The sequence below is a fragment of the Moschus berezovskii genome, chromosome X, assembly GCF_049115385.1.
Source record: "Moschus berezovskii isolate FMDL1 chromosome X, NW_MosBer_1.0, whole genome shotgun sequence".
NCBI lineage: Eukaryota > Metazoa > Chordata > Mammalia > Artiodactyla > Moschidae > Moschus > Moschus berezovskii.
The window spans coordinates 143,774,381-143,845,378 of record NC_142488.1 but is presented as its reverse complement, the minus strand read 5'-3'; the positions used below and the strand labels follow the sequence as shown (position 1 = coordinate 143,845,378).

The 70,998-nt window shown below is 48.0% G+C and overlaps 2 protein-coding genes and 1 pseudogene across 2 annotated transcripts; 1 reads left to right on the top strand and 2 right to left on the bottom strand.

Annotated features, from left to right (window-relative positions):
- The first annotated feature begins 157 nt into the window (after positions 1–157).
- Positions 158–2,075, top strand: LOC129564389 (baculoviral IAP repeat-containing protein 2 pseudogene; annotated as a pseudogene).
- A 38,343-nt stretch (positions 2,076–40,418) lies between these two features.
- On the bottom strand, positions 40,419–45,627 carry CNGA2 (cyclic nucleotide gated channel subunit alpha 2). Its single transcript, XM_055437681.2, has 6 exons — positions 45,518–45,627; positions 45,192–45,284; positions 44,475–44,645; positions 43,355–43,462; positions 42,169–42,275; positions 40,419–41,821 (listed from the first exon to the last, which is right to left on the bottom strand). The coding sequence occupies exons 1-6, from the start codon at positions 45,625–45,627 to the stop codon at positions 40,419–40,421; spliced, it is 1,992 nt and encodes a 663-aa protein (XP_055293656.2).
- A 14,419-nt stretch (positions 45,628–60,046) lies between these two features.
- On the bottom strand, positions 60,047–66,819 carry FATE1 (fetal and adult testis expressed 1). Its single transcript, XM_088834150.1, has 5 exons — positions 66,711–66,819; positions 65,653–65,771; positions 61,388–61,494; positions 60,942–61,020; positions 60,047–60,178 (listed from the first exon to the last, which is right to left on the bottom strand). The coding sequence occupies exons 1-5, from the start codon at positions 66,817–66,819 to the stop codon at positions 60,047–60,049; spliced, it is 546 nt and encodes a 181-aa protein (XP_088690276.1).
- Between the last annotated feature and the right edge of the window lie 4,179 nt (positions 66,820–70,998).

Genomic DNA, 70,998 nt, shown 5'->3' with positions numbered 1-70,998 from the left:
ATTAGGAGCCTATAATTTGATTCTTTTTTATGGTATAAAAAAAATCTAATGTGAAGAGAAGAAAAGTTTCATGTAAAGGATTTTTGCTCTCAAAAAGTAAAAATCACTCATGCACAAAACTACCTCCCAAAGGCTTGTCCCGGATCCCTCGTATTGAAAATTTAAGAGTGTGATGGAAGATAGCACAGTCTTGTCAAATTGGACAATTGGCAACAAACAAAAAATGACATACGACTTTTCATGTGAACTGTACCGAATGTCTACATATTCAACTTTCCCCACTGGTGTTCCTGTCTCAGAAAGGAGTCTTGCTCGTGCTGGTTTTTATTACACCGGTGTGAATGACAAGGTCAAATGCTTCTGTTGTGGCCTGATGCTAGATAACTGGAAACAAGGAGACAATCCTATTGAGAAGCATAAACAACTATATCCAAGCTGTAGCTTTATTCAGAATCTAGTTTCTGTAACTAGTCTGGAATCCACTTCTAAGAATGCTTCTCCAATGAGAAACAGTTTTACTCACTCATTATCACCCACTTTGGAACATGGTAGATCATTCAGTAATTCTTACTCCAACCTTTCACCAAACCCTATTAATTCTCGAGCAGTCGAAGACTTTTCCCCACTGAGGACTAACCCCTACAGTTATGCCATGAGTACTGAAAAAGTGAGATTTCTTATTTATCAAATGTGGCCATTAACCTTTCTGTCACCGTCAGAATTGGCAAGAGCTGGCTTTTATTATATAGGACCTGGAGACAGGGTAGCCTGCTTTGCCTGTGGTGGGACACTAAATAACTGGGAACCAAAGGATGATGCTATGTTAGAACACCAGAGACATTTTCCCAACTGTCCATTTTTGGAAAATTCTCTGGAAACGCTGAGGTTCAGCATTTCAAATTTGAGTATGCAGACACATGCAGCTCGCCTGAGAACATTTATGTACTGGCCATCTACTGTACCAGTTCAGCCCGAGCAGCTTGCAAGCGCTGGTTTCTATTATGTAGGTCGAAATGATGATGTCAAGTGCTTTTGTTGTGATGGTGGCTTAAGGTGTTGGGAATCCGGAGATGACCCATGGGTAGAACACGCCAAATGGTTTCCAAGGTGTGAGTTCTTGATACGTATGAAAGGGCAGGAGTTTGTTGGTGAGATTCAAGCTAGATATCCTCATCTTCTTGAACAGCTGTTATCAACTGCAAATACTCCTGGAGATGAAAATGCTGATCCACCAATTGTTCATTTTGGACCTGGAGAAAGTTCTTCAGATGATGCAGTCATGATGAATACACCTGTGGTTAAAGCTGCCTTGGAAATGGGCTTTAGTAGAAGCCTGGTAAAGCGGACAGTTCAGAGTAAAATCCTAACAACTGGAGAGAATTACAAAACAGTTAATGATATTGTGTCAGCACTTCTCAATGCTGAAGATGAGAAAAGAGAAGAAGAAAAGGAGGAAGAGAAGGAAAGACAAACTGAAGAAACAGCATCAGGTATTTGGGAATATGATTTGTCATTACTTCGGAGGAATAGAATGGCTCTCTTTCAACAGTTGACGTGTGTGCTTCCTATCCTGGATAATCTTTTAAAAGCCAATGTAATTAATAAACAGGAACATGATATTATTAAGCAAAAAACACAGCTACCTTTACAAGCAAGAGAACTGATTGATACCGTTTTAGTTAAAGGAAATAGTGCTGCCAACATCTTCAAAAACTGTCTTAAAGAAATTGACCCTACATTATATAAGAACTTGTTTGTGGAAAAGAATATGAAGTATATTCCAACAGATGTTTCAGGTCTGTCCCTGGAAGAACAGTTGAGAAGGCTGCAAGAAGAAAGAACTTGTAAAGTGTGTATGGACAAAGAAGTTTCTATTGTATTCATTCCTTGTGGTCATCTGGTAGTATGCCAGGGATGTGCCCCTTCTCTAAGAAAATGCCCTATTTGCAGAGGTATAATTAAGGGTACTGTTTGTACATTTCTGTCATAAAAGAAAAGTAGGCTGTATGTTAGCTTATGTATAAAAATCTTTAAAATATTGTCTGAAGTTGTTTGAAGTAAAAAAAGGAATTACTGACTCCTTCATTAGTTAAAAAAAAAAAAGATAGTTTTGTTGGATTTTGTTCCATCTATGCTCCATCACTTGAGGAGGATAGATTCAATCAACCAGCAAAAAATTACTGAAGACTTCCTTTGTACCGTATACGTGCGTGCATGCTCAGTCACTTCGGTTGTGTCCAACTCATTGTGACCCTATGGACTGTAGCCTGCCAGGTTCCTCTGTCCATGGGATTCTCCAGGCAATAATACTGGAGTGTATTGCCCTGCCCTCCTCCAGGGGATCTTCCCAACCCAGAGATTGAACCTGGGTCTCCTGTGTCCTCTGCATTGCAGGTGGATTTTTTACTGCTGAGCCACCAGAGAAGCCCTTGTACCAGGTATACTGAGACACAAATCATACCGTGTGAATAAGACAGCAGTGATCTGGACCCACATGAAATTTAACATCTTTGTTGGGGGTGGGGTGCCCATGCAGTAAGTACATTATCAAATATTGTGATTACAGCATGAGGACTACGAGACCAGGGTGTCTAACTCTGCCTGGGGGATTGGATAACATTGCTTTCCTCATCTATCCGTTTCCCTGTATAACTTCTACACATCACTCATTCACTACAATACACATCATTCATTCACTCCTCAAACATTTCCTGAGTGCATGCCAATTGTCAAACCCTGGAAAATAGAGTGAAGGTCAAGGCAGACCATGTCCTGGTCCTGTGGAGCTTACATTCAAGTGGAAGAGATGCACAAAACACGAGTAAACAAATACATATACAGAGAGAATTCAGGGTGTGATAGGTGCCCTAGGGAAGCAAGATCAGGGCAATCTTAATAGTTGTATTAAGTTGGCTATTTCAGAGATGGCTTTTCTGAGGACATGACATTTGAGTTGAGAGCGATTAACTAGAAAGAGCCAGTCACATAATAATCCAACAGGTAGAGCTTTTCATGCAAATGAAAAAGTAAATGCTAAGGCTCTAAAGAGGGACTGGGCTTGGTCTACTTAAGGACAAAGAGGAAAGAAAGCTCATGGGGCTGGCATATGGAGAATCAAAGGAGAATGATACCAGATGAGGTCAGAGCTGGTAGGTAGAGCCAGGTAACATGGAGCTTTTGAGGTCAGGATAAGAAGGATGAGTTTTATTCTCACCCTGCAATAAGCAGCCATGGGATATTTTAGCAGGATAGAGAGTTATTTTGCATTTTAAAAGTACTCAATATTAGATACGTAGTTAGCAAATATCTTCTCCCATTCTGTAGGTTACCTTCCATTTTGTTGATTGTTTCCTTTGTGGTACAGAAGCGTTTTAGTTTGATGTAGTTCCACCTGTTTATTTTCGCTTTTATGGCCTTGCTTTTCTTGTCATATCCAAGAAATCATTCCTGGGGCCAATATCAAGAAGATTTTTCCCTACGCTTTTTTCTAGGAGCTTTACACTTTCAAGTCTGTAATCCATTGTGAGACGATTTTTGTGTATGATGTAAGATTAGAGTCCAGTTTCATTCTTTGGGGATGAAATTTTCCCCAATAGCATTTCCCTGTTATATATTTTTGGCACCCTTGTCAAAAATCACTTGACCATATATGTAAGGGCTTGTTTCTGGTCTCTCTATTCTATTTCATTGATCTATATATCTGCTTCTATACCAGTACCACACTTTTGATTATAGTAGCTTTGCAAATTATTTTGAAATCAGGAAACTTGATGGCTCCTGCTTTGTTCTTGTTCAAAATTGCTTTGGCTGTTGGGGTCTTTTGTGGTTCTATATGAATTTTAGGGTTTTTTTCTATTTCTAAACAAAATGCCAGTAAGATTTTGATAGAGATTGCATTGAATCTGTAAATTTCTCTAGGTAATATGGATGTTTTAACAATATTAATTCTTCCAATTAATAAACATGGACATCTTTCCATTTATTTGTGCCTTTTAAAATTTATTCATTACTGTTTTGTAGTTTTGGGTGTACAAGTCTTTCACCTCCTTGGTTAAGCTTATTCTTAAGTATTTTATTCTTTTTGATATTAATGTAAATGGGATTGCTTTCTTGATTTCTTCTTTTGATAGATCAGTGTTACTGTATAGAAACATAACTGACTTTTGTACTTTGACTTTGGATCATGCAACTTTCCTGAATTCGCTTATTTTCCAGAGAAAACATTAAAATGATGAATGGATACAGGAAAAGGTGCTCAACACCACTAATCATCAGGGAAGTCAAAACCACAATGAGATATCACCTCACATCTGTTAGAATGCCTGTTGTCTAAAAAATAAATAAGTGCTGGTGAAGACGGGATGTAGATAAGCAAGTCTTGATGAAGATGTACACTGTTAGTGGGAATATAAATTGGTCCATCCATTGTAGGAAACAGCATGGAGATTATTCACAAAACTAAAAATAGAACTACCATGTGATCCAGAAATCTCACTTCTGGGTATGTATATCCAATGGAATTGAAATTAGGATCTTCAAGAGCTTTCTGCTCTCCCACATTCATTGCAGCATTGCTTACAATAAGCCAAGACATGGAAGCAATCTCTATGTCCACTGTCAGAGGAATGGATGAAGAAAATGCAGTGTATATATACATATACATTGGGGTATTATTCAGTCTTAAAAAAGAAAGAAATCTTCTGCAACAACATGGATGAACCTGGAAGACATTATACTAAGTGATGAGCCAGACACAGAAGGATAAACACTATGTGATACAACTTGTATAAGGAATAAAATACCCAAACTCATAGAAGCAGAGAGTAGAATGGTGGTTTCCAAAGGGCTGAAGGAAGTGGAATACAGGGAGTTATTAGTCAAAGGGTACTAAGTTTCAGTTATAAAAATAAATAAGCCCTAGAGACCTACTGTGTAACATAATGCCTATAGGTAATAATACTGTATTATATACCTAATAATTTGCTAAGAAATTAGATATTATTTTAAGTATTCTTATCAAAATAGATAGGTAAATAGGTAGATAGGTTGATGACCGATACATAAATAGGTAGGGCAAAGGGAAACTTTTGGAGGTGTGTGTGTGCTCAGTTGCATCTGACTCTTTGTGATCCCATGGACTGGCACCCTCCAGGCTCCTCTGTCCATAGAATTTCCCAAGAATACTAGAGTGATTTGCCATGTCTTCCTCCTGGGGATCTTCCCAACCCAGGGATGGAACCCACTTCTCTTATGTCACCTGCATTGGCAAGCAGATTCTTTACCACTGTACCACTTGTGAAAAGTTAATTTGCTCAGTCATGTCCGACTCTTTGCGACTCCATGGACTGTAGCCTACCAGGCTTCTCCATCCATGGGATTTTCCAGGCAAGAGTACTGGAGTGGGTTGCCATTTCCTTCTCCAGCAGATCTTCCTGACCCAGGGATCAAACCCGGGTCTTGTGCATTGCAGGCAGACGCTTTACCCTCTGAGCCACCAGAGAAGCCCACTGTACCACTTGGGAAGTCCATTTTTGGAGATGACATATGTTTATGGTATAGATTGTGGTGGTGGTTTCACACTGTATACTTCACTCCGAAATCATTAACTTGTATAAACTGAATATGTAAAATTTCTGTATGTCAGTTATATGTCATTGAAGTGGTTAAAAATCACTATCTATTAAACAAAGAGCAGATTGGGAGGCAAGGCAAAAGTATATTAGTCTGCTCAGGTTGCCGTGACAAAATACAACAAAGTGGCTTGAACAACAGATTTATTCATCACAGTTCTGAAGGTTGGAAAGTCCTAGATCAGAGTACTAGCGCCGTTGGGTTCATGGCAAAGACCCTCTTCCTGGTTTTGCATATGGTAGTCTTCTTCCTGTGTCAACATATGGTGGAGAGCAGGGAGAGCAGAAGCAAAATTTCTCGTATCTCATCTTAAAAGGACACTAATCCTATCATGATGGTTCAGTGGTAAAGGATCTGCCTGCCAGTGCAGGAGATGCAGACTTGATCCCTGTGTCAGGGAGATCCGCTGGAGGCGGGCATGGCAACCCACTCCAGGATTCTTACCTGGGAAATCCCATGGACAGAGGAGCCTGGTGAGCTACAATCCATGTAGTCACAAAGAGTCAGACAAGTCTTAGCGACTAAACAACAACCTGAAAGCTAGAAAATAAGTGGAATAAGGAGTCAAGATATGAGATCCCTTTTCCCACAGGCACACTAGCCTTTGTTCCTGATTCTCCTGAAGATCTCCAGATGCCTGCTTCTTTCTGCCATTTCAACATCATGGTGCTAGAAATGCACCAACTGTGCAACTTCTTTCCAGCATCTCTTTCAGTCAGAAAGGCCCGAGGCTCCCCTTTCCGTGTCTTCTGACCAAAGTCTGGAAGAACCTAACTTGGCAAATTGGCAGCCAGTGTTCACAGAGGCAGGACCTTTGTGTGCAAAGCATTGGACTGAATGCTGCACCTCCCACCGCTTACTGCTTGCCATCTCCCATCTGTGCACAGGCTCTGTCTGACTTGCCACACCAGGAAGACAGGAAGGAGGCCCAGGTAGGGGGTGGGCCATGCCCAAGGCCACATTCAGAGGAGGAAGCTAAGCCAGGACCTGAATCCAGCTTTCTGGGCTCCTAACTCCACGCTCTTTCCACCTCACAGTGCTGCCAGGCCTTTCCAAGAAAGAAACCAAGAGTCAGAGAATAGCTTTGAAGCAGGAAGCCACAATTCCCTCCCCAAGCCTACATTCCCAGCCGAGCAAATCTCTTTCACTCTCCTGCCACCTCAGCAGTAGAAACCTCCCTGCCATGTCCTCCTCTTCCTGCCTGAAGGCTCAGAGTTCACTTCCCCACAGCATGGACAGAAAGACAGCCAGAGGTAAGCAGAGTGAAGGAGGCAGGCTCAGTTAGGTGAACACCAGAGACAGTGTGAGACGGGACATGGGCAAGGAAGGTGAGGGGAGGAAAGATTTACAAGTGAGGCCAGAATGAATGCTGGTAATCCAGGGCCACTGGTGCTCCACTTGTTGGATCAGGAGGGGTCAAATCTGATTAAACACTGGAAGATTTAGCTCTACTTCCAAAGGGTGCTTCAGATATATCAGCTTTGGCCCCCTGCAGAACCCCTGCAGGAAATACACTGCTCCCACGCAATGCCTTCAGGCCTCTGAACTGACTGTGAAAGCCCATCTGGTACTGGTCACCACCTTTGCAGCTATCCTCTGCTTACCTTGTTGTGGGGCCTTGGGTAAGTAGATCCTTTATATTCCTGGGCCCCAGTCCTCCAATTTGTAAAATGGAAAGCTGGTCCAAATGACTTCTGACTGAGAACCTTCCAACCATGTTGCCTCATGAACTCTGAGGTGGGAGGGTGTTGGACTGGATACAAGGTTGGAAAGGGTGGGGCTTGAGACAGGGACCTGGTCAGCAGGAAATGAGGCTTAGAAACAGCCTCCACTATGAAAAGACCCTGGTGAAGGGCTGTATACTCACATAGCATACCCAGAGCCAACGGGGCCTGGGATTAGGAGGTAGAGAGTCTAGCTCAAGAAATTAGGCAGGCAGGCAGACAGGGACCTTAGATTTTCCCAGGCACTCAATACTGGGAACATACTCTGCTGGTTCTTGAGCTGGACACTGGTTTGAGAGGCTGGAAAGCCTGAGGAGAACAAGGTCAAGGGAGAGAAAGGAGGAATGAAGTAGCCACCATAGAAGAGAAATTCAAGGAAAAGAGCCAAGATGTTTAAAGAGGTTATTTCATAAATGTTGCTTTATGATATATAATATCTCCCTGGCCTCTCCTTGAAGCCTTCAGTGAAATGCAATATTAACTGTCAATACATTTTTGCTTTTGGATTTACCCCTTTTGAGGTCTGTGCAGTATGCTGAGACAACCCTCCAGAAGGGCCTTATGCCAGAGCAGGTGTCACCCAAGGAGGCCCCAGCAGCTTTGAGTTATATATAGAAGAGTTTTACTAGTCTGGCCTGTCTGATAGCCCACCAGCTACTCTGCCACCTCTCTCTCCATATGCCCCATCCTGGGGCAAGCAGGCCACAGAATACCCTCTCCTCAGAAAGGGTGAGTAACCTCAAGGAAGAGTCAGTGGAGCAGGGCCTCAAGGTTGATTTCATGTTGCAGTCACTTGAAGTGTAGACTCTGAGTCTCAGAGATCTAGGGAGTCACATATGCAGTCTAAGCTCATCAGTATCACTGAAATGGACTGAATGTGTTTTCCTCAAAATTCAAATGTTGACTCCCTAACCCCCCAATATGATATTTGGAAGATAATTGGTTTAGATGAGGTCCTGAGGATGGGGCCGTCATGATGTGATTAGTGCCCTTATAAGGAGAGACACCAGAGAACCCTCATGCCCTCTTGTCATCCTCATCCTCCCACTCCCCTCCCCTCCCCACCCACAGTCCCTTTCTCATCTTCCTCCTCCTTCTTCTTTTCCTTCACTTTCTCTTTCTCCATTTCTCTCTCTCTCTCTCTCTCTCTCTCTCTCCCATGTGAGGACATATTGAGAAGATGGTCAAGTAGTCATCTACAAACAAGGAAGAGAGTCATCACCAGAACCCAACCATACAGGCACCTTAATCTCAGACTTCTAAACTCCAGAATAGTGAGAAATAAATGTCTATTATTCAAGTCTTCTAGTCTATGGGATTTTGTTAAGGCACCCCAACTAAGACAATGCTCCTAAGAGAAAATCAGAGCTTTCGCCTTTGCATCAGCATCCTATGGGCTAGGTATGAAAGGAAGTGTTAACCCCCTTCTACAGGGGAGGAAACTGAGGCCCAGAAAGTAGCCTCACTTGGCCAAGTTCACAAAGTGACCAAGTTTGGGGGTTGAGATTCAAACCAAGTACTTTTGAGTTCAAGTCCAGTATCTTAGCCCCAATTTCTCAAAGTGTGGCCCAGGGACAATATGTTTCAGACTGCCCTACTGAGCCCCACCCCAGACTTACCAAGTCACAGTAACTGAATATAAACCCATGAATCTGCAGCTTTGCCAGCTGTCCTATGATGTTTAGACTTCCCAACAACAGAGAAGATTGTATCAGCTTGCTCAGGATGCCGCCATAACTGAGTCTCACAGATTGGGGGGCTGTAAAACAGACAAATGAACTGTCTCCTAGTTATGGAGACTTGAAGCCCCAGATCAAGGTGTGGGCAATTAGTTGCTTCTGAGGGTTTAGAGAGCAGGATCTCTCCCAGGCCTCTCTTCTGGGCTTGTTGACAGCCCGTGTCCTCTCATGGCCTTCCCTCTGTATATGTCTGTCTTAATCTCCTCTTTTTATAAAGATACAAGTACTATTGGATTAAGGCTTATTGTAATAACCCCATTTTGATTTTACCTCTTTTAAGACCCTATCTTCAAATACACTCACATTCAGAGATACTGGGGATAAAGGCTTTGACATAAGAATCTTAGAGGCACAATTCAGCTCACAAGAGAAGCACTGACTGAAAATACAATTCTTAAGCTCCATTCCTAGTGAAAAACAAGTCGTTTCTCTTTCTGTCCCCCTTCCTCCCACTGCCTATCCCTCTAAAAACAGCAACGTATTGTCTTAGAGCACTGACTGCAGGAGGCCCTGCTTCCTGTTTCTGTATCTCCCCACCCAGTGGAGGCCTCTGAGGACCCTCAGGAAGCTGGGTCTCGGCCTCCCTTCCGTGATGGTGGGTGTGCACAGGGTGATGTATGGCATGTGGCTGGTGAAGAAATGCTCTGACCCTCAAGTGTGCAAGTCAGCTCCACCTGCTTGTGTCCAGAGGCTGTGATTAACCCCACATCAAGTGAAAGACATGCTTCTAGTAGCAGAAAACACACAGCCACCACTTTGGTTCATCACCAACATAGTAAATATTGTCTTTCATATCCTGCAGCTGACAAGTTCATGTAGCTCATGAAAGATTCAGGGCTCATCATCACTTGCAAACACCAGCATGCCAGCTGGAGAAAACAGAGGGTGGACGCAACCTCCAGGAGGGATGCATGAGGCAGCCCTCTCCTTCCACATCTTGTGTCCTGAGCCACAGTGATTTCAGGGGTAGTGCCAGGTGGAATAGCCTAGCTTTGCCCACAAGTCCTGGCATCGAGGTTGCAAATCTCAACCCAAGGGGGCCTGAGCTATCCCGGGCCTTTGGGTGCTCCTCCTACACCACATGTGGCATGCCAGAGGTGCTGAAGCTCTTGTCCCAGAGACCTTTGCCCTCACTAACCTTTCACCCTCTCTGGAAGGCCTGGGCACTTTCCAGGGGTCAACTCTAATCTTCACTGTCCCAGAAAACTTCAAGCCCAGCCCAAGGCCAGGTCCTCTGAAGTCCCCAGCCCCTGGCAGAGATTCCCAGTTTCCGTTTGCTCACAGCCCAGAGTCTAGTCACACTGGGAAACTCAGTCTGCTCTGAGAACCAGCCCCAAGGGCTGAGGTGGTGGAGGGAGGTGGCAAGGCTGTAAAGGCCTCCCTGCAGCAGGATGAGAGAGAAGAAGGGAGGCAAGCCTATGGATGCTGCTTTGTGACAGTCCTGCCCCTAGAGCAGAGAGCTGGAGGTAGAGGGAGTACACTGGGACAGAAGGAGACAAACCAAGAGCTCAGCTATGCAAAGGCCCACCGTAGAGCGACCCAGCACACTGTGTGAGGCTCTTCCCCTTGCCTACTTGGGCATTTTGAATGGAGACTGTTCAGAGAATCCCTGCCTGCTCTGGAATGGGCCATCTTCACTCCTGGTGATGTAGGTAGAAGAATGAGAAGGGGAGGTCTCCATCCCTGCATGGAGGTCTCTTCTGAAGGAGGCCAGAGAAGCCTGTGAGGGCCCGCCCCGGTCCATCCAAGCTCAGCGGGCAGGAGCTAAGCCAATTCCAAGGGCCATGAAAGCAGCTGCTGCGATGTCACTCCATGAAGACAGCTGTGTTGCACTGGAGGGCTTGATGTCATCCCCCAGGCATCTGGGTGGGATTGCAGGGGCCCCTCCAGCCTGCTTTTGCCTTATTTGTGTGTGTACATCTGTCTTTTTCACTTAACTGAGAGTCTCTCCAGACCAGCAATGGCATCTGATCCGTTTCCATCACACTCATCCCATAACCCACACCCTCAAACCTGGCACTGAATAGATGATAGCTCAGTGTTTGTGAGGGGGCCCAGTAACTCGAGAAACCCGTAAAGATGAAGCGTGAAGTCAGCACTGCAGATATGGGTCAGGAGATCAGTAATCCTGGGACACAGCTGGAGTTGGAGTGATGTGAGAGCTATATGTTTATGAATCTAAAGGAGAGCTGGCTTGCTTCCCCACTCAAGAGGGCTGTGCAAGGTCTCTTAAAGAAGCACTGGGCTCTGCAAAAGTTTCCCACACCCACACCAGCTTGGCAAGGCATTTCTCCCCCATCCCTCCTCCTCTTCCTTCTCCTCCTCCTGGTTCCTATTCCTCTTCCATATTTGCATGTGTATTGACTTTCTCCATTTTCCCCACAGTATATGCTCATTAAAGAACATTTGAAATATTTCAAATAAGAGAAAGAAGAAGAAAATGTCATCTACATTCCACCCACCAGAAGATAGCCATGATTAATATTTTGAAATGTGTTCTTCCAATATTTCCTCTAATCTTTCTGAGCACAGAGGGTTTATATGTGTTTGCTTTATTTCTACTGCTTAGCGACAGCTGACAACCAGGTGAGGAGGAGGAAGCAGAATGAGGCAATGTAAATGTCAGGAGAGTATCCTCTGGATTCCTGCCATGCTTCTGATGTGCTCCCTGGTGCTTGGTGTGCCTGAGCCTCCCGGACTACAAGTTTACCCTCTGTGTAGTGGGGTACTGGATTAGAGACATTTGACACTTTGTTCCAACGTAAAGATGCTTGAAATCCTTTAGGGCACAGGGAAGGCTTCAGGAAGAGGTGGTGATGAGAGCTGAGATTTGGAAATGGAAACTCTGTTAAGAGAGTTGGGAAAGGGCAGTCTAGGTAGAAGAAAACACAGTTGCACAGACAGAAAGTTTGAAAGAAACAAGCTACCCTGGAGGGCAGCCCCTGAAGGGTTGAGTATGTGGGAAGTGTCAGTGGAAAATGAACTGGGGCCAGACACCAGATACCTGGCATTCCTTCACTTGAAGACCGTCAGCATCCAACATGGGTCCCAAGCGCAGGGACCTGTGAGTCTATAGAGTACAGCATGGCTGTTGCGGGGGCCGGGGAGAGGGGAGGTAAGCAGGGGACAAAGCCAGCTACTGCTCAGCCAGTTACAAGATCTCAGGGCATGGAAGCATGTAGACGCAAAGAGGGCTGAAGCCAGAGCCTAAGGACACCACCAACTACTAGCACAGTACAAATCTGAGGAAAAAGGGCTTCAAAAACCTGGAATCTGAATGAAGCAGCAGAAGTTCCAATAATAATACAACTCAAATAAAGAGGAGGAAAAGTCCTAGAAACAGTAAAATGATGACCCAGAGACAGAGTTTAGATGATCCTGGTTCTCAACCAGCCTTATTCTCATGACTCCAACACTGTTGTGGACAAGCTGGAAGGTGGGGGGTGAAGATATTGAGAGAAACAGTCAAATTTCCTAGGTAAGACGGTTGGGGATAAGGGACTGGGCACTAATTCACCTATTTATTTAACAAGCATCTCCAAAGGCCTCCTGAATGGCCAGCCCTGTGAGAAAAAGTGCCTGCTAAGCTCTTGACCCTCCCTGTCAAGATTTATACTTATGAGATAGGCATATCAGAAACAGTTGATCATGGCCCAGAACTTTGTTCCAATTTAAAAAAACTTCGAGGGAATAGTGGTGCTGAGGTTATTGCCTCATGGTATTACAGCTTGGATTCTGACAAACGTCATTAACTGGATCAAAGAAAATGTAGCCAGTGTTTCCATTAATCCATAATACTTTATTATCACAAAATATAATAAGAAAATTTCAATGTTGGGCAGAAAAATTTGAAAGTCAATTAGTCCAGAACCATTATTATGGATTTAAACAGATAAGTATACATATTTGTTAGACTCGGTGTTTCTAAAAAGAGATGCAGGTTTCTAAATGCACGCAGCTGAAAAAAGTCCCCAGTCACCCACCTCCTGCCATCATCCACCAAGAAAATGATACAGCCTGGCTTGAAGAGAAAATCCCCCAGCACGGCCTCTGGTAGGCTCAAGGCCCTCCAGATGTTTTTCATCTAGTTATATTCCCAGGCAACCAGCCAGCATTTGGTCTCAGTTCAGCTGGACAGGCCTTGGTGGCTGATTGGGTAACCTGGGCCATGAGTATGTCTGGCCTCCCTGAGAGAGCCCTGTTCACCTCGGAGGTATCTGCCATGGCTGCTTGGTCCCTTGTCTCTCCTCTTGTCTAATGACAGTGCAGAAGGCAGAAGAAACGTTGGAGTTTGTCATAAATATCCTGAGGTTCTCTTTTTCAGCAGGCAGTCACCCCCCTCAGCTAGTTTCTGAAACAGGTGTCCTATGTAAGGAGAACTCCAGTCTTCCAGAAGCAACCGTGAGCCTCTTTCCCCACATCTGCTCTGAAAAGAAGAATCTGATTGGCCCAGAGATCTACCCCCCTGCCCAGTTTGTTTTGCTTCAACTAATCCTGAGAAAAACCAGTTATATCCTCTGAGCCTTTATCAGTGGCCATTCTCTCTTCCTTCCTCAACAGGAAATTTGGAGTCTCTTAGGAAGACCCTGGAAACCCCAGCATACGCTGGGGGCCAGATGGAACCCAGAGAAGGCCCTGGCAGCAGCAGTGGTAAGAGATGGCAGTGGTAAGAATGGAGGGTGTGGCCCTGCTCACTTCTTTCAGGAGGGGGAACCTCTGCTTGGCCCCAAAGGTCCTCAGCTACATTATCAGCCTGATACCCTGCCCAGCGTCTTTGCTTGCCAGTCTCCTTGTTGAAATACATCCAACACACTGCAGAACCACGGAGCAGCGGGCTTTTCATGCAGATCATAAAGGCACCTTAATCATCAACTCCCTTCATCATCTCTTTGCCCATGATAAAGTCGGCCCCGTTGGTGTGACTGGGCCTCCCCTGGCCTCTATCTAGAGCCATTAATGTGCTTGCTGCTCTGGCTGTGGATTAAATATCAGTGGGGCTGATAAATGGCCTCTGCAGCAGGGGCCGAAATACCAAGTCACCGTAGAGCAGCCAGTGGCAGTTTATCCAACCAGGACAACCCTATACAGGGAGCCTGGTCCCTGGAGCCATAAGTGTTGCATCCACAGCTTTGCACCCGAGCTCACCTGTGGTTCACCAGGCTCACAGGTCCGCCCAGATGGAAGGATGCCAAGGAAGCTTGCTGATGCCCCAGCTAGCTAGTAGCCCCAGGAGTGCAAATACCTACACTTTCCCTCTTGGTGAGCCCCCAACCCAAAAAGACATGGGCCTGGGCTTTCAGGCCAGGCACTCAAGGCAGTGGTTTATGGATGCAAACTAGGAGGTGACTGGAGGGAGGCTGCAGGGAGCCCTATGAGAGGGGGACTGACAAGCAAGCTCCACATTTGCGCATTTCTCCAGCGTCCCTGGTAACCAGATCTACCTCTGGGCCACAGTATGTGATTTCACCTCCAAAATTCTTGCTGCTCTGAAAGGGAAGGGACGGATTCAGAGTGCTGCAGCCCCTAGAACCTCATTCTTTTCCATACTAACTGGCAAGTTCATCTCCAAGGCTTTTGAGTCATTGCAGTCTGCCCATTCTCACTCTTGGTGAGTCATATCTCCTTGAGGGAGGGCTCCCTGGTGTCCCTGCTGCCTTTGATGCCATCAAGTGCCACTGTGGTTTTGGAAATGGGCAAGTGGGGGGTGATGAAAATACCATGGTGCCAGTGATGTAAAGATCACATCTCAGTGCTGGGCACAGCATTGAGCACAGCTCCTGTGGGGCTCCATGGCCCCTCCCAGACTGGGATGCTACAGTGGGGCCGCTGGTCAGTGAGGGAAGCTAGATGAGTGAGCTTTACCCCTTGAAGCAGAGAAGTCTTCTTTCACTCTTGATAATGCATTTGTTCATTGCTCATTTGTTTGCTAATCATTCATTCATTTGTGCATCATTAATTTGTTCAAGAATACTTTCCTGAGAAACAAACAAGACTCAGACCTTGTCAATAAGGAGCTTCTAGGCCAGAAGGCTTCCCATGGAAGCAAGATGCCCCCTGAACCATGAATCAGCCAGACCTGTGCTAAGAGCTGAGAATCCTCTACCCAGAGTGCTGTACCTCTTCTACGAGTCCCTCGTGCTGGAAATAAAGACCATCCATCAGCTGGAGAGCTGGCCCAGCTTGAGAGAAGGCATGGAGCATTTCCTCAGATTCACAGCTCAAATGTCCTTACAAAACAGTGCAATCTGTTATTAAGATCAGGGATCACAGAAAGCACTTGCTTTTTGATGTTGGCAAAACAGCCTTCCAGGAACCAACTGCTTCCTCTAACTTGCAGCCTGATGGCTCATCTTAGGATTTCCTTCTGGGGCCCACAGCAGATGGGCCTATTCTCTCCTCCCCAGGATGGACTTTTACAGGCCTCCAGAGGGTGGCATTAAAAAAAAAAAACAAAAACTAAGATCATGACATCCAGTCTATCACTTCATGGCAAATAGGAAAAAGTGGAAATAGTGACAGATTTTATTTTCTTGAGCTCCAAAATCACTGTGGATGATGACTGCAGCCATGAAATTAAAAGACGCTTGCTCTTTGGAAGGAAAACTATGACAAATCTAGACACTGTATTAAAAAGCAGAGACAATACTCTGCCAACAAAGGTCCATCTAGTCAAAGCTATGGTTTCTCCAGTAGTCACAGATGTGAGTAGAAGGATGTGGTTAGTACGGATGTGAGAGTAGGACCATAAAGAAGGCTGAGCACCGAAGAATCGATGCTTTTCAATTGTGGTGATGAAGAAGACTCTTGAGAGTCCCCTGGACAGCAAGGACCTCAAATCAGTGAATCCTAAAGGAAATCAACCCTGAATATTCATTGGAAGGACTGATGCTGAAGCTGAAGCTCCAATACTTCGGCCACCTGATGTGAAGAGCCAACTCACTGGAAAAGAACGTGATGCTGAGAAAGACTGAGGGCAGGGGAAGAAGGGTGCAACAGAGGATGAGATGGTTGAATGACATCACTGACTCAATGGACATGAGTTTGAGCAATCTCTGGGAGATGGTGAAGGACAGGGAAGTCTGGTGTGCTGCAGTTCATGGTGTTGCAAAGAGTAAGTTATGAGTCAGCAACTGAACAACAACAGCAGAGGGTGGCCATATCCCCATCAAAAATTTGTTTGGCATATACTTGATTTGCAGTGTTGTGTTAGTTTCAGGTGTACAGCAAAGTGATTCAGTTAAATACACACACACACAGAGACACACACACACACACGCATGTATATTCATTTTCAGAATCCTTTCCCATATAGGTTATCACAGAATATTGAGTAGAGTTCCCTGTGCAATATAGTAGGTCCTTGTTGCTTATCTATTTTATATATAGTAGCATGTGTATTTCATCCCAAACACCCAATTTGTTCCTTCCACCCATATACATACCTATCCTCTTGGTAACTGTTAAGTTTGTTTCCAAAGTCTGTGTGTTGGTTTATGTTTTAGATGTAAGTTGATTTATGTCATATTTTAGATTCCACATGTAAGTGATAGCATATGGTATTTGTCTTTCTCTTTCTCATTTCATTTAGTATGATAATCTCCAGGTACATCCATGTTGCTGAAAATGGCCTCATTTCATGCTTTCTAATGGCTGAGTAACATTTCATTATATATATATATATATATATATATATATATATATATATATACACATATACATATATATTATATATAATACACACACACACACATATATATACCACATCTTCTTTATCCACTCATCTGTCGATGGACAGTTAGGTTGCTTCTATGTCTTAGCTATTGTAAATGGTGCTGCTGTGAACATTGGGGTGTATGTATCTTGAAACTTCCTTCTAAATTGACTTTGGAAATAAAAGCAAAGAAAAGCCACCCCACAGTCTATTCTCTGATACAGCAGTAGAAAGTCAGAAAACATTATTCTTTCTTTCCATTTGGCATTTCATGGCACCCAGTTCTCAGATACCTGTGTCAAGGCAAATCCCAGAGTGCTGCAGCAGTGACCCTAGAGACACAGATTGAGGTGCGGGACACAATTGTCAAGGCTGAATACAGTCCCCAAGGATCATTCCAGATGGCAAGACTGAGGCTAGAGCATAAGGCAAACTAGGGCCAAACCCCTCAGCAGGGTTCCCAGATGGCCATTAGCCTGTGTACCTACCTTCATACATACTTTACACAGTTTGTTCTTGAAAGGAAGAAAAGCAATAGATATAAAAAATTTTTGCGGTAAACTTCTTAGGTGGCCAATAAGCTTATTTTTCACTTGGCTTCCCTTGATATTCTTTCTTGTTTCACTTAACTTCCAAGTATGGAGCTCGTACATCCCTTTCACTGAGAGGAAAAGGTTGTGTATCAGAAGCTGAGCCAATCGAGCCGCCAGTTGCACACGTTTGTGCCTCTGAGTGGGCCTCTGAGCCTTTCTCACCAGGGCATCTCTCTGGCTCCTGGGTCTTCATGATCATTTGTCTCTGTCTTCCCTTGTGCTCTTTGTTGTTTTGTGCCTCTCTTCAGCTTGCACCCAGATTGGGTCTCTTTTTCACTCTGTCTCTCCTCACTCTGGCCAAAGGTCCACATCCCAGGCCCTGAAACCTGGAGGTTATAGTGACTCTAACCCCTCTCAGAAGCACCAGCAGTTTTTCTCCAAATGTATGGTTGTGGCCCTTGCCCCTAGTTGTCTAACTTTGAACAATGAGTGTTCATGGAACATACGGTGCTGAAGATTTTGCACATTCTTTTCTCAAAGGGGAAAAAAGGGGGTCTCTTAAGCTTGGGAAAACGTAACATAAGAAAGAAGGTGAACACTCGGACTCCCTGGGGCTTAGCCTGGCTGGCAAAACTGCACCCAAGCACTTGGAGGTGGCTTACAATGAATGAGAGATACCTGGGGCCAGATGAAAGAGGAAGAGTCTTCACTGGGAGCATTTCTTCCATGTGGCACGCCCCTTCCCTAGCCCCTCCTTCTTCTTTCCCTCCAGACCAAAAAAAAAAAACCAAAAAACCACATCTCTTTAGCCTGGAGCACAAGGTCTGCTATAATCTCCAACTTCACCCTCTAGCTTATCCCTCATATACCTTCATCAGCTATTCCAAGATCCCCATCTTTCTCTGAGCCCACTCTCTTTTTCATTGCTTCATGCATTTGCTCATGTTGTTGACTCACCTAAAAAACCTTTTGCTCAATGAAGCAACTGATAAAGGATTAATCTCCAAAATATACAAGCAGCTCCTGCAGCTCAATTCCAGAAAAATAAATGACCCCATCAAAAAATGGGCCAAAGAACTAAACAGACATTTCTCCAAAGAAGACATAAAGATGGCTAACAAACACATGAAAAAATGCTCAACATCCCTCATAATCAGAGAGATGCAAATCAAAACCACAATGAGATACCATTTCACACCAGTCAGAATGGCTGCTATCCAAAAGTCTACATGCAATAAATGCTGGAGAGGATGTGGAGAGAAGGGAACCCTCTTACACTGTTGGTGGGAATGCAAACTAGTACAGCCACTATGGAGAACAGTGTGGAGATTCCTCAAAAAACTGGAAATAGAGTTGCCATATGATCCAGCAATCGCACTCCTGGGCATACACACCGAGGAAACCAGAATGGAAAGAGACACATGTACTCCAATGTTCATTGCAGTACTGTTTATAATAGCCAGGACATGGAAGCAACCTAGATGTCCATCTGCAGACGAATGGATAAGAAAGCTTTGGTGCATATACACAATGGAGTATTATTCAGCCATTAAAAAGAATACATTTGAATCAGTTCTAATGAGGTGGATGAAACTGGAGCCTATTATACAGAGTGAAGTAAGCCAGAAAGAAAAACACCAATACATCATAGTAACGCATATATATGGAATTTAGAAAGATGGAAATGATAACCCTGTATACGAGACAGCAAAAGAGACACAGATGTATAGATCAGTCTTTGGGACTCTGTGGGAGAGGGTGAGGGTGGGATGATTTGGGAGAATGTCATTGAAACACGTATGTTGTCATATGTGAAATCACTAGTTCAGGGTCAATGCATGTTATAGGATGCTCGGGGCTGGCATGCGGGGATGACCCAGAGGGAGGATAAAGGGAGGAGGGAGGTGGGAGGGGGGTTCAGGAGGGGGAACTTATGTAAACCTGGGGCGAATTCATTTCAATGTATGGCAAAACCAACCAATATAATATTGTAAAATAATTTGCCTCCAAGAAAAAATAAATTAAGTACAAAAAAAAAAACAACCTTTTGCTCCTTCTTCACCACCCAACTGATGTGAGTGCATGCATATTCAGTTGCTTCAGTCGTGTCTGACTCTTTGCGATTTTATGGACTGTAGCCCGCCAGGCTCCTCTGTCTATGGGATTCTCCAAGCAAGAATACTGGAGTGGATTGTCATGCACTTTTCCAGGGGAACTTCTTGACCCAGGGATAGAACCTGCATCTCCTGTGTTTCCTGACATTGCAGGTGGATTCTTTACCACTGAGCCACCAGGGAAGCCCACCCAGTTGACAATCTCCTGTACATTAAATTGCTGAATAGGACTGCTCATCCCCCAAGACCAAATGAGAAGTTGCCTCAATTATTCAGCTTTCTTAATAACTTTTTACTGAGTATCTACTATGTGCTAGATACTCTTCTAACTACTGGAAGCAGAGTTGAACAAAACAGATGAAGCTTTTGGCTCCAGTGAAACAGAAAGATATAGATCAGATGAGCAGACCAACAAAGACAAATGACATCTGGGCTAAGAGCTATGACAGGAGCATCTGGGATGCAATGAGAACACGTAATGGAGAACTTGATCGAGTATAGGAGATCTAGGAACTCTTTCTTGGAGAGCTAATGCATGAACTGAGGCATAAATAGGAGGAATTACCTAGGTTTCAGCCAAGGAGACCAATATGTGCAGACGCTTTGAAGTACGATGCTCATCTGTGTTTCAGAAAGAATCAGGGAGTCAGTGTAACCAGAACATACTGGAGGATGGGGAGAAAGGCCAAACACGAGGTCAGAGAGGTAAGCAGAAGCAAGATTAAGTAGGGTGTGGAGGCCAGGAGGAAGAGTTTAGACTTTATTCTTCACAACATGGAAAAACTGGAAAGTTCTGAACAGGAGTTACATGCTATGTAGACATCCTCCTGGCTGTGGTGTTGGGAGTAGACTTTGATAAAGTGGGCAAGAACAGAGGCAAAGAGACCATTTAGGAGGCTAATAAGTCATCCAGATAAGAGATGATTGTGGCTAGGATCAGGATGATAATAGTATGGATGGAGAAAAGGAGATATTTAAGAATTAGAGTTGACATAATTAAAAATATATTGGGAAGTGGATGGGATGTGGATGGTAGAGATATTTACTGAGTGGAGAATACAGGACAGGAGAAACAACTTAGAGAAGAACTTGAGTTTTGCTTTAGACCAATTGGAATGGAAAATGATCACATTAGCTAACAGGTCCTTAGTGTGTTCCAGGTTCCTTTTTCTCATTTTGCATGTCTTACCTCATTCCTTCTCAAACCCCATAAGGTACATGATGATGACAATGATGATGAGGTAACTGTGTCCTATAGATTAAATAATTTCACAGCTAGTCAGTGAAGGAACAAAGATTTAAACTGGGCAGTTGGGCCCAGGAGTCTACATCTAGGTACAAGGCTCCGGTGCTATTAATACTGAGTTTGTTGCCTTACAAAGTCCAGTGGGTGATTAGAGCTATGGATCTAGTGATCAGAGGAGAGGTCTTGGCTGGAGCTAGAGGACTAGCAGTCAAAGACACAGAGGTCATCACTGAAGTCACAGAAGGCAGATGAGCTGGCCTAGGGAGAAATCACCAGTATACCTTGCCCTCAGCCTCCCAGCATCTGCACATCCATTCATCCAAAGATCATTCGAGAGGACCATTCAGGGAACATGTCTGATAAGACACTGTGGTTATGGACACGAGGGAAGCCGAGTTCCTGCCCTCAGCACACTCACAGACTGCTGGGGAAGACAGCAGAACTCACAGCCAGCTTGAGTAATGCTTCATGGCTAAGAACACTGGGGGCTGGGGTGGAGTTGAGATGTGGTCCCAGAGGATAGAGATATAGAGATACTGATTCTGTTTCTCTGGTAGAATCCTTTAAATAGATGATTGATTGATAGGTAGATTGATGGATGATAGAGAGAGAGATGTAGATTTATTGCAAGGAATTGGCTTACTCCACTTATTGCAGTCAATTTGTGACTCAATTGTGGAGCTGGCTAGGCAAGTCTGATAGCCATATGACAGGCCATCAGGAAGAACAGACTGAAAACTCTCAAGCAGGAGCTGATGCTCCCATTCATAGGTGTGATTTCTTTCTCATGGATACCTCAGTTTTTTTCTTGAGGCCTTTCAACTGATGTACTGAGGCCCACCAACATTATCAAGGGTGATCTCCTTTACCTCAACTCAACTAACTGCAGATATGAGCCACATCTACAAAACACTTTCACAGCTACACCTGTACTAGTGTTTAATTGAATAACTGGAGGCTATAGCCTGACCAAATTGACACATAAAACTGCTCATCCATCACAGTCCCCACATTAGGGACATTAAAGAGCTTTTATTCAACAAATATTGAGTGATCTTCAGGCACTAGGCACAGATTAGTAAACAAGCTAGCCCTCATGGAGCTGACAACCCAGCCTGGTCTGTGCATTGGCAATTGTGCCCTGTGGTGCTGGAGAAAACTCTTGAGAGTCCCTTGGACTGCAAGGAGATCCAACCAGTCCATCCTAAAAGAAATCAGTCCTGAATATTCATTGGAAGGACTGATGCTGAAGCTGAAACTCTAATACTTTGGCCACCTGATGCGAAGAACTGATTCATTGGAAAATACCCTGATGATGAGAAAGATTGAAGGTGGGAGGAGAAGGAGACGACAGAGAATGAGATGGCTGGATGGCATCACTGACTCAATGAACATGAGTTTGAGTAAATTCCAGGAGTTGGTGATGGACAGGGAGGCCTGGCTTGCTGAAGTCCATGGGGTCACAAAGAGTCAGACATGACTGAGCAACTGAACTGAACTGAGGGATGTTTATTTTCTTTCTCCCTATTGGACTATGAGCTGCATGCATCTTCAGATTTGGGGCTATGTATGATTCTTCACCTCCCTCAGCAGGACTTAACACAGGGACTAGCAGCTAGAAGATTGTAAGTAAGTTTTAAGGCAATGAATTTGTGTCTGTGGCCATGGGAGAAAGTGTACATAGATCAAGCATCTTAGCCAACAGCCCATTTGAAACATGGAATATTCAAGTGGTACAGAGCCTCAGCGATCACTGTGGCACATTCCATTCCTTTGACATCAAGTGGCCCATGTCCCTCAGCATAGTCTTTCTTTGGCCTGCCCTAGGAACTTTTGTGTAGCTGTCATTCTGTAGTAAAGCCCACCCAAAAGCTCTTCCACCTTCTGGACCACAGCCTCTGGAGGGCAGCCAGAGAAGTTGAGCTTCTGGTTTGGGAATTCCACTTTGGAAACCATGATGTACCTGTTTGGCCCAGGCCAGGTCTTTGGAAAGTCAACATATGCTTTGTTTATCACTTACAGTGCACAATGGGAAGGTCAGGGCCCCCTCAAAGAAAGACTGGATAAGCATCTTGTTCCATCGCTCTTTGAGCTTTTAGGAAGGAATTATGGCAGCTGCTCCCTTCACAGGGAGTGAAGAGGAAATTGAGGAGCCAAGACAAGCATAGAGCCAATTGGGTCCTCAGCGGGTGGACCAAGCCCAAAAGCCGTTATCCCAGGGGAGCCTCACAAGGTGGAATAGAGACAGGAGAGCTTTTGCTGATCAGAAGCAGAAGCATCGTGGCCTCGAACCTCCAGGCTGGCCGTGAACTCTACAAGAACGTTTCACATGCTAGTGCTGATTCCTGAGTACAGCAATAAGAGTAGGTGTCTAGGTACTAAATTTGACCTGGCTACAAGATAGAAAGGTGAGATTTTGTTTTTTAGAAAATATTTGTTGTTGTTTAGTCGCTAAGTCATGTCTGACTCTTTAAGACCCCATGGACTGTAGCGTGCCAGTTTCTGCAGCCCATGGGATTTTCCAGGCAAGAATACTGGGGTAGGTTGCCATTCCCTTCTCCAGGGGATCCTCCAGACCCAGGGGTCGAACCTGCATCTCCTGCATTGGCAGGCAGATTCCTTACCACTGAGCCACCTGGAAGCCCTTTGTATAATATATCTTTTGACAGAGTAGAGATTGAAAAACCAGTCTTCTTATCGCAGATAGTTTGAGAAAAACTGCACTAAACTAGAGGTTCCCCAGCCTAGGGGTGGACTCAGCAGGGTGGGAACTGGCATCTGTGTTTTTAACCCACCCCCAAATGAGTCTGAAGTCCACCTGTGAACCAGTGGGCCAGTGTTGTAGAACCATCTCCACCTCAAACATATGTTCAACCTCCACCTTCCTGTGGCCATGCAACCACTCCTTGCACACGTCCAGGGCCAAGGAGGGTACCCGTTCTGAGGTAGTGGCCCTGACCTTAAAAAAGTGCTTGCTCAGATGGAGCTGGATTGATGATGGGTAGCTGGGCCCTGTCAGACTCCACTGGAGTAATGTCTATAGTCATAGGGTGCCTGGGTCAAGTCTTTCCACTGACCTGCTGCTCAGGCTAAGTCCCTATTTAGACTCCCAGCCCCTCTTCAAGGAAGTCCTGTTGTGCACACCACCTGTGCCTGCAGAGCCTACTGCTGGCTTCCTCACTGCAGTCACCAGAGCCACCATGTCCTTTTCTTCCTCCTTCTGACCCATGCTCCTTTCTTGCCTGATAGAGTGTGGGAAAATTTGGTGTATAAAGATTCGTTCAACTGCAGTGTCATTAGCACTGAGTTGCCATGGCCACCCCTGCAGTGTGCCCACATCTGGCTCTCGAACTATTTCCACTGTCTCCCAAATCATCCTCTGCTTTGACCATGGCCTCCTAACTATGCTTGATGACCTCCTTTGAAATGCCTATTGGTCTTCAGCTCTTGCTTCTTCAAAGCAATTCCGGCTTTGCTGTCCCCTTACCTTGTCTATCTGGGTGGAGACTGAGTGGCAAATATTTGTGCTTTGGAGCCTGAGTTGTCTATGTCTGTGTGTTAGCATGGCATGGTGTTCATAGACAAGGACAGGGGCTCAGAAAGCTACCACCTGACTAACTCACTGGGCATCTCTAGAAATCCCTACCCCTCTTTAAGCCTCAGTGTCCTCATCTGTAAAATTGGGCTGCCTTCCTCAGGGACTTCTTTAGGGTTCTGAAATAAAACAAACGTCTTGAAAGAACTTTATCATGGTTGAAGTATTAGCTGCCATAAAGGAGTAGCTCTCCTCAGGACCAAAGAGGAAAGCGGTCTTTCCATTCTGCCAATGCTGTGAATTTGTTTGTATGGGAATTAAGAAGAAATTGACAGAATAAAGGCCTCAAAAGACATGTCAATTTGTATAAAAGAGCAAAGAGAAAGACTCATCCTAATAGAGCAAGGAGAGACTTGTATTACAAGATAAGATATAATACAAAGTTAAAGCAATTTTTTAAACAGCAATATGTACTGGTGTAGAAAAAAAAAAAAACAGATCCCAAGGAAAATAATAGCAATTTAATATATATATGTTGAATTTGGAACAACAAACTAATAAACAAAACAAGCGTTTTTAAGTAAATGGTGCTGAAAAAATGGTTACATTCCCACTTCACAGCACAAATAAAAAGTGATTTCTGATGGATTAAAAAACCTAAATATAAAAGGTAAAACCAAAAAAGTATTGAAAGAAAATGTAGAATAGCTTTAGGTCTTGGAGAGGACAGGGATCAGACTGAAAATAAAACCTTCAAGCCATACAAATTGATAGGGTCAATTAAATAAAAGTAAGGATTTTTATTCATGAAATGATATCATTGGGAATAGAAAGATAAATGACTAAGAGGTGAATATATATGTGATGTCTAAAACCAAACAAGCAAGAGGGGATGGTTCAGAAAGAAGACAGGAGTTCAAATTTAAAAAAGAAAAGAAAAAGCAGAGAAAGTATTTAAACAAGCAATTTGCATAATAGCCAATAAACCTGGGAATGGATGTCCAAACTCACTAGTAATCAAGGCTATGCAAATTGGAAAATACAATAAGATTCTCTTAGCCCCTATCAGTTTGGAAAGTATTCAGTTCAGTCGCTCAGTCGTGTCTGACTCTTTGCGACCCCATGAATCACAGCACGCCAGGCCTCCCTGTCCATCACCAACTCCTGAAGTTCACTCAAACTCATGTCCATTTTGTCAGTGATGCCATCCAGCCATCTCATTCTCTGTCGTCCCCTTCTCCTCCCGCCCCCAATCCCTCCCAGCATCAGAGTCTTTTCCAGTGAGTCAACTCTTCGCATGAGGTGGCCAAAGTATTGGAGCTTCAGCTTTAGCATCAGTCCTTCCAATGAACACCCAGGACTGATCTCCTTTAGAATGGACTGGTTGGATCTCCTTGCAGTCCAAGGGACTCTCAAGAGTCTTCTCCAGCACCACAGTTCAAAAGCATCAATTCTTCAGCGATCAGCTTTCTTCACAGTCCAACTCTCACATCCATACATGACCACTGGAAAAACCATAGCCTTGACTAGACGGACCTTGGTCGGCAAAGTAATGTCTCTGCTTTTTAATATACTATCAAGGTTGGTCATAACTTTCCTTCCAAGGAGCAAGCGTCTTTTAATTTCTTGGCTGCAGTCAGCATCTGCAGTGATTTTGGAGCCCAGAAAAATAAAGTCTGACACAGTTTCCACTGTTTCCCCATCTATTTCCCATGAAGTAATGGGACCAGATGCCATGATCTTTGTTTTCTGAATGTTGAGCTTCAAGCCAACCCTTTCACTCTCCTCTTTCATTTTCATCAAGAGGCCTTTGAGTTCCTCTTCACTTTCTGCCATAAGGGTGGTGTCATCTGCATATTTGAGGTTATTGATATTTACCAGATGTCAGCAAGGACTAGGTGAAACCAGAGCCCTCATGCCTTCTTGATGGGACTATGAGCTGAATTACCTTTTGACACATGTGCATCCATGGCTGATTCATGTCGATGTATGGCAAAAACCACCACAATATTATAAAGTAATTATCCTCCAATTAAAATAAATAATTTATTTTTTGAAAGAAGAAAGTAGGGATCATCATATCTACCTCAGAGAGTTACATTTTTTTTTAATCTCCTTTTTTTAAAATTTATTTATTTTATTTGGAGGCTAATTACTTTACATTATTGTATTGGTTTTGCCATACATTGACATGAATCCGCCTCGGGTGTACATGTGTTCCCCATCTTGAACCCCCTCCCACCTCCCTCCCCATCCCTTCCCTCTGGGTCATCCCAGTGCACCAGCCCCGAGCACCCTGTATCATTCATCGAAACTGGACTGGCGATTAGTTTCACATATGATAATATAGATGTTTGTTTCAATGCCATTCTCCCAAATCTTCCCACCCTCGCCGTCTCCCACAGAGTCCAAAAGACTGTTCTATACATCTGTGTCTCTTTTGCTGTCTCGTATACAGGGTTATCGTTACCATCTTTCTTTAAATTGAGAAAAGGACATGTATCTAAAAACTGTAGAAATCCAAAATAAAAATGAACTAAATGCAAAAAAATTAATTTTTATTGGAGTGTAGTTGATTTACAATGTTGTGTTAGTTTCAGGTAGACAGCAAAGTGAAGCAGGTATACATATATCCACTCTTTTTTCAGATTCTTTTCCCATATAGGTCATTACAGAGTATTGAGTAGAGTTCCCTGTGCTGTAGGATAGGTGATCTATTCTATATACAGCAGTGTACATAATGTCAATCCCTATCTTCCAATAAATCTCTCCCCCACCTTAGTCCCTAGTAACCATAAGTTTATTTTCTACATTTGTATTTCTAATTCTGTTTTGTAAATGAGTTCATTTGTAGCCTATTTTTATATTCCACATATAAATGATATCATGTCATTTGTGTTTCTCTGTCTGACTCACTTCACTTAGTATGATAATCTCTGGGTCCAGCCATGTTGCTGCAAATGGCACTGTTTCATTCTTTTTTGACCTACTCTTTTGGAGAGGAAACCAACAGGGCTTAGTAGCATTAAGTACACGTGTACTCTGTGATCCACTGAGTCCACATCTGGGGGTCTATCCCAATGCAGTTACCACTGGAGCATGTCCAAGGAGGGCCATGGCATGAAACTGGGGACAGGCCATTTTTCCATCCACAGGAGAATGGATAGTATAAATAGAATTCTAAGCAGCAGTTTGAAGTAACCAGATGTATGTGCAACATAGAGTGATCTCAAAATTATAGTGCTGTTTTTTTTTCAAGCAAGAAACAGAACAAGATTTATAGCACAATAATATTTATGCAAATTAAGAACACATACACAAAACAACATATATTTTACAAGAACACATACATATTCAGAGATGCATCTCAAATGCATTAGAGTGGGTGTCCATGAAAGGGAGGAAAAGAGGTGAGGATCTGAAATGAAGGGGAAAAGACATAAAAGGAGAAGGGGTCCTCATATACCCCATAGGTGATTTTAGTAGCTGGCCCTGAAATGAGATATGAATTTAATTCAAATAAATCTCAGTAATAAGGTGTTTTTTTTTTTTTAAGTGAAAAGAAGGGAGAGGAGAATTGGGGATGGATGCTTCATGAATGTGAAGTTTACTTTTGGGGTGACCAGAATGTTCTAAAACTAGACATGGGTAATGGTTGCATAATACCATGAATGTACTAAATGCTAATGAAGTGTATACGTTAAAATTGTTAAATGATGAACTTCATGCTATGTGAATTTTACCACAATACAAGCAAAAAAAGGGAGGGTGGAAGAAGAGCAGAAAGGAAGACAAATCAGCCATTCAGGGCTCCTTAGAATGCAGTCCACTGCCCTTGACTCTCCTAACCAAAACCCTGTCTCCAGTCCACTGGTGCTCAAGGCCAGATGCCCCTCTGCAGCACAACAACCTCTTAAGAATTCAAATTGGATCCAAAATAATTACTTAAAAGAAGCCTTGTTAGATGAGGCTTCCAAAAGTAAGGCAAAGTCTATGGTGAGGGGACACAGAGACAGTAGACCCATGCGCCAGGTCTGACTCTGCCACTTACTTGCCATACATCTGTGACGAATCACTTAAATGTCCTGCACCTCGGTTACTATCTGGGCAAAACCGGAAACCAGCATGTTGAGTTAATGAGAGGCTTCAGTGAAAGCACATATGTATGAATATAGGACCTGAAGAAAAAGGCGCCTTGATAAGCCAGTGCTAGCCCAGCTGAAAGACCATGGAAGTCTGTGACTCTGCTTAACATGAGGACCCCGAGGCCCAGGCTTGCCAAGTGTCACCCTAGATTTACTTCTGGCCCCAGGTCTTGGACAGCCTAGGTGTAGCCCCTAGTTGGCCCTCAGTGTCTCCTGTACAAGAGGCTTGAGACTGTTTGTGCAGCCACCCCCACCCCCACTCCTTTGGGTACTTCTTGAGTTGACAGAATGCTGTTGCCACTATCCTCTAGCAGGCTTGGCACAAAGACAGAAACACACACAGTAGGTGATGTGTGAGCTACATCCACAGGAGCTCCCCTGGGCCCCGGGGGGGCTCTCTGTGAAGGGCAGAATCTTCATTTGGCTAGAAATATAGTTTTAGGGGTCCACGGCTTTTCCTGCTCTGATGCAGAGCTCAGGACTGGGTTTTCCTAGGGTCCCCTCCACCTTTAGGAATCCCCCATCCTCCACTGCCTCCTTTATGGTAAACAGCAGAGGCAGTAGCTTCCCAAGGACACGTCCCCTACTACCCCACAGTCGGCTGTGAGCAGATGGACACAGAAGCAAACTGAATGGAGGCGGAGGATGAGGTAAGTGGGAAATGGAGGGATGAGACATGGGCCTCGGGGCTAAGAGATACAGGCAGGGGCAATGGGCAGCTAAGGATGTAGGTGATGGTCAAGGATGGCCAGACCCTATGGGAGGAGGCTGGCATGGAGGGCCATCCACCCAAGGGAGGATCCTAGAGACAAAAGGGTCATCCTACATGAGATCTGCCTACAGCTCAACTGTGCTTCCGCACAGATGGCTCATCTCTGGGGGTGCCCATCAGAAGCAACTCCCATTGACGGCACATTGACTAGGAACCCACTAAAACCTAGCAACCTTCAAGGATCCCCTTAGCTGTTGCCTGGGCAACAAGCATCAGCAGCCCCATATGGCACGTCAGCTCTGAGCCAGTCTCCCCCTCCTGCCTGACTCCCAGGGCTTGCTGTTTCACTTGTGTCCCAGTGAGTGTCCCTGAGGCAGTGCTTAGGACAGTTGGCGGGGAGGGCTTAGCTGCTCCCAGGATTCTGCCACTTGGGATGCTGGGAGAAGTAGAGGGGAAAGGCAGGGGTTCAAGAAACAGGAAAGGAGAGACAGAGGAGCACAGGGGAGGGAGAAGGAGCTGGAGGGGCAGCTTGGCGGAGAGAAGAAAGATGAAGAGAGTTTGACGGTGGAGGGAAGAGCTGTGAGGAGGGAAGGAGGAATGGTGGAAGGCAGAGAGAGACCAACACAGAGCAGCAGGAACGATGAGAGGAGAGGAGCGGGAGGGGCGAGACTGGAAAAGGAGGGCAGAGAGCTTCTGAAAGACCAAAGGCGAGCAGACGTGGGTAAAGGACTCTGAAGACAGGGGTGCGGAGAGGAATAAGGGATGGGGAGGAAAAGGAGAAAAAGGATGGGATGAAGAGTGGAAAACAGACATGAAGACAGAAGTAAGGAGCGGAGAGCAGCCCTGGGGGAGACAAGGAAGGAGGGGGAGGGAGGAAAAGGGAGAAAGAAGAAAGGAAGGAGAAAGAAGGAGCAGGAGAGAGGCAGAGGAAAGGCCAGAAGGTGCAGGGACAGCAAGAGAGCTATTGAGGGAGAAAGAGGAGAGGAGAGAGGAGGGGCAGGGGAAACGGGAGAAAGAGGGCAAGGGGTGCAGGGACTGGGCAGAAGAGAAACCTGGCAGAAGGGAGGGAGGAGGGAGACGGCAGAGGACAGAGATCCGGGGAAAGAAAGCCAAAGAGGGTTAAAGGCAGGGGAGGACCACTTCAGGTGGCACCTGGGACCTGGGTGTGAAGGATGGCCAGCCAAGCCTGTGAAGACCCATTTCAAAGAGGATGTAACCATGGCCGGCTGGCCAGGCTCCCAGGAGACACCGTGGCATTCCCCGAGAGGAAAGCCAGCATACTTGTATGAGCTGCCAAGATTGTCTTCACTCCAGAGCGACACTTGCACCACCCCTCCCCTTGGGGTGAGCCCCACCACCCCTCAGAGCTGTGCACTCAGCGCTGGGTATTGGGTGCTGCCTGGCTTCCGAGGAAGTCAAGTTGTGCCAGCCGTCATCATTGCGGCCATGAGCCACCAGAAGTCTCCTGCCTCTCCCTTCCCTCCCTCTCTCCTTCCCCCCTTCTTTCTTCCTCCACTCAGAACTGGCCACAGCCTGACCTCTCCTGCAACTCCCTCCATGCCCCAGTGAGCCTCACAGTGGAAGCCAGGCAGAGCCCAGTTGTGTGGAGCATGCTTCACAGCTGGCCACCCCCTGCTTCACAGCTGGCCACCCCCTGCAGCCCCCACTCCTCTGTGTGGCAGGGGCAAAGCTGCCTCCAGCCCCAAGCTGTGGCTTTGCAGGGCCACGAGCCCAAAGTACTACATGTCCCCAAAGGCGAGAAGGGCATGACACAAAACTAGCTATCGTCATTGGCTATAAAAAAATATCCTCTCAAAATAACAGGCAAATACAAACTAATGGATGGGATTTATGTGCCATTAAAAATGACTCAATGCACGGCAAGATTTGAAAATATAAAGTGGAAAGTTTTGTTTTGTTTTTTAAAGAGGCAAAAATCAAATTCCAGGCAGATTCAGCTCAGAATCTTCAAATGTCAGCCATTAGTGCTTTCTCCATGTGGCTCGGATGTTATCTCCGCACTTAGGTAAACAACCCATCAGAAACCTGGGTTAGGGGGCCACTGTCACTGGGGGTGGAGGGGGTAGGGGGCTCGGGAGCAGCTTCCAGGCCACATGCCCGCAACAACCAGGGCACTGACCTGCCCACACCACAGGGATCTCCTGTGGAGAGTGCTAGAGCTGTCCCGTAGCATGCACAATTAGCTCTCAGCACGTCTGCACACCACAGTCACAGCCTGCCTTGTCTCTGGGTCAAGGAAAGCTGTTTTCTGTTTCACAGGGTCAGAACTGAAAAGGAAGCGCAGGAAGGAAGAGCCTGTGAAATAAGCTGTGTTCCCGGGACTCTTGGCAGGCAAATTTCCTCTTTCCCAGACCCTGTTTGCCACCCCACTGGCCCTTGCTCCCACCCCACATCTGCACAGAACTGGTTTATCTCCTGAAACCACTCGGTGCTATGTATACACTGGACCCCACTTGTTTCCTAAAGAGCCATCCATTTATTTCCAAGGTTTAGAAGGAAACACAAAGCCAAGCATTTTCCAAAATAGAGAAATACAGTGGTTTCTGCATTCTGACAACCAATATTCATCGGCATCTACTCTGCACCAAGCACTCAACAGAGTCAAGGAGAAGGAGCCACAAGAAGGGACTCGATTAAGCGGGACCGGGGGATCCCTGGAGCCCCCCCAAATCAGGGTAGGTTTAGGAAATTTCAGTTTCAACTTGAAAACTGGGGAACCAGCTCTTGCAAAAGAGGGGCAAGCAGGAAAAGGACAAGGGCCCTGAGTGGCTTCTGTGCCCAGCAGGAGGAGGCAGTGTTCCTGGCCACCATGGTGCACCCCAGAGAGCTCCATGGTCTGCCGGGAGGGCACTACTAGGCCTCTCTTTCTAAGCACATTTCCCATCCAAGCCCTCTGCGATGAATCGATCGGCAGAGATGACTCACAGGCAGACAGCCAGCATGGTCACCAAGCCCTGTCTGCATTCCCAATTTGCCTGCTCGGGGTTGTTACCTTGCTAATGTTACTTACCAAGCCTTATGCCCCGAATGCCTTTCCCCGGGCCTCTACGAGAGCCCTCCAACCACTGCCTCTGGACGCCTGTCACTCCTTGTCACGGCCTCCCTGAGTTCAGTAGGTCTGGGCAGCCTGTCTACAGACTTGCCTTCTCACTCTTTGGGCCGCAGGAGCCACGAAGGCGAAGGCGGCTTAGTGACCCCAGCCTCACCCTCTCAGAGCAGGTCCCAGAGGGGAATGACCCACGGCCACGTCCCTCCTGCCTCTCCTCGGCAGGAAGCGGGTGTCGACAGGGAGGGAGAGAAGGGGCGAGGGGCGAGGCTGGAAGAGGGGATGGGAATGTGGAGACCGAGGGCGGGCGCCCAGGGAGACCTTCCTCCTGCCATGCTCGGTGCCTACGGCTGCCCATCTCTCAGCACCCAAACCCCTTGTCGCCCGGGGGTCGTGAGGTGCCCGCGCTCCCGGGAGTCCAGGACCAGCAAAAGTGTTCCCGCGACGTGGAGGGTGGCCAAGGGTTTGGAAAGCGCCGCGGCGCGCTCCATCGGCGGAGCGAGAGCGCCCCCACCCTGCCTTGTGGCCAGAGGTGGAACAGCAGCAGTCCTGAGCCCAGTGCAGCCTGGCCAACGGGCAACTCTCAGACCCGGCACCTCTCAGGCTGAGCCCAGGCGGCTGCCCTCCCGATCCCAGCCTCCTGCCCACCGCTCCTCGCTGGGCCTCCAAGACCTGGGTCCCAAGGGCTGTCTCCTCCCAGCACTGAAGGGACCAGCTGTACCTTGGTGGGGCTGGGGCAGTTCCACCTCCCCAGAACTAGAGTGTTGCAGAGACCTTACTGGTGATACAGATAAGAAAACAGAGGCTGCAGATTCAAGGCAAGTCTTTGTTCGTGAAGAACGCCAAGAACATCTGATTATTACCATGTCACCACTGCCCCCATCCAACACTAGCCCTAAACTCTCTAACCACCCAGCTTGCACTCTTAGATCAACAGAGAGTCCGGCTAGACTGCAGGTCCTCAGACCCTCAGCAGTACTACAGACCCCAGTAATACCCACTCCTCCAGCTGGCTTCAGAGTCCACCGCTCCAGAAAGAAATTGGAAGGACTTGAATGTGGCACAAGTCCAGATTATGAAACTGAGTTGGCATTTAAATGACCAAATAACAAATTGCCCAAATTTTATTTCCTTACTCAATTCAATAAAATTGAAAAAAGAAAACCCATCAAATTAAATACATTGATCTGTAGAAACTGGCAACTCTGAAAGTCTGCCTGGATGTTAGCTGTTTGACAAGTTTGAGTGATGCAAGGGTATGAGTGGAAATAAGACAAACCCATTCTCCTCCCACCCCCAGAAGGGCTTCAGGGGGCCCTGAGAAATGCATTCCTTAAAATAAGTTGAAAACTGAGCCCAAAAGGGGAAGAAACTTGTCCAAGTTCAACCAGTGAGGCCAAGTTAATTCTAGGGTCTGTGGAGCCCAAGAGAGCATTCATTGGGTTCATGCACCACTCCAGCAACAGAATGGGACCCTTGCCTTGCTCTTCAGCATCCTTCCCCCATTAGCACCTTGAACCTGAACCTAGCATGTCACCTCGCTGGCCCAGACAGCTCCTCTGCATCCTTCAAGACCCTAGGCAAATTTCAGGTTCTCCAGGACAAATCTGTCCATGGAGGACAAAAAGCAATTTGCTCAGACCCCCTTAGAGCACTGCCCAGTTTGAGTCATGTGCGTACAACTAAGTGGAAGGTTCTGGAAAAGGATAGACCTCACCAAGCCAAGAAAGGATGATTTGATTGGAAATAAAGACAGCGTCTTCTTCCTCAACTTCCCCACTGTGGTATACCCCAGGTTTCCAAAGGTAGACATTTCCAGGTCCCCAGCACATTCCTGGGCTCCCAGGCCAAGGCCACTATCAGGCCCTCCACAGGCACGGCCCTAGTTCCAACCAGAGAACTGAGCCTGTTTGGACTTGTGCTTAGCAAACCTTTTAGCTAGAGATGCATTTTCATCACCCTCCTGATCAGGGCTAGCTGGTGTCAGGCCCTAAAATCAGGATTGGCCTGTCTTTCTAGGGAGATGTCTGCCTCGAAGCAGACTAAGAAGCAAAATCATTTGGTCCTTGGCAGCTCTGTCCATGCCAGGGGGAGGTGACCTGCAACTGAACCCACAGCCAGTATGGCAAGCCATTGCTCACAGTGGGACCAGATGGCACCCCATGCCTGCCTACGTGCACTCCCTGTTTAGCTGAGCGGATTTCAGGGTGGCAACAATGGATACCAGTGTGGAGGTGACTGTGGCCATCTGGGAGAGAGCTGGCAGCGTCCCAGACTCAGCTGGGGCTGGTGGAGGTGGGAGAAGTGCGTGGATTGTGATTTTATTTTGAGAGTAAAGTAGAGAGTGTTTCCAGGCTGATTGGATATGGTGGATGAAACAAAGGGGAGTTCAGGATGGCTCCAATGCTTAGGCCTGAGCAACTGAAATGGTGTACATGTCATGACTGATGTGGGGAGGGTGGGAGAAAACTGGCTTGGAGAAAAGTAATTAAGAGGTGAGTTATGACCATCTTCATCTTGAAACACCATCATCCATGCTTCACCTTCATGGGTCATTGGAATAGTTATTTATGTACTCCTTTAAATCAGTCTTAAATCAGCTCTCCTTTTTTAGGTCCATGCTAAGGAATAATATCCATAACAACTCTTGCCTGGAAAATCCCATGGATGGAGGAAGCTTGTAGGCTGCATTCCATGGGGTCGCTAAGAGTCAGACACGACTGAGCGACTTCACTTTCACTTTTCACTTTCATGCATTGGAGAAGGAAATGGCAACCCACTCCAGCGTTCTTGCCTGGAGAATCCCAGGGACGGGGGAGCCTGGTGGGCTGCCATGTATGGGGTCGCACAGAGTCGGACACGACTGAAGTGACTTAGCAGCAGCAGTATTTTTTCTGAATACGCATTAAAATAGTAACAACCAGGCCCTCTTGCAGTTCAACCCTAATATTTCTTCTATACCCAGCTTCTAGCCGGGTCTGGGCACCTGGCACACAGACTTGGACAGAACCATTGGCTTTGAAACCCAGGACCATCTGAGAGCATCTAAAGGGATCACAGCAGGGCATTCAGGGAGACAAACGTGGTCCTACAGCTCAAAGAGGCTCCTTGAGGAGCCATCTAGCTACCTCGGCGGGCACCCCTCAGCCCTTTGCTTGGTTAGGGGTTCACAGAGGCAAGCCCACCACCCTTTCCTGAGGTCCATGCGCCCTCTGGTGGCCAGGTTCCTTGTCTCTGTGCACCGGGGGCTTCCTGGCTCAACGTTTCCAGAAGAGGGGAATCTTCTGCCTTGCCCACCGCCCCCGCCACACACCTCCCCCATCCCCAAGAAGGGGGCAAGAGGTCACACTAGCTTTAGGCTCCAGACTGAGGGACAGATAGATAGTGCTGAGTCTGGGACTTGGGCTGGGCCAACGTGGGGGCGGCATTGTGCAAGCCAGGCAGGAGCCACTGAGGGTCAGACCGAAAGGGGAGAGAAAGTGGTGGGCAGGAGAAAGGGCTTCTGTTTTCTATAGAAGGGCATCAGTGCAGAGAAAAGCAAATTCATGACCATATACCAAGAGGGCAATTTACCTTCGTGGATATATTCAGAGGAAAAGAAAGCGCATTCCAATTTAAACATCATTTAAGAGCAGGGAGGGAACTTCAGACTGTGATGAATAACAATGACACATAATGGAAAATGTACTTCAGTTCTTATATTACAGCCAGTTATGGGAGAGAAGCGGGGGTGGCGGCCAGAGACAAGCAGGAGACAGTCATGTTGTTGCAGAGAGAGCAGCTGTGGAGGGGGCTGGGCAGGCTGACGGAGTGCGCAGAGACGAACACTGTCTGCCTAGGGTCCACACCTAGGTGTTCACAGCGGTGTCCACATGGGGCTTAACATAGGTGCCCATATACACACATTCACACGCTCACCCGCCCCAAGCTGCACGGATATTCCTGCTCCTTCACCCTTTTTTCAATGAACAGTTGGTAAAGAATCCACCTGCAATGCAGGAGACCCCGGTTCGATTCCTGGGTTGGAAAGATCCACTGGAGAGGGGATAGCTACCCACTTCAGTGTTCTTGGGCTTCCCTAATGGCTCAGCTGGTAAAGAATCCACCTGCAATGCGGGAGACCTGGGTTCGGTCCCTGGGTGGGGAAGATCCCCTGGAGAAGGGAAAGGCTACCCACTCCAGTATTCTGGCCTGGAAAGTTTCATGGACTGTATAGTCCAGGGGGTTGCAAAGAGTCTGACAGGACTGAGCCACTTTCACTTTAAACTGTGTTTAGATGAGAAAAGACCAATTGCCAAACAGTCACTGGCAGTCTGGGTGCAAGGGGGTCTTGCCTTGAAGGCTCTGAGTCTGTGAAGGCTCAGAGGGGGAGGAGCTGAGTCTTAGAAGAAAAGGCAGAAAATACTGATCCAGGAAGAGGGAACAGCATGAGAAAAATCCCAGACACCTAAGAGAACATAGGCACTCACGGCACCACCACCAAAAAAAAAAAAAAAAATGGGTGATTAAACTTGAGGAGGTCTAGGGAAAGGGAAATGGGGAAACAAGTGAGAACTGAGAGCCCTAAAGTCTGCATCTCAAACCGGTGGGCTCCCCCTGTGACCCGGATGTGTCACTTGCTGTTCCCAGAGGAAAACCAGATCCAAGATGCAATGTTCACCTGGTTGATGTGGACCGGAAATCAGGCACCCGTTGGTGCTGGACTGAGGGTGAAATGCTGCAGATGTCTTGCAGAAACCAAGGCCATATTCTTCAGTGCAGTCATCCCCCTGCCTCTGGGCCCAGTGTCATCCTAGGGCTACAAAACGAACATCTACTTCCAGTCCTAGCAGACTGTGGAAACTGATGGCCTTAGCACAGCCTTAGCCATGTGAATCTGGGCAAGCGTCTGGCTGGATCTCCAGGGATTCCAACTCCTAGTGGCCTAGCCTTTCTGAAAGTGAAAGGGAGAGCCTTTTCTTTCAGTCCTATACCCTAAGGGAGGGCATTCAGAGAACACTGGCCCATCACAAATGCTGCTACCCTGCCGCTGCTGCTCTTAGGGACCAGGGCCTAGGCATGGAACATGTTCCAAATCTCTGCAAGTAAGTCTTCCCCCAATTACAATTTACCACTGTAAGCTACAGAAGAGGTCAAGAAATTACATTAAATTTTAAAAGAAGTCTCGCTAAAAGAATGAACTCCAATAAAAATAAATGATGACACCAAAATTCAGGCAACAAAAGAAAAAATAAATTGGATTACATCAAAACTAGAATTTTCTGTGCATCAAAGGATGTGATCAACAGAGTGAAAAGGCAACCCATGGAATGGAGGAAATTTGCAAATAATATAACTGGTTTGGGTTAATTTCCATAATATATAAAGAACTGCTACAACTCAACAACAACAAAAGAAATAATCCAAGTAAAAATTGAGCAAAGAACTAAATAGACATTTCTCTACAAAAGACATACAAATGGTCCAGTCAGCTACATACAAAGAGATGTTCAACATCAATAACTACATCAGGGTGGTGAATCTCAAAACTACAAAGAGAAACCAACTCACACTTATTAAGATGGCTACTGTGAAAAACAGAAAGCAACAAGTACTGGTGAAGATGTGGAGAACTAGGACCCTTGTACACTGTTAGTGGGAATGTAAAATGGTGTAGTCATTGAGGAAAAAAGCATGGCATTTCATACTGTTCAAAATTAAACATTGAACCGTTCCATGATGCAGCAATTCTACTTCTAGGTATACACTCCAAAAAGTGACAGCAGGAACTGGAACAGACAATTATAGACTCACGTGCATAGTAACATTATCCATAGTAACCAAATGATGAAAACAATTCAAGTATTCATCAATGGATAAGTAAATAAATAAAATGCAGTCTATCCATACAATGGAATGTTATTCAACCTTAAAAAAGGAAGAAAATTCTGACACCTTGTACAACACGTTGAACTTTGAGAACATTATGGTAAATGAGATAAGTCAGTCACAAAAGGACCTACGTTATATGATTCCATTATGTGATGTATCTGCTAAGTCACTTCAGTCGTGTCCGACTCTGTGTGACCCCATAGATGGCAGCCCACCAGGCTCCACCGTCCCTGGGATTCTCCAGGCAAGAACACTGGAGTGGGTTGCCATTTCCTTCTCCAATGTGTGAAAGTGAAAAGGGAAAGTAAAGTCGCTCAGTCGTGTCCGACTCAGCGATCCCATGGACTGCAGCCTACCAGGCTCCTCCATCCATGGGATTTTCCAGGCAAGAGTACTGGAGTGGCTTGCCATTGCCTTCTCCATGTGATGTATCTAGAGCAGTCAAATTCATAGAGACGAAAGGCAGGATGGTGATTGCCAGAGCCAGAGGGAGGGAGAATGAAGAGAGGCTGCTTACTGGAAATGGAGTTTCAGTTTCACAGTTTAAACTGAGTTTTGGAGATTGGTTGCACAGCAGTGTAAATGTACTTAACAGTACCAAATTGTACACTTTAAAAGCAAAGATAAATGTTAAAATTATGGATAAATTGTGTGTGTACTGAACCACTATTAATAGAGAGATAGAGAGAGATAACTGGTATGCCCAGAGACACCCAAGTCTGCAGCTAGATCTTCCTGTGCACTAGTTAGCACTGTCCTTCAGGCTCCGGATCACCCGGTGGTACCCACTCAAGTATCTATGCCTTCAGGAGAGCCTTCCCAAATCCCCAGATGTAGCCTGCGTGACTGTAAAGACATGGTTGCTGGCAAATGCAAGCATGGGAGTTTGGATGTAAGTTCTCCAAACGCCTCCTCTGTGCCAGGCATGTCTCCAAGGCTTCCAGCAGAGCACTGAGAGAGGTTGTCTTGGCACTGCCCGCAGAGAGCCCACAGTGGAAATCAGATGCATCAAAACAGACCCCACCATGTGATAAAGAGCCAGGACTGAGACTCACGAGCAGCCTAGAGCAGCCTAGACTCATAATTGCCTACTATGGGAGCTGATTCAGACAAAGGAACCTTCTCCCAAAATGTGGTACCTGAGCTGAGTGCAGAAGGACCAGTAAGGCTTAAGGTGAAAGTGAAAGTCGCTCGTCGTATCCAACTCTTTGCGACCCCATGGACTATACAGTCCATGGAATTCTCCAGGCCAGAATACTGGAGTGGGTAACCTTTCCCTTCTCCAGGGGATCTTCTCAACCCAGGGGTCGAACCCAGGTCTCCCTCACTGCAGGCAGGTTCTTTTACCAGCTGAGCCACAAGGGAAGCCCAAGAATACTGGAGTGGGTAGCCTAGCCCTTCTCCCGGGGATCTTCCTGACCCAGGAATCAAACCAGGGTCTCCTGCACTGCACACAGATTCTTTACCAATTGAGCTATGAGGGAAGCCCTAGTAGGGCTTAGGCAGGCAGCAAAAACAGCAGAGGGGATTCCAGGCAGAGTCTTGGGTAAGGGGAAGAGAGAAATAAGCGGAAAAGAGATGGGTTGGGAGGGAGGAAGGGAGAGAATCTTAATAGCAGAGTGGAGCAATCACCACAAAGAGTTCAGAGGAAATTATTAACTTATAAGTGTCTCTACTGCAGATGTTAACTTGAAGAGTCATCCACCCAGCAGCAGCCTCAGGGCCTCCTGAGAAACACTCTGCATAGAGGGGTGATGGCCAGACTCCTGCCCACCGCCTTCTCCAGGTGCCTTGCCTGCTGGCCAACTGCTAGTTCCTCACTCCGTGCCCTGGGGTGGATCGGAGACCAGGAGCATCCTCCTCCCCCTGGTCCAGAGAAGACCACAGGGCTCCCACTCTGGGTTGGCAGACAGAAGAATCAGCAGAGCAGGACTTGGAGGGAGCATCTCCTACCTTCCCCCCTCCACACCTTGTGCCTGCCTTGGGAAAAAGACACTGGGACCCATGCTAGGTGTCTGCAGCCAGTGTTTGAACTACATACTGCTGCAGAGAAATGGAAATATTCAGAACACATATTAGAAAAGAACCAAGTGGGAGGTAACTAGATGCAAAAGAGCCTGGAGAGATGCTCCTCTTCTCTTCCTTCCTCAAACTTAGACAGGCTGAAGCTTCTGGAAACCGAGCTAAGCACAGTCTGTGCCCTGCACAAGATTAGCTGTTAGTTGGACTTGGAGGAGGGCTTCTGGATGATCGAGCCCTAAACTTTCCAGCACAGACGCTTCTGGGAGAATTCAAGGGAATAGTGGTAATGCATATATATGTGGGGACTTACACAGCTCTTCCAGCCCTGGGGTCAAGGCCAAGGCTGGAGGGGCAATTGGGCCAAGCCATTACAGCTTCTCAGCAGGTGGCTCCGGGCTGTTCATCCCATCTGACAGGTAGTCGTCCTCATTATTCTGCTTCATCTTGGTTTCCAAAACTGTGATACGCTGCTTGAGCTTCTGCTGGGCTCCCGTGTACTCGGCCAGCAGGCGGGCAAAACGAGTGTACAAGGTGTCCATGTTGGTCTCCAGCTGTTCTAGCTTTTCCTGCACATCTACCTCCATGCTGGCTGCCACCTCATTCTCATCCAACAAGCCCTCCTTCATCAGAATCTCCCGGCCTCTCTCCTCTAAGACCCTCTTGGCATCAGGGTACTCAGTCACAGCTTCCATAAGATCATCCTTGGACAAGCAGAACAGATCAGAGTAGCCAAGACTGCGGATGTTGGCTGTGCGCCGATTGCCCATTTTGCTGCCCTTAATATTAAGGATACTGATCTCTCCAAAGCAACTCCCAGCCGAGAGCAGGGCATACTGAGTGACACCGTCATCAGCCACCACTGCCAATTTTCCCTCCTTGATTATGTACATCTCCTTCCCAATATCCCCCTTGCGGCAAATGTAGTCCCCAGGGCTGAAGACCTGAGGCCGGAGCTTTAATACCAGTTCCACCAGCAGGCCAGCCTCACAGTCCTGAAAGATGCGCACTTTCTTGAGTGTGGACAGGTGGACGTTGATGGCTATCTCAGCCCTAAGCTTGGCTGGCAGGTTTTTCAGGACTTCCCGCTCATCCACACTCTTCTTATTGGTCCACAAGTAGTCAAACCACCTAATGACCTTGGCTTCCATCTCCTTGCTGACCTTTCGGAACTGCATATAATGTTTGACGGCATCAATCTTGGCCTGGAACTCAGCCCGGGTGGCATTCATGTTGGAGATCATGGAACCCACATTTCCCACGATGGTGGCAAAGATGAGGACACCAATCAGGAAGTCAAAGATGACAAACAGGTACTCCTCATCCTTTACAGGGGGTGGTGTCTCCCCAATGGTGGTGAGGGTCAGTGTAGACCAGTAAAGGCAATAGATGTACTCCCTAGACAGGTAGCCATACTCAGGATCAGTGATGTTGGGGTAAACCCAGGTGTCAACCCCAAAGCCAATGGACTTAGAGATGGCATAGTAGATGCAGGCATTCCAGTGGATGATGACCAAGATGTAGAGGACCAGGTTGCTGATTCGGAAGATATTGGGGTAGCTGGTGCGTGTCTCAGTGCGGTCAAAGAACTCAAACATGCGGGCAAAGTGTAGCAGGCGGTTGAAGCGCACCTCAGGGTTGTGGATCCCCACAGCAAAATAGATCAGGTCTGTAGGGATGATGGAGGCCACATCCAGCTTGAACTGCATGGTGTGGATGTAGTTGTCCCGCAACTTCTTGGTGTCTTTCACCAGTAGCCCCTGCTCCAAGAAACCTAGTGGAGACACAAGCCAATGTATATCACCTCTGACTTCGTACCTGTCCCTCTTAATAGACTAACGCTCAGGAAGGAGCATATGATCACTGAACCCTCCTTCCCAAGGAGGGTATAGGAGGCTTACATAGTATATCTGGCTATAAGTATCCTAAGAGATCACCCACAGATCCAAAACTCACTGAGCATGTAGGGAAGTTGAGATTCAAAGAGGGAAAGGCATCAGTCTATGTCCCAGCCAGATGGTTGAGGCTAACACCATGCCAAGGGGATTTCCTGAGAATTTGGATTCAAGCCTTTGGACTCAGGGGTCATGTTCCTGCCTGTGCATGCCAGTTATCACTTACCTGTGCGCAGTCGGATGAAGAGGTCTGCGATGTAGACCACATCTGAGACATAATCCAGCACCAGCCACACTATGTAGTAACCTTTCTGCAGGTCACTGAAGCAGGCTCTGCAGGAAGACAGTGCTGGGCTTCACCCTCAAAGCCATCCAACGACCCCCGAAGTCCCCAAACTGATTGCCCACTGTAGGCAGGGCTTGGGAAGGCCACCAGGGGCACTGATGAGTCACAGTCAGTCTGCTGCTCAGAAGACACGGATTCACAAGCAACTCCTACTCCAACCCTTATTATACATAGACTTTGCTCCTGAACGTAACTTGTCTATCTGACCCACTGGACTGTGAGCTCCATGGAGACAGAGATCACCTCTTAGTATTACAACATACCTGGTGCCCCATGTGCTAGCCCAGAGCACATCCTAGCCCAGGATTCAAGTGCTCAACAGAAGTGAGTTGAATGAAAAATGAGTCATTGGAAGAATGTCCACAATACACAGCTGACTAGCCTCCATGTTTGGCTCTTCAACACACACCTACTGAGAACCCAACATGGAGCACTGGCCAACCCACCCGAGAAAGAGTGGTAACTGGGCTTAGACTCGAGGCAGTGGGAAAGAAGAGAGGTTGGAGACTGCAGGAGAGTGTTAGGAGGAATTGAGTCTTGCTGCCTGGGTGGGTAGGGGCCATAGGAGAGGGCAGAGGAAGGGATAGAACCCAGGATGACTCGGCGAGTGTACAAGCCAAAAGTAGGAGCAGTTAACCCAGCCGCCTCTCTGGTGCACAAAGCCTGCAGCACCGGCCTGCGCCAGCCTCTCCAGCACTTTACCTGCAGTCTTCCAAACCCTCTCTCATCACTCAGGTCTTAGCTAAGGCACCACCTCCTCAGAAAGGGCCACCCTGACTGCATTTTCTCTAGTATCAGTAGCTCCCTGCCTCCAGTCTGAAGTTGGTTTGGGCACTGGTGTATTCAGGTTCCCTGTCAGTGTCCCCATAAGTCTGCGAGCTCCAAGAGTGCAGAGACCATGCGCGCCTTGTTCACACATGATCCCCAGCCCTGAGCACTGAGCCTGGCTCCCATTAGGTGCTCAGTTAAATCCCTGGTGAATGCATGACTGAGGCAGGGTGAGCTCTGTGTCCACAGCTGGACCAGGTTGCTCGGGCCACCCCTTCCCAGACCACTTTCTGCGCACCTGGCCACCAGTAGGCACCAGTTGTAGAGGACGGGCAAGGCAATGAGAAAAAGCCAGCGGTAGTACCAGTCCCCGGCTGGGTCCAAGACAAAGAGTTCAAACTTCTTCCTGAGGAGACACACAGAGACCAGGCTTGGAAACCAGCTCCCCGATGTGGCAGCACCCTGGCTCCCAGAGGCCAGAGGACCCTGAAAATGCAGTGCCTTGCAGGATGCCCAGGGTGACGCATGGGTTTTCTTAGGGCCTCATTTATGAGGAAGCCACAGCCTGGCACTGGGCATCTAACTAGAGCTTGGTGGGTGAGAAACAGCCTTCTTCTGATTTTGACCCTGAATGGGCCCGCTGACTCTTGTGCCCTCTGCAGGCCTCTTGCCAAGAGGGTGCATGAAGCAGAGTGCTGTCACTGAGGCAGGCCTTGGGCCCCAGGGAGGGACTTACATAGCATGCTGAGGGCTCAGAGCAGGTCCCACACCCCTCCTGGGAAGAGAGAGGGCCTCTGAGCGAGTGTGCTTCCTGCCCGTCCCCGCTGTTTGGTCTGGCCTCCAGCTCTGCAATCACTTTTCCAGATGCTAGGGCCTGACTTGGCGGGAGCACTTTTCCTCTACTGGCCAGAGGTGGGGAATGTCGGCCTGGCCAGACATCCCCCGTCGCCTACTCCTTCCTCAAAGAAGAGGCCCTCCAGGCCTGCCTTCTTTGGCCTCCCCACTCACTCTGTCTTGCTCACTTGTTTCAGGGCCTCCCCCCGCCATCATCCAGGTAGCCCCCAGCATGGCCTCTTCACACCCCCACTCTGCACTCACATGGGCACTGGGGTTGACATGGGCTCCACAGCACTCTCTCATTGCACCCTCCTCTGCACCCTTGGCTGAGTCCTCTTCCCACCCACATCCATGTGCCCTTGCCCCTTGCTTTCTGAGTAGCAGGAGGAGCTCTGTGAATTGGTGTTGAACCATGGCCGGTGGGCCACTGGCCATTAGAAAGACTTTGGGCACAGACCAAGGAACATTTTTAGAGTTGAAAGCACACAGCAGGACGCCCTGGCTGTGGTCTGAGGAACCCCACCGAACCCTCCCAATGCATGCTTGGGGCCCTTCCCATCCCTCAGGCTGGACTGCTGTACTTGGTGCCCTCGCCTTCGCCGTCCTTGTCGCCTTTGCCGTCCCCTTGCTGTGTTGTCACGGTGTGGAGCTCAGGCCCCCGGAAATGCTCAAGGAACGAGTCAGGTCTAGGCTCCTCCTCACGGAAGTTCCTGTTAGCCCACTCTCTGAGGACCCCCACCAGGCGGGCAATCCTAGAGCAGAGAGAGGGAGCGTGAGGCATAATAGACCTGTGCTTTGGAGAGAGGACCCGTGTCCAGGACAGGGGATGGTGCTTGTGCATGACTCAACCCAGCAGTCTGAAGAGGCTACTCTGGGAAGACTTCCTGTAGGAGGTGCCATTTCTATTGATTCTCAAGAACAAACATGGGGTCTCTGGGGCAAAATGGAGATGGTGCTGAAGGAGGACAAGTCAGGAGAAAGATTGCTTCAGGTTTTCTGATTTCTTCATGGAGCCTACAACCCTTGGCTGGAGACCTCAGAGCCCTCCACCTGAGCCCCTCTGCTGAGAAGACAGTCTCTTCCTGACACTGCCACAGACAAGTCTGAAAAGAAACATCAACCGGCCCCTCCAAACTTGCTGACAGGATCCTCCTCTAGAGAGAAAAGTTGAGCTAGGGCAGGGCTGACAGGGCTTCCTAGAGGTCTTGTTAGAAAGGCCCCTGGGACCGAGAGGACCCCATGATCTGACAGGCCCCATGGGAGGGAAGGGATAGTAGCAGGGCAGTGGTGAGACCCACCTGCGGAAGCCACCCCTCCTCTGCTGGGGGGCATCCATCTCTGCCAGTCGCTGTAGTTCTGAGGAGGTGTCATCATCGGCCGCAGACTGTGGCCTGCAGAGGAAGAAGCAGAATTGACTGATGGCTTTTTTGTGTGTGTTTATTTCTGTTCATGCTTCATCTCCTATTAACCCTCCCCCTTCCTAGGAAATACCTAGAAATCCCATGGTCCTTTTAGAGGCTGCACTTGAGCCAAGGATTGTTTACTCTGTGACAATGAGGCAGAGCTGGGAGGAAGTAGCAGGCTCAAGGCCATCTCTGAAATGATCCATCCTCAACAGACTCACCGGCTGCTGGCCCTGTGGTCATCTTTGCCATTGGCCTTGATGGCAGGAGGGGCATGGTGGTTGTGGTTATTGGCTGGGGAGCTCTTCACACCATTGGCTTTTTCTGTCATCCTCCATGTACAACCAGGACCCTCACCTGCCAGGGAGAAACCCAAAGAAAGTTCACAGAAGACCCCAGTACCCACATAAGAACCTCAGGTGAGCACTGAGAACAGCACCAAGGCCCAGTCGGCAAACCCCAGCTCCCTGCAGTATTGTTATGGTGGTACAGGGCAAGATGCTGGTTCTCTCCCCACCCTGACAGGTTATTTAAAAGGCAAACTGTGCTAAATTGCAAGGCGTGTTTCTTTTTCTTTTACCGGAATGAATTCTCTGACATGTGAACTAACAAAGCTAAAACAAAACAAGCAAAGACCTATTTCAGCCATCTTCCAGAGACCCTGTTTGCAGCTATCTGGCAGAGACTGAAGGCATTGAGCACCTCCAAACCAGTCACTGCCTCCAAATTCCTGCCCCATGAGAGGAGATGTACCTCCTTGGCCCAAAGAAGCTTCCACCTGCCTGCTCAGCTCTCTGGTTGTCCTCAGGTGAGAGTCCTGCCTCCTATTGACTTCTTCACCAAGGGCGTGGACTCTGGGGGCCCTTCCTTCAAGTTTCAGTCACATTCTTTCAAGCACCCTGAAGCTGAGGAACAAACAGTAGGTGGGGCTGAGGGTGAGACAGGAGAAGGGAGAGCACCCACAGGCTCTATAAGAAGTGATAGAAGTGAATACTTTCTCCTTTGGGCTATGGGGAGCTTTGCAAGGCTAAGCAGGAGCATGACAAGGATAGTGTTATATTAGAGAAAGAGCCTTCTGACTGCTAAGTGGAGGCTGGCCTGGAGGGAGTAGAGAGGTAGAGAGATGTGCAGTGGAGAATTCTGGAGAAGATGGTACAGATGAAGCCTGAGAGAAGGAAGAAGCCATTGGGGGTGGGGATTGAGGGAGAACAAGTGGGAGAGGGTACACTGGAAGAGCTCTGGAGATACAGGATGCTTGGGGCTGGTGCACGGGGATGACATGGAGGGAGGATATGGGGAAGAGGGAGGTGGGAGGGGGGTTCAAGAAAGAGAACACATGTACACCCGGGGCGGATTCATGTCAATGTATGGCAAAACCAACCAATAGATTAATGTAAGGTAATTTGCCTCCAATAAAATAAATTAAAAAAAAAAAAAGAATTGAGCAGAGGAAGAGACAGCCACAAAACAAACCAAGAAGGAGCATCCTGAGAAGGAAAAGTCCAGAAGAGAGGCCTGGTGTTCCATATGTGTCTTGCACGGGGTCAGGGAGGTGGGATAGCCCTTCCCCACGGAGGCTGCCCTGCCAGATTTGCTCAGAAAGGATGAGCATACCCCACGGATGACTGGTGGCCCCAACTGTTGGCGCTCCTACTGGAGCCCAGCCTTCTCCAGCTTCCGAAGCGGTCCCCATGGCGACAGCAAGCACGTCAAGCTCTGCAGTGAGTGGTAATAAGCAGCCTCAGAGCCTCTTGCCCGCTGCTCCCCTTGGGAACGTGTCACCGGGATGCTAATGAGGGCACCTGAGGGACAGGAACTGGCATCCCTGTGTCCTCACTTGGACCCGAGAGGTGGCCAACCATGGTGACAGAAAGTTCTAAGCAATGCAAACAAAGCTGGGGCCACCTGCACTAAGCAGGCTTTCAGGGCTGGCCTCCTGGAAGCCTGAAGCCGAAGTGGGGCTGGAACACAAGCTCAAGAGTGGTACTCTTACCTGTTCAGTGGCTGAATGGCTGGGGTGGAGCAGTGGAAGTAATGGTCCCGTCCACGGCAGGGGTGCAGAGGACACTGGTGTGGGAGGTGGGACCCAGATTACAGAGTGAGCTCTGCTGATAGGAAGAAGGCAGAGGAGGCCAAGGCCAGCCCAGGGAGGCTGCAAACTCCAGGCCGAGGGCTCGGGGTAGCTTCCTGCTGATAGAGAGCCAGCATCGGCCCTATTTGCCAGCACTCGGACCCCTCCCATCCTTCCTGGTTGTCTTCGAGAGCAGTGGCCCTGAGCCCACTAGGGGGGCTGCCCTGGGGGCACATGACAAGTCATATGCCCTCTCTGAGTTTCTGGCACCAAGACAGATTCCTCTCCCATGATCCCTGCTTCTTCTCTGCCAGAAACAGGCTCTTCCCTCCGTCTGGCTGCCACCTACACTGCCCTTCAGGAGAACTGCCCCTCGGGCCGCTCATGGTGGGCACCTGGGCGGTCAGCTATCCACGGCCTACAGGTAGCTAGGCCAGTGCTTCTGGTCTACATGCTCGTTCCAGAAAGTTCATCTAGTCCCAGGCTTCAGTTACCATCACATCTCCACCCAGGCATCTCTTCCAGGTGCCCACCCATCTCTCCAGTCTCTGCCTGGCATCTTCTTTCTTGAGGTGCCTCTAACTCAACCTAGCTAAAACTCAGCTTGACACCTTCACCTACAAAATGGCTTCTCCTCTAATTTCCCCACCTCAGAACATGGCCTACCCTCTACCCAGTCACCCAAGCCAGAAACCTTCAGTCACCACCTCCAAGCAGTTTCCTTCTCAGCTGATTATCCTCTCTACAAAGTGTCAAAAAATCTTTCCATTCACTGCCCTCTGTTCCTAAGGCCCCAGCCTAATTTCACCCTTTCCAGTCACCCTCCAGGCCTGGGGCAGCAGTCTCTGACCAGCCCTGCACTCAGTGGGGTCTGGACTAGAGGGGAGATGTGGACACCATCAGGGTTGCTGGCAGTTTAAGCTCTCAGAGGGGATGAGCACTCTCGTAGCATAAGAGCAGAGGAGGAGGCTGAGGGGAGAGTTCTGAGGAGATTATGGAGGACAGACCCCTGGATAGGGAGTCTCAGGAAGGGAGGAGCCTGAGATAAAAGCTGGAGCTGCCCTATGTTGAATGCTAGGGGCCTCGCTGGCCACCTAGTCAAAAGCAGAGAGGGCATGTTTGCAGGGTTTCTGATTGAATGGTAAGGGGTGAGGAAGAGTAGATGGGGAATGTAGCTAACTCTTTCTAGAAGCTTGAGGGAGAGAGAGTGGGAACTGGGAGATGTAAATTTGTAAACTTTTTGTGTTGCTATTATTGTTACCATCGTACAGAAAGGACATAGGGAAACAAATGAAAAGGTTTGTCGATTGTGAAAATATCTGTGCTCATAACCCCAGTTGGTGCTACTGGTAAATAACCTGCCTGTCAATGCTGGAGATGAAGAGAGGAGGGTTCGATCCCTGGGTCAGGAAGATCCCCTGGAGGAGGACATGGCAACCCACTCAGTATTCTTGCCTGGAGAATCCCATGAACAGAGAAGCCTAGAGGGTCCATAGAGTCGCAAAGAGTCAAGACATGACTGAGCGACTTAGCACACACATAACCACAGTTAGGTCCGGAGCTCATGAAAGATGGATAGAATGGGTGGGTCCAGGGAACAGGGGATGTGAGAGGTGACTTATGAAGAATACGGAGCAGAGGAGCTGGATGAACATGTCGGAAAGGAGAGGAGGTGACAAGCAAACATGTTAGATGCAGCTAGGGAAGAGTTAGAGACAGGTGAAGAGGCTCACTCATGCCAACCGCCAGCATTCTCAGCGAAACGGGAAGGGTTTCATCTTCAGAGGCATGAGGCAGCAGTAGATGCACTGGGGAAAGCAAGCAAGTGTCCGCACAGGGCTAAGCTGCATGAGGAAGACAGCTAATATAGTTGGCAAAGACAAGAGATGGACAGAGAACATAGATAGGAGGGAGGCCTTCAAACCAAGAACGCATGCATGCACTTAAGTCATTCAGTTGTGCCCGAGTCTTTGAGACCCTGTGGACTGTAGCCCACCAGGCTCCTCTGTCCATGGGATTCTTCAGCAAGAATCCTGGAATGGGTTGCCATTTCCTTCTCCAGGGATCTTTCCAGCCCAGGGATCGAACCTGTGTCTCTTTATGTCTCCTGCAGGTTCTTTACCACTATTGCCACCTGGGAAGCCCCAAACCAAGAGTGAGGCACCCTATTTCCACAAAAAACCCCAACATCAATTGTGGTGCACTTCTGGGCCTCTTTTCTCCTCATTCACAAGTTGAACATCCAATCCAAGACTTTCACAGGAACACCAGCCTGGTCCCAAGAGTCTCTTGGACCCTGGCTGAAAGCATTCTAAAGCTGATTCCTCCAGAGATGTTAAGACTCAGAACAGAAGAAACAAGTTAGAAATACAGCCAAGGCTAGAAGCCAGAGCTACTCCCTTCCAGTCTGTGGCTCATTCAAGTCTCACTGCTGCCCAGTGCCCTTTCATTCATTCATCCGTCCCATGCATAAGGCCAAGACGCCTGCTGTGCACCAGGCCTCCAAAGGGCTGGGGTGAGAGAGATGAGTCCGCAGAGGCTCTGACCTCAGTGTTTCTCCCAGAATAAAAGGGAAAGCCATGATCACAGTTCATCCTCAGAGTCAATGCTCTGTCCACATCTACTGTGTTTCTCAGCAGCATCTGGCACAGTTTAGACACTCTCTCCTTGAAATGATGGGTTCCATGCTCCTGATTCTCCTCCTGCCTCACTGGCCACTTCTTCTTAGTGCCCTCTGATGAAGCCTCCTTCTCTTTCTTAGTTCTAAACTTTGGATTGTCCTGAACCCAGTGTTTGAGTAGATGCCTTATCGTTTCTTTCTTCATCACTTCTTCATCTAGTCTTCTGGTTTTATACACTTCTGTATAGTGATGACTTGCAAATTTCAACACCTGTCCAACCTCTCTCCTGGACTCCAGTTTATCTCACTGACATTACCATGTGAATAGACATCACAGGCTGAATATGCCCAAAACCGAATAGTTGATCTTTCCCCTCAAAACCTTATCCTCCAATACTCATCTGCATCTCAATAAAGGTGATGCTGTTCTCCCAAGTCAAAAACTGACAAGGACCTACTGTATAGCACAGGGAACTCTACTCAATACTCTTATATCCTGTATGAGAAAAGAATCTGAAAAAGAATGAATATATGTTATTTGTATAACTGGTATTGCTGTATACCTGAAACTAACACAACATTGTAAATCAACTGTACTCCAATAAAAATGGTTTAAAATGCCCTAGAGTCATCCTTCACTCCTCCCTTTCTTTCATACTTTCTGCTGCTGATGCTTCTAAGTTATTACTTCAGTCGTGTCTGACTCTTTGTGACCCCATGGACTATAGCCTGCCAGGCTCCTCTGCCCATGGGATTTCCCAGGGAACAAAACTGGAGTGGGTTGCCATGCCCTCCTCCAGGGAATCTTCCAGACCCAGGGATTGAACTGGCATCTCCTGCATTGGCAGACAGTTTCTTTACACTAGCACCACCTGGGAAGCCCCTTCATACCCTCACACCTATGCGATTCATCTGGTCATGTGCAATTCACGTTGTCTCTACCTTCCAAACATACCCTGTATCCGAACACTTCTCACTGTCTCCACCACTAACACTTTAGTCCAAGCTACCATCTTTTCTCAGTGCCTGGCACATGGTAGATGCTCAATGAATATTTGCACTTTCCCTGTCCGTTACTCCATCTCTCTACTTCTATTACTCAGATTAGACCTCTGCTATATCAATATGTTGATTTTTAAAGGAGTATATGACAGTTCTGCTTCTGAAGAAGATAGAGTAACAGGGGTCAGATATACCCTCCAGAATGAAATTCATAATGTGTTGCAACCACTTAAAGTTTACCAGGGATACAGATAATTTCTCCAAAATAAAGATGAAACCACCAACTTACTAATAAACCCAGAACTGACACAAATACAAAATTACTAGACAGGGTATTAAAATAGTCAATATAACTGTATTCCATATGTTCAAAAAGTTGCATATAGGTATAAAATATATGAAAAGACCCAACTCAAACTTCTAAATATGAAAACTATAAACTATGAGATAAAAAAATTATACTAGATGAGATCAACGAGAGATCAGCTATTTTGCAAGAAGATATCAGTGAACTTGCAGACAGCACAATAAAACTATTCAAAGGGAAGCACAGAGGGGGAAAATAAGAATCAGAAAAAGAAAGAGCGAAGCATCAGCAAATTGTGGGAAAATTTCAAGTGCTGTAATAGAGGTGTAGTTGAAGTTCCCAAAGGAGGGAGAGGTAGAAAGTGTACTTAAAGACATAATGGCCAAAAACTGTCCAAATCTGATTTTTAGAAAAGCTGCAAATCCACAGATATAAGAAGCTCAATGATACCCAAGAGCAAGAAGCATGAAGAAAGCTACACCAAGGTACATTGTGATCAAATTGCCCAAATCCACTGATAATGGGGAAATCTGAAAAGCAGCCAGGGAAGTAAAACACATTATTCACAGTCACAAAAGTAAGGATGACTTCCACTGCCCAGTACTGAAGATAGGGATAACAGCAGAACCTTTTTGAAAAGCTTCAGGCTTTCCTTCCAACTCCCAGTTGGACATTAGTTTCTGGCTGCCCTTGGACAAGGACAGCTTACTTTGTCCCAAATCACACTCAGTGCATTGCCACTGTCGGCCTTTAAATATTTGTGACTGACTGAGCCTTCAAGCCTTCAGCTTCTGGCCTTCAGTGCGGCTTGGCACTCAAACTTCTCCCCAAAGAGTTTGTCCATGCTCATTCTCCCCATGCACCACTTCGCCAAGTTCTCAAAGTCCTGGGATGAAGCCCGAGTCCAGACTTTGCCACCCCTCTTGCCAGTACCCACTAGAGAGGCACAAGCACTGCCTGAGGACAGGCATCGGTGTCTGCTTTGATGCTCTGCATCCCTGCACAGCACTGGGGCTGGCTCCTGGGAAACACTCCACACATACCGGTGGAGGGAAGAAAGGAAGGCAGGCAGGGAGGTGGGGAGGGAGACACACAGGCTAAATCTAGGTACAATTCTGAGGAATCTTAGAAAACAGAGCTCAGAAGAGGGAAGTAACTGCTGGTGGGTGACACTGGTTTCAGTGGGTCTTCCCTAAAGGCTGATAAAACCCTCCAGGTGACCTGGTTTCTCAGATTCTTTTATAATTCAGGCCATCCTGGCCTAAGATTCAAGATAATGCCAGCCAAAATGTTTCCACTGTGACTGAGAAGGGAGCTCTTCTATGACAGACAGCTCAGAGAAGCAGACGCTAAGTCCCAGCCAGAAACTAGTGCCCCAGATAGTCAATTCTAGTCAGTGCAGTAGAAAAAATCCTGAACAGCAGGCAGAGAGCAGTGCCAAGGGGAGGGTCATGTGCACCATGGGTGGCTGGGAGGTGGGCAGGCAGACATTGACAAGGAGAAATAAGAGGAACCTAGAAGAGGGGTGGGGAGAAGGAAATGGCAACCCACTCCAGCGTTCTTGCCTGGAGAATCCCAGGGACGGGGGAGCCTGGTGGGCTTCCGTCTATGGGGTCACACAGAGTCGGACACGACTGAAGTGACTTAGCAGCAGCAGCAGAAGAGGGGTGGGTGTAGGGAGCAACTTCTTGTTCAGGAAGCAGCTACCATGGGCTACTAACACTTGACTTAAGTTGAAGTCTTTAATTCTCACAGCAATCCGGCAAAGCTAATGTTATTTCTATCCCAATTTTACAGATTCACACCTAAGCAGCATGGCTCCAAAAGCACACTTAATCACAGGGCCAGCCTGGAAGGGACTTGGGCCTTAGTATTAGGAGGAGACTTGTTCAGCACTGCAGTGGGCACAGCAGTGACCCCTGTGTCCCAGGTCTGGAGGGACAGTTAGAAGGGATTCAGCTGTGGATAGGCAAGCTGGGTGTGGAGCAAGGGCTTGGCACTCACAGGGCAGGCATGGATCCTTGGTGCCAATTTGCCTCTGGCTATCAGCAGCCACCCTGTGGTCAGGCTCCAGGCTAGCACCTCCATGGAAAAGATGCTTGACAACTATCTGTTGAATGAATGAAAATTCCAGTGGGACACACAGAAAACAGGGCTCTGCCCAACAGGTCTGGCAGAACCCCATTCTGGGCCACTCCTTCGACCAGGGACTGGAGCTTCTAGTGTGGAAACCATCACATCAGACACTTTCCAAACTTGGACTGCTATTGCCACCTGAGGCTTTATTTCTTTATAGATCAATATAGGACTGGGGCAGTATATCTGACAGCAGTCATAGTCAGCCTCCACCCCACAGATTACACTGGACCCTAGAGATAGCAGCCCATGCCCCTAGCCCCTGCTGTCCTCACTGAGAAGCCCTTCTTGAGCTCTACACCCCCAGGTGCCCACAGGCCTAGAGGCAGTCACTGGGCCCCTAGACTCAACGTGTCCCAGACTGACATGACTCTCTGACCTCAGTCCCAGCCCCAGTGCCTTATCTTGAGAAAGGCACATCTCTCCCCATCTATGCTCAAGCTACAAACCTAGGTAGGAGTAATTCTTGACATTTCCTGCCCATTCTCAATTCCTGTTGGTTCTACTGCTGACGTTTCTCTCCAGTCCATTCTTCTGTGTTTATCCTGCCTGCTGCTGCCTTAGGCCTGGCCTCAACCTTGTCATAGTCTTCTGACTCATTGCTTCTTTGCCTTCATATTCCCAGCCTGTTCTCTCCTCTACCTCCCATATCAACAGGGTGAGTTCAGTAACACCGCACCCAGATCTATGTGTCACTCCTGCTTCTAAAACCCATGGACAGATGCCCTCACCAAAGAAATAAACTTCATCAGCGCGGGGACTTGTCTGTTTTGTTTCATCACTAAGTCTCAGAGCCTAGCCCCATGGCAAGCACATACATATTCTGGATGTATGAACGAATGAATGAATGAATTCCCTAAACTTGCTCTGCACATTCCCAATCCATGCCTCATTTCCTGTTCACTTTTCCCCACTTGATTTGCATCATAGACTTATCATGTCCTAATCACAATTTCCACTCTTCTTTTCTGTCCCTGGTGAGATGATCACATCCATGTGAGTAGCGACCAGGAGTGCCTTGCTCCCTACTGGGTCCCAGGGCCAAGGAGAGTGTCAGGTACTCATTGAATGGATTGAAAGATCATCTACATAAAAAATACAAACTCTGTATTTGGACATGAAAACCCCTTTCTGATCTGACCAGAGCCATCTTTGAAGCTTCATCTCCTGTGAAACCATCTCATGTTGGAGCCTGTTGGTGGGGGGAGGTGGCCGGGGCAAGTACTGGCAATTCTGAGGCCAAGGGCCCATCAGGCACACACCATGTTGGCTGCAGCCGGTTCTCAATTCCATGCGCATGTGCACAGCGCAAGCACTCAGGGACCCTCCCTCTGGAGAAGTCAGCCACCATTTGACAAGTGATACTAAATATTTTGTTCATGCTCCACCAGCAGCAGGGCCCAGACACTGGCAAGAGATAGACCGAGCTGGCTGCCCACACTAGCTGCCTCCTATGACCACAGTCTGACAGGAATGGAACAGACACTGGCTGGTCTGAGCTCAAGGAGACATGCAGGGCAAGCTCAGCTGGAGGGCCAAAATGAGGAGCCTATCCCTGCCCCAGGACTGCAGGCTGGTTCTGGAATCTTCCCTCAGGCAGAAGCTGTAATGGGCTTCACTGTAGAAATATCTGCCAAAATGGCAGTGGAGTTGGCTCCCAAAGCCTGAGAGACCCACAACAGGTGCCCTCCTTCCAGGATCTCCTGAGGAGGGTGAGGTGCAACTCAAAGAGCTGAAAGCAAAGGCTGCAGTCCCAGCAGAGTTTACGGGAGACACGCCACATGTACATTGCCCTGACCTACATCCATTACTCCTCACATGCAGGGAGCCAGGGAGCCCCCAGAGGTGCAGTCCCCATGCTGTGACCTCGGATGCCCATAAATGCCCTGGGCAGGCTGGCAGTGGAAGCCAATGCAGCAGGTGAGGCCCACAGACTCCCCCCTTTCTCCCACTCCACCCCTCCTGACCTGGTGCACTCTTGGCCCCTATGTTGTCCCCTAGGAGGTGGCAGTGGAGAAGACAATGACACCCCACTCCAGTACTCTTGCCTGGAAAATCCCATGGATGGAGGAGCCTGGTGGGCTGCAGTCCATGGGGTCGCTAAGAGTCGGCTATGACTGAGCAACTTCACCTTCACTTTTCACTTTCATGCACTGGAGAAGGAAATGGCAACCCACTCCAGTGTTCTTGCCTGGAGAATCCCAGGGACTGGGGAGCCTGGTGGGCTGCCATCTATGGGGTCGCACAGAGTCAGACATGACTGAAGTGACTTAGCAGCAGCAGCAGCAGGAGGTGGCAGGGAGGGTGGTTAGAGCACAGACTTGGAGAAGGCCTAGCTTCACACATACTCACTGCCTCCATACCCCTAAAGCCCCCAGGGTTTCATTCATGCACTTGGACAAGAAATAAAGTCCCCCCATACAACCACTTTCTCTCAGCTCCCAGGACGGACCAAGCACACAAAGGCCCATGTCAAGTGCAACTTCAGGACTGATGCACATAGGGCTCCAAACCTGCCCCTAAGGAGGCCACCAACCTTTCCTCACCAGTCAGATGGCTTCCGAGGCAGGTTGTCCCTTGGCCACAGTCAGCATCTATAAGTCTGTCCAAGAAGCTTCCACTCAGAGACGAGCCCTCGGGGGCTCATCAGCACCAAGGGACAGTAGAGTCCTCCAAAAGCTCCTGTCCCCAGACCAGGGGGATCCCCGAACCCCACGCAGCTTCTCAGCCTCTCAGTCAAAGAGCTGCCTGCCCTGCCTGAGGCCAGCAGGGGAGGCCGGCAGTGGCCCAGAGGAGCCCATGCCCACGGCTGAGGTAAGGTCGAGGCCTCAGCCCAGGGCAGTACTTGCCCACTGGAGAAACAGTTCTGCCCACTGGCTGGATGCCTGACCCTCTCACTGTGGGGCCTGCACACCCCAGGCTGCCAGCAGGTGAGTGCTGGATGCTAGGCTGCCCAGCGGTGGAAGCTGCTTGTCTGCGCAGACCCAGGAGCCAGCCCCTCCCAAGCTCCCTGAGGAGCCCTCCCTTACATGGAGCTCGTACCACTCAGGATTTTGTGTCTGGGGACCCAGAGTCACCAGCTCACCGCCCCCATGCACCTGCCTCCTGGCCTTGTTCACAGTCCCAGCCCACCTACCTGGCCAGAGGGCAAGCCAGGTGGAAACTTGAGAGAGACAAGAGGTACTTGCGGCGGGGCAGGGTTGAGGGGAATCCATTCCTTCCCCTCCAGGGCTCCCTGGACTTGGCGTTCAAGAGGGGCCAGGGTTGGGGAAGCAAAAGTGGGCAAGAGCCCTTCGGTGGCGACTCAAGAGGCTCAGATTTCTGGCTGCTTCCAGGTACACAGACCCCCTCCACACACCCTCCCACCCCCCACCCCACGTGCCCGCCTCTCCCAGCTGCTGAGACAAAGGACCTGGAATATGCTGAGTTCCAACTTCTGGAAGGGCTGGAGGGGATTTGCAGGTCAAGCCCAATGGAGCAGGTTTATAGCTTTCCCCACCTGCACACACGCAGTAAACAATCCACCCATGAATACAAGAGACATAGGAGAGGCGGGTTCTATCCCTGGGTTGGGGAGATTCCCTGGAGAAGGAAATGGCAACCCACTGCAGTATTCTGGCCTGGAGAGTTCCACGGACAGAGGAACCTGGCGGGCTCCAGTGCATGGGGTCTCAAAGAGTCAGACACCACTAAGTACACAGGAAAGGGATGCATAGCTGGGGGACCCAGCCCCTATCCAAGGGCTGCCTGGGATGGCTTGCACGGCTCCTCTGCACAGAGCCCAGTGCATGCACGGGGACACATGTCTGCACATGACGGTCAGAGTCTGCTGGGGTGCACACCAGGCCAATCATGGGACTCACCTCCACGCAGGCACTTGACGGGGGCTGTAGGGGAGGAAAAGGGGCTTTGTTAGCTGTGCGTGCCACACTTTTTGCCTGTTTCTGGAGGATGTAGTGAAGCAGGACTCGTATGATCTAATACCTTAAAAACACAGTGTGCTGGCCCGAAGTGGGAGTGCTAGGGGTAGTAAAGGTCCAAAATGGACTGACTTTCCTGCGGCTTTTCCACAGAAGGGCGGGCCCCTGTGAGCAAGGTGAGGCTAGCCCTCCCTTCAGGAGGCCATTTGGCCAGAATTATTCCCTGGAGACCCTGGTCAGAGACCATTCCGCCAGCCCTTTCACTTCTGCTGGGTGCCAGGTGAGGAAGGCAATGGAAGGTTGCCCCGCCCCTCCAGCAGCTCCTGATCCAGAGGGGGAATGGCCATGGCCACCAAGCCTGGGCCACTCGTGGGAAGTAGCACAGCAGAGCACTAAACAACCTGCTGCAGAAGAGCACCCCCCTACCCCAGCTGTCAACAAGTCCATCTCCTCCGCACTGGCCCAGCTTGTCCATGGGGAAGTTCAAGGTGGAGAAGGGTTGGCTACCTGCTGGAGTGCTTTGGCGAGGCCAGGGCAGCTTGACAGGGAAATATCAGCAAGGGGACAGATGCTCCAGGTGGACTAGGGCCGGAGGGCCAGGCAGACCACGCCAGCCTCCACAATAGGACCCCCGTGGAGTCCTGCAGAGGAGGCCAGCCTGGAGCAGACACGGTGCAGGCAGGCAGGGACCAAATCAGTGAGCAGTCACTGTGAAGGCTGGAGGGGCGGCCACCTGGCCCGGGAGGCGTTTCTCCAGGGGCCGCCGCACTGTTTGTTTGCATCGTAGCTAAATTGCTCCCAAGGGTGAACCTTTGTTTCACAACATATTTTCAACCAGAGTTTTTCTGCAAACATGTCTGTGTCTGCTCACGCACATGCACACCATGTCCCAGAGGGCAGGCCCGGCCCCGCCCTGCAGCACCTGCCCGCCTCTGAGCGTGGCCATGGCCCTGATTGGAGCAGAAGCAAGGAGCACCTTCAGGAGGGCTGCAGTGGGGGGAAGGGGTGGCCTTCTGGACCTCCCTAGGCCTTGTGGCCGGGCACTGCCTCGTCCCCATTCTGCAGGGCTTTTCCTCTGGCACCTCAGTCCCACCCTTCTGCTTTGGGACCAGAGAGAGAATCTTCCAATGGTTTCTTTGCTAAATGCTCTTATCTCTGCTCTCAGCGGAGCCCAAGCTCCAGTGGTCATGTGCATGGGATGGCACGGCGCTAACAGGAGACCCACAATCCACTCTCAGAAGTACCGCAAGCCCCCGAGTGTCAGGAGAGGAGGAACCCCCCCTCACTGTATGGGGCCAGTGAGGGCCAAAGAGGGGGTGGGGCAGAGTCAGAGCAGGCTCCAGGGCTCAATTTTCTTCCCCTCACCCTCCCTCCTCACTTACACACACTCTCACACACACGCGTGCACACATGCCATCATGTTTATTTTATATGTAGTGACTAGCACACTCTCTCATCTTTAGAGATGGAGAAGCCTTGACTGACTTGGGGGCTGGGATAAGCTCTGTTGAGCCACTAAAGCCAATAACAATGTAATGATCCAGGTCCTTGCCCGCAGAGAAATGTGTATTTAACCCTTGGTCCCAGAGAAAGGGCAGCAGTTCTTTTGATGGCCTCCTGGCCCCCAGTACATTGGCCTTGAGGCCAGGCCCGAAGCAGTGACACTCCTGCCCTCTTAGGCCAAGTCCCAGTACCCTACTCAGCACCCTGTCCTGTATGAGAATGTTTCAGAGCTGTGGACACAGAGGAGAAGGATTCAAAGTCCCTCTATGTGATCTTGCATCCAGCCTCCAGAGCCAAGTTGGGGCTGGTCCCCAAGCGATCTGTTGGAGGCAGGCCGAGCCCTAGACCCTAGATGGGTTCAGGAGAACCCATCTTAGACCCATCCCTGTCTTGGTCTTGCTGGATGACCAAAGGGCCATGTTTCCCTCCTTTGGGCCTCACTTTCTTCCTGAGCAAATGGAAAAGTTTGTGGTCCTATCCAGGAGGTTTCTCTGATTCAGTCCCTGTAATGTCCAACCAGGAGAAGCTGCTGCTGCAAAACCACATCCCCATAAGCCTTTGCTGGTGGGAGTTCCACAGGAAGGGCTTTGCCAAACTCTGCCCTTAAGGAGTGCCTCCCCAACCTGGGCTGGCAATGAAGAGGCAGGAGGAGCCTGGGAAGGAGGAACCAAGGATTTTGTCCAGAGGGGCTGTCCCCATGCGAGTCCTGGATGCAAGAAACTCAGTCACCAGTGTTTGCTGCTATAACTGAACTTTTATTGAGAATATTCTATGTGCAGAGCCCTGAGCACAACATTGAAGAAAACAGGGAAGACACAGCCAAGTCCCTGCCAAGGATGGAACAGAAGAGACACTGAGGGCCCAGAGGCAAGGTCTAGCTCCAAGATGGTCACCATGGAGCCCTGACAGGGAAGGAGGGAGTACCTACCACTGATGTTACTGTGGGGACCAGAAACCACCATCCTCTCCCTGCAAAGAGGCTGGATCTCAGCCCATTCTGACCTTCACGATTCTACACTTCCTCCACCTCCCAGCAGCTAGGGCCTCCCTCAGGCAGATGTGGAAAATGGTTATGATGCTGTTGAAGGCTGCTGAAAGTTAGAAGGAGGATGGGCAGAGGTGGCTGAGGGAGAGAAGGGAAGAAGGGGAGGACTGAAGGGCTCTAGCTGCACGGCGGACCGGCAGGAAGCATCACTGGCGCATCCACAGCCAGAGGTTGGCAATGCAGGAAGACAGCAGCATGGTGAATAACAGCACCTCCCGTTGGCGCCAGGTGGCACTCTGGTCCTCCAGGTCGCGCAGACGCTCAGTGATCATGAACAGCTGCAGAGAGACCAGAGCTGGCTGGGAACAAGGCTCTTCTAGGGAAGTCCACAGCACACCAATGGGGGGAAACTATGACTTTAGACCAAGAAGGGCCTCTGCTGGGCTTTGGGAGGAAAAGGGCCTCTGGGCAAGAAGCAGGCAGAGCAGCTGACCAGGGGCTGGGGGTGGGCCCAGTAGAACACAGAGACTGGGCTGTCTGTGCTCTCAGTCCCTGCCACCTTGCTCCCACCATTACCAGTTCTTCCCATTGTCTGGAAGAAGCCAGCCTATCCCAGCGGTGCTGGTGGGAGCCAGGGAAGGGGATGGGGGCAGCAGCACCAGAGTGAGGGCCTCGGGATAGGGTGACATGCAAGGCCAGAGAGGGACACCAGGGAAGACATCCCTCCTGCCCATGCCTATGCCTGCTGGGGTCTCAAACCAAGGAGACCTGAACTTGGCCTGAATGAACATGACCCCTGGCTCAGACCTCTTGGCATCACTCTCTATGAATAAACTTCTCTTATCCTCTGATGTCCCCTCTTCCTCCTCTTCTTCCTTCTCCCTTCCCACATGTCAGGCAGAGAGATGGGGTTGAGTCTAGGCCTCAAGATAGGACATTGGAGACAAGAAGGCTGGGTTAAGGGGAAGCAAGCCTGACTTCGCCTCCACTGCTAGCAGGTGAATACGATTGGAGAGGATGAGTATCCTCAAGGTGGGTGGCCACACCAACCCATTCACCTTGATTCTGCCTCCCACCTTCGAGTGGCAATCAGATACTCACCTGTCTTCTCATGATCTCCATCTCCAGCTCATTGAGCTCTTCCAGACCAATCTCAGCCAGTGTATTTAACTCTCGGCTGCTGGGAAATAAAACAAAGAGAGTCAGAGCCTCTGGTGGTCCCAGGAGAGCCATAAAGGCAGATGGGTAAGGTTGTGGACTCCTCTGGACCATGAGTCTGTCCGCCTGGAGCTCTCCCCTTCTCTGGTCGCAAGTCCTGAGGCCTGAGGGCTGGGAGCTGGCCCAGCTGTGGGATGCTAGGAGGCCCTGAACAGGCAAGGGGCCAGGGGTCTCTATGGCTGTGGTAAGGAGGCAACAGAGCCCCCATACCCCAAGCATGGCTAGCTGTTCACTACTCCCTCTTGGGCAGTCTGCTTGCCAGCTCCCTGGGTCCCTACCCAAAAAGCCCCAGCCTTTCTCTCCCGCAGGGTCCATGGGATCCTTCTTACCGCTCATACTGGGATCTCATGCCCTGGGAGCCACCAGGATTCTCCTGGGGTCGGGCACCGCCATGGCCTTGTTCTCCCACCATTCCAACTCCCCGCAGCTGCGGCCCCTAGGGAAAGGAACCATCAGTCGAAGTATCCTGCTTGGGCCCATACTTTGTCTGGGAACATCAGCGCACCCCATTGGGAGTCACATGGCACCTGATCCTCTGGAACCAGAAGAGCCTGGGAGTCACACAAGTTGGCTGCCTGCCACCACCCCACCTCCACCAGGCTCCTCTGGCCACAGGGCTCTCCAGGCAAGACTTCAGGAGTGAGTTGTCATTTCCTACTCCAGGCGATCTTCCTGACACAGGGATCAAACCCGCATCTCCTGCATTGCAAGCAGTGAGATAGCTCAAAAACAGCATTAAAAAGACAGTGTGTGTCAGGAAGACTTCAGGACTATAAAGAAGAATTAGATGGAGAGTCTCTCCTAGAACAATTTCCACACCACCCCCTTGATTTTCTTATAGATTGGGATCAGAAGGAGAAAATGCTTTTTGAGAGAGTTGAAGGCAAAATAGCGATGAGTTAGTAGTGTGTTTTGTTTGTTTGTTTGAGATAAAACATTTTATTTTTCACACATCAATATCATAAGAATTAATTTAACAACATATGCAAGCGGGGTGATAACTTGTGATCACCAATCATGTGACAGGTCTAACTGTCCAAAGGAGTTGTCTTTTTGCTCTTTTCTTTTTAATTTTAGAAACTCTCTACTTAGAGTTATATACATTGCAAAATATCAGATTTTTATTTACATTTGATGGGGATTTAAAAAATCTATGAATTGCAGCAAGTCCAGCTTCCCTCTGTCAATTATTTCCAAAAATGTTATTTTTATTTTCATATACTTTTTAAGGCACACTACATCTTTTTTCCCAAATGAGCAGAGTAGTATTATGATTTTTTTGTTCTTTCATGTTGTGGTTCTCTCAGAGGCAATAGCAGTCCATTAACATTTATTCAAAGATAAGTAATGAATAAATATATCGAATTGATACATTTAATTCTAAATGTCTAAATTTAATTTCTAAAATCAATATAAGGACTCTATTTTTTGAAGGTATATTCCTCTAGTCCTAACAGGCAACTCTAATTAATCTAGAGATTTATTAAATCCCTCTCTGTGCCCCTACCTTCTACATCAAAGTTAGAACATAAGCAGCTCGCCCACATCCAAGGTGAATATAGCTAACAGAATCAGCCACAGAACTACTAGACTTAAGTGATTTCATGAAACAATCAGGTCTCCCTCCTCCTCAAAATGGCTGCCTTTTCCCCATATTTAATGCAAGTGGAGAAGATATAGCAGAAAGTGAAGAAGAACTAAAGAGCCTCTTGATGAAAGTGAAAGAGGAGAGTGAAAAAGTTGGCTTAAAGCTCAACATTCAGAAAACTAAGATCATGGCACCTGGTCCCATCACTTCATGGCAAATAGATGGGGAAACAGTGGAAACAGTGGCTGACTTGATTTTGGGGGGCTCCAAAATCACTGCAGATGGTGATTGCAGCCATGAAATTCAAAGACGCTTACTCCTTGGAAGGAAAGTTATGACCAACCTAGACAGCATATTTAAAAGCAGAGACATTCCATATTTATGCGTTAGTATACTGTATTGGTGTTTTTCTTTCTGGCTTACTTCACTCTGTATAATAGGCTGTAGTTTCATCCACCTCATTAGAATTGATTCAAATGCATTCTTTTTAATGGCTGAGTAATACTGCAAATGATAACCCTGTATACGAGACAGCAAAAGAGACACAGATGTATAGAACAGTCTTTGGGACTCTATGGGAGAGGGTGAGGGTGGGATGATTTGGGAGAATGGCATTGAAACATGTATATTATCATATGTGAAATGAATCACCAGTTCAGGGTCGATGCATGTTACAGGGTGCTAAGGGCTGGTGTGCGGGGATGACCCAGAGGGAGGATAAGGGGAGGAGGGAAGTGGGAGGGGGGTTTAGGAAGGGGAACTCATGTACACCCAGGGCGGATTCATGTCAATGTATGGCAAAACCAACCAATATAATATTGTAAAATAATTAGCCTCCAATAAAAATAAATAAATAAAAGCAGAGACATTACTTTGTCAACAAAGGTCTGTCTAGTCAAGGCTATGGTTTTTCCAGTAGTCATGTGTGGATGTGAGAGTTGGACTATAAAGAAAGCTGAGCACCAAAGAATTGATGCTTTTGAACTGTGGTGCTGGAGAAGACTCTTGAGAGTCCCTTGGACTGCAAAGAAATCCAACCAGTCCATCCTAAAGGAGACCAGTCCTGGGTGTTCACTGGAAGGACTGATGTTGAAGCTGAAACTCCAGTACTTTGGCCACCTGATGCGAAGAGCTGACTCATTTGAAAAGACCTTGATGCTGGGAAAGATTGAGGGCAGGAGGAAAAGGGGACGATAGAGGATGAGCTGGTTGGATGGCATCACTGACTAAATGGACACGAGTTTGGGTAACCTCTGGGAGTTGGTGATGGACAGGGAGGCCTGGTGTGCTGTGGTTCATGGGGTCACAAAGAGTTGGGCACGACTGAGTGACTGAACTGAACCGAACTGAATGCGACAACATGGCCACCATTTTCTCTACAGCATTCCCTCAAATGGTTAGTATAATTTAAAAAATTCATTACAATGGAACAAAATGTAACTCAGCTGATTTTCTAGAACATCAGGTCTCCCTGCCTCTTCAGTCAGTTTGTCTTCCCTCCACCTCCTACAACCTTTGCAACAACCATGTTTCTAAAATTGCCCCCATCTGCAGCAAAAGTAGCTTACTTATCAGATGCGCTACAAAACGTGGGACTCACATGATTGCCTGGAACAGTCAGGTCTCCCTCCTATCTGAAGGTATTGCCTTTTCCCAGTAAATGTTCCAATAGTTTAACAACCATGTTACTTAAACTTTCACCCAAGGTGAATGTAGTTAAAAGGATTGGCTACAGAAGTATGACACTCAGGGATTCATGTGATTTCTGAGAAGAGTCAGGACTTCTTCTTCTTCTCCAAAATAGCTGTCTTTGTCCAGTATCCTTTGCAACAGTATAGCCACCATTTTTTCTAGAACATTCCCTCACTCATATAGAATGTAACTTAAAGGATTGGCTATAAAATGCTCAGATTCAATTGACTGAATTTCCTAGTAGCCAGAGAGCATAGGCATTTCACTTGCCTTACCCTAGTCCCAGCCCTAAGATAGATATAGATACATGTATATCTATATTTATATATGCTTAGGGATATATATTGGAGAAGGCAATGGCAACCCACTCCAGTACTCTTGCCTGGAAAATCCCATGGGCGGAGGAGCCTGGTAGGCTGCAGTCCATGGGGTCACGAAGAGTCGGATGCGACTGAGCAACTTCACTTTCACTTTTCACTTTCATGCATTGGAGAAGGAAATGGCAACCCACTCCAGTGTTCTTGCCTGCAGAATCCCAGGGACGGGGGAGCCTGGTGGCCTGCCGTCTATGGGGCCGCACAGAGTCAGACACGACTGAAGTGACTTAGCAGCAGCAGTAGCAGCAGATATATATATATACAACCCTGAATATTCATTGGAAAGATGGTTGCTGAAGCTACAGTACTTTGGCCAGCTGATGCAAAGAGCCAACTCACTGGAAAAGACCATGATGTTGGGAAAGATTAAAGGGAAAAGGAGAAGGGGACAGCAGAGGATGAGATGGTTAGATAGCATCACTGACTCCAATGGACATAAATTAGAGCAAATTCTGGGAGATAGTGGAGGACAGGGAAGCCTGGCTTGCTGCGGTCCATGGGGATTCAAAAAGTCAAATGCAACTTAGAGACTAAATAGCAACAATATATATATAATGATTTTTATACTTTTGCATATTTCTCTCTAGAAATATATATATAGAGAGAGAAGTAGACATAACATAGATATATACAGATATACATATAAAGATTCAAATATATATATATATACTTATTTATTAATAAAAGAAAGTAGATATGTATTCCCCAAACAATGTATGTTTCAAACATTCTGGACCCTCAAGGTTGAACTAACAAAGAATGGCCATGATCTCTGGCCAGACCTTGCTGCTCTCATTTGCCTGCCCAGTACACAGGAGCTTTGTCCTTCACCAAAGTCAACATCTGCCCTGCTTGACCTACCATCTCCATACCAGAGCTGCTACAACTGTAGCAAACTCCCCCAAACTCAAACTAGCCACCAAGTGCCATACAGTACCACCTTCTTGGACTGGTTTGCAGCAGTATTCCAAACCGAAGCAGAGCCAGCAGCCTTTGGATCCACCTTCTGTTGCCGCTGAGAAGCACCCAGCAACTGAGATATATGCTCCTTCATTTCTAGGGAGAAGAACAGAGGCCCAAGGAACACCCATAGAGGCTATCCCAAGGCTTCATGGGCACAGAACACACCAAAAATAGGATAGGGTCCCCCAACATCTTAGGAAGCACTCAACACCCATTCTCTGACACCTACTGGCTAATCTCAGGTCTCAATTTCTTCATGTACTCAATATATAGTAAGTGTTTACTGAGTGTCAAGCTCTGGGCTAGGTTCTTAAAGAGCAAGCAATGGCCAAGAAACAAGATCACAGTAATAAAAAATTGATTGTATGTGTACAAAGAAAGTGGTGGTGGGACGGGGGCGGGTACAAGAAATAATCCATCAGTGCAAATCAAGAGATGCATGCTCCCAAAACAGTAAAAACAGGATAACAATACAGAAGGAAGGGGCTTATAGAAAAGTCAGAAGCAACATTGAGTCAGAGACCTGCAAGAGAAAGAGTCCAGCCATAGAAAATCTGGGGAAAGAGGGAACACCTTGTGCAAAGGCTGTGAAGAAGAAAGAGTCTTGGGATGTTATAGGACAGGCTTAAAGGCACTGTGAACTGGGTCAGCATGCCACAGCAGGAAGTATATTGAGGAGGTGACCTTATGTGGGTCTTGTAGATCATGGTAAGGAGCTTTACTCTAAAGGGCAGAAGAAGGTACTGGAAGGTTAGGAGAGGGAATTGCTTTGAATGATGTTATAAATTGAGCCCACTGAGTGTTTTGCAATAAGACCCACTGGTGGCTTGCAATGGGAGGGATGTTCATCCAACCTTCCCCCTCACACGCTACAAAAGGCTCACTTTATCAATCCCATTACCCCACACACAGGTACCCACAAACACATGCAAACACACGTTCATGCTTCTGCCGAGCCACACCTGTGCATTTTCTAACATACATGCACAGGTGCAGACACCCAAGGGAAGGGACATTATGGGGGATCCTCACCTGCTGCCACTGAGCGCTCCTGGTTATCCCTAAAGCTTCCAAGAAGCAGGTCTTCATCCTTTGGCACTTGCATCATTTCCTTGAGGTTAGGGACTACTCCTCCTGCCATCACTACCACTTGTAAGCAATGGCCAAGAAGGCACAGAGACCAAGGCTCAGAGGAGGCTTGGGAAGTCAGCTCTCTGAGGAAGATATATCTGGACACGGGGGTGGAGCCAGACTCCCACTTTGAGTTCAAGCCTTGGACCCAGCACCTCCTGTTCCTGCTGTATCTTGCTGGCTGGGTTTGAGATCTTCTTCTCTGCTACTCTGTAAGCAAGTTAGGAGAAGCGATAGGCTCTGAATCTTTGCCTGGGAAAACTGCCCTGGCTCTTAGCTCATCTGATTTGACCTCATTTCTAGACAGAGGCAGGGGCTGGCACAGGACTCCAGAGTCAGTCAGTGGCCAAAGCAGGTTTAGATCCCATCGTGGTTTCTGCAAAGCGAGCTCTGGCTAGTAGTCCAGGCCACAGTCCCCTTCAGAAAGCATCCTCTACAGAGTGCATCCTGCCTTCCCCCACCAGAGTTCCCAGGCAAGGGACATGACTTTTGATGCCCTGGATCAGCCTGGGCAGGAACCATGAGGACCAAAGGAGGGATATGCAGGAGAAGAGGGGCCTGCTTACTGTAGCCCCCAGTGTGCCCAGCCCTGCACCCCCTATTCTAAGGCAAATTTTCCTTCAGCTTCCCTACTGAATAGACCTCAGTGGTTACGTTTATGGTCCATGTGGCTAGCTTAAGGTCTCCAGTTATTCCATCAAATGCTGGCCTAGATGTTGCTATCAAGGCATTTTTTGTAGCTGTTGATGTCTATAATCAGTGGACTTTAAGTAAAGGACATTGTGTATCCTTGATACTGTGAATGGGCCTCATTCAATGAGCTGTAGGCCTTAATAACAAAGACTGAGGTTTCTCAGAGAAGAAATTCTGCTCAAGACTACACCTCAACCCCTCCCTAACATTCCAACCTGCTGACTTGTCCTGCAAATTTTGGCCTTACTAGCTCTATGATGGCATGAGCTGATTTCTTTAAATAAAATTTTCTTTACACACACATATATGCATAGTGAGTCAGTGGTAAAATAATTCCACCTGCCAGTTCAGGAGACCCAGGTTTGATCCCTGGGTCAGGAAGATCCCTTGGAGAAGGGAATGGAACCCACTCCAGTATTCTTGCCTGGGAAATCCCATGGCCAGAGGAGCCTGGTGGGCTACAGTCCATTGGGTCGCAAAGACTCAGATATGACTCAATGAGTGAGCACAACAACACATATACATATACATACATCCTATTGGTTCCATATCTCTGGAGAACTCTGATTTATACCGCCACCAAAGGTGAACCCTCAGCTCTTGGGAATAGCCTCAGAGCTCCTGAGGAAGAGGAGGCTATTTGTAAAGAAACCAAGCACAAGTGGGGCCAGGTGGGAGGGAAAGGAAGACGGTGAGGTGTGGGAGAGGAAGGGAGGAAGGAAACAGTGAGGTAGAAGAAAGCGAGGGGCCAGCTCCCTTAGAGAGGGCAGCTGATCTGGGTTGCCTAACCCCCTCCCTGATCCCACCTGTCCAGTGCTAGGAACAAGCTCTCTAGAACAGAGCTTACAGAGGCCCTGCCTGCATTCCTGAGGGCCCAGGAGAAGCCCTTTCCAGCACTGGTGGAGCAGCTGTGATGAAATCTGAGCTTTCCGAAGGGTCACCTTAGGAGAAAGAAGTGTGCTCTGTGGGACTTAGGAGCCTACAAAGCAGGAACCAGCCATGGGTTTCTGGCAGGCCCGGGTTGCCAGGTTGAACAATGAAAAATATAGGATGCCCATTGGCTTTGAATTTCAAATAAACAATGTTTTTTTTTTTTCTTTTTAGCTTAAGTAAGCAACATGTGGGCTTCCCTGGTGGCTCAGATGGTAAAGAATCCACCTGCAATGCTGGAAACCCAGGCTCAGTCCCTTTCCCTCACACTCACACTCACACACGCGACATTTGGGAAGTATGTCCACTAAAAAAGTATCCCATGTAATTGGGTACCCTGTATTTTACGTGGCAGCCATATGCCTTGCCTATCCTCCACACGAACTCAAATCTTTGGACTTCAGTCTCCCCACTGGAAAATGGAACTAATAGTCTCCTCCCTACAGGGTGGCTCATCTTGAGAGCGGTCAAGTCAGCAGAGCTGAATAAGTATGGACATGTGTACTTGCTAAGTTGTTTGGCTGTGTCCAACTCTTAGGGACCCCTAGACAGTAGCCCATCAGGCTCTTCAGTCCATGGAATTCTCCACGCATGTATACTGGAGTGGGTTGCCATTTCCTTCTCTGGGGAATCTTCCTGACCCAGGAATCGAACAACATCTCTTATGTCTCCTGAATTGTCAGGTGGGTTCTTTACCACTAGTGCCACCTGGGAAGCACTAGGTATGGGCATGACTTTGCACTATTGACCTCAGATCAGATTCTGCTCTGACTACCAACTGTCCTGACCCTAGCCCCCGGGTCACTCCCAGGCCCTGGGTGCCTGGGTCACTCCTGGGCATTGGGTCACTAGGTCCAGATGCATGCCCCCTGGTGGCGAAGTACCCTACCACCTAAATCCAAGAAAAGAGGGTGGGGAGACTTTGTTCCCAATCCCTACCTCCCCAGTGCCACCCAGAAACCTTGGCATTTCACCACCTTAACGTGTCTGCCTCTCTTGGGTTGGTCACCACAGTTTCCTTCTAAAATTGCCCCAAACTGTCATTCCAAACACTCCAGAAGCCCCATTGTCTGGCTGGACAACCTTAGGGGCCCAGAGAGTGACAGTACCCTGGGTACAGAGCGATGTTCTAAGTCTAAGGGGGGCCAGGAACATGGCCCAGGGCCGAGTGTGAGTTGGTGGGCTGTAGCAACCTCAGCCCTAGTGGAAGGCTTCCAGACAAGAGAGCCAGGGAGCCCAAATATCTCCCCCAGCTGTAGGTTAGAATGCTGACCTGGGAGTGGGGAGGAGGGGTGCAGAGAACATCTGGCTTAGATGTGTGTGTACCTGTGTGTGTTTGCAGTGTTTTACACAAATGAGGTCATACATTTGCTATACGTGCTGTTCTGAAACTTACTTTTTGAAGTGAACAGTGTGCCTTGGGAATCTACCCGTGTCAGAACAAATCTGCCTCACGTCATTTGAACACAATACAGTATTTTGCTGCACTCCTGTTTATTGATGTACTCGTGGGCAGTTGGGGTGTCTAGAGCCTTTCTCTCTCATAAACAATGGAGGAAGGAACATTCCTGGACAAGCCTCTTTGCAAACGTGTTTTTGTAGAGTTGGAGCCTAGGAGTGGAATTGTGGGGTTCTGGGGTGCACGTGCTGACAGTTCTGAATGCTGTTGACACTGTTCCCCCTGAAGAGGCTGGACCAAGTGGGACCTCAGCAAAGGGAAGAAAGTGCTGGTTTCTTCACAGTCTTGTCAGTGGAAGATATTAGGAAACTTTCCATAAGGCATCATTATGATGGGTGAAAAATTATCTCTATCTCATTGTTGTCTGAATCTATATTGCTTTAATTATGAATAAACCTGAGCAGTTTTCATATGTTTATTGATCTTCTGTATTTCTTTCCTGTGAACTGACTGCTGGAGGGCTTGAATCATTATTAAAATAAGAGCTATTTTATTAACAGAAAGGGTTGGAGGTGAAAGCTCTCCCTCCCTTCAAGCTAAGCATCTCCAAAGAAAACATCATCTTTTTCCCTAAAGGTGATCCTGAGCGTAGAGTCTCCACTGGGGGAGCAAAGAAACCCAGTTAATTGCATACAAGTTCATGCTGAAATCTAGACAGCATCCAATCCTGCCCTCCCCACAGAGCAAGTGTTCACCTTAGGCTGTTTCCTGCATGTCTGCCTGTATGCCCTCATCTTGTGTCTGTCTATTTCTCCGCTTGCTCAACCACCTGCCCCCACCAATAGCTTCCAACCACTGGCCTCTCCCAGCTGTTCAGCCAGCCACATGCTCTATGGAGAGATTCCTGAATGGCTTGAGGTCTGATAGCCATGGCTGCTACTTGCTTCCACCTCCCTTGAAAGCAGAAGTGGGAGGTGGTGAGAACCAAGGCCTGGGTTCAGTACACCTGGGAGCGTCTCCTACCTCTGACCCTGGAACATCTTAGGCAAATTGCTTCCTCTGTGCTGAGCCTCAGTTTCCCATTGCACATGGAAGATGGGGCTAAAATCCAGCTTCCCACTGTTTCATGGTTTCAGGGAAGTGTGGTGGGGTTCTTCCAGCCTCTTT

What these genes read in the sequence shown, in the direction of transcription:
- CNGA2 (XM_055437681.2), bottom strand. Translation starts at nt 45,627, where the DNA reads ATGACAGAAAAAGCCAATGGTGTGAAGAGCTCCCCAGCCAATAACCAC. An exon ending in AGGAGGGGTGGCTTCCGCAG is followed by an intron (nt 44,646 to 45,191) that starts GTGGGTCTCACC and finishes TCTCTGCTCTAG; the next exon opens with GATTGCCCGCCTGGTGGGGG. An exon ending in TGGTGCCTACTGGTGGCCAG is followed by an intron (nt 42,276 to 43,354) that starts GTGCGCAGAAAG and finishes GTCTTCCTGCAG; the next exon opens with AGCCTGCTTCAGTGACCTGC.
- FATE1 (XM_088834150.1), bottom strand. Translation starts at nt 66,819, where the DNA reads ATGGCAGGAGGAGTAGTCCCTAACCTCAAGGAAATGATGCAAGTGCCA. An exon ending in CAAACCAGTCCAAGAAGGTG is followed by an intron (nt 61,495 to 65,652) that starts GTACTGTATGGC and finishes TCCTTTCCCTAG; the next exon opens with GGGCCGCAGCTGCGGGGAGT. An exon ending in TGGAGATCATGAGAAGACAG is followed by an intron (nt 60,179 to 60,941) that starts GTGAGTATCTGA and finishes GTCTCTCTGCAG; the next exon opens with CTGTTCATGATCACTGAGCG.